This window comes from Meles meles, chromosome 19 (assembly GCF_922984935.1).
Source record: "Meles meles chromosome 19, mMelMel3.1 paternal haplotype, whole genome shotgun sequence".
NCBI classification, from domain to species: domain Eukaryota; kingdom Metazoa; phylum Chordata; class Mammalia; order Carnivora; family Mustelidae; genus Meles; species Meles meles.
This window is the reverse complement of record NC_060084.1, coordinates 53,185,985-53,253,911: the sequence shown is the minus strand read 5'-3', so window position 1 is coordinate 53,253,911 and position 67,927 is coordinate 53,185,985. Positions and strand designations below refer to the sequence as shown.

At 50.2% G+C, this 67,927-nt stretch overlaps 5 protein-coding genes and 1 pseudogene across 9 annotated transcripts; 4 read left to right on the top strand and 2 right to left on the bottom strand.

Annotated features, from left to right (window-relative positions):
• Window positions 1-4,043: 4,043 nt before the first annotated feature.
• Window positions 4,044-18,221, top strand: LOC123931293 (sialic acid-binding Ig-like lectin 5). Of its 2 annotated transcripts, none has more exons than XM_045988241.1 (9): window positions 4,044-4,115; window positions 4,196-4,576; window positions 4,800-5,075; window positions 5,324-5,371; window positions 6,003-6,260; window positions 6,343-6,627; window positions 6,847-6,946; window positions 7,918-7,999; window positions 16,884-18,221. In XM_045988241.1, the coding sequence occupies exons 1-9, from the start codon at window positions 4,079-4,081 to the stop codon at window positions 17,193-17,195; spliced, it is 1,779 nt and encodes a 592-aa protein (XP_045844197.1). In that variant the 5' UTR covers window positions 4,044-4,078; the 3' UTR covers window positions 17,196-18,221. The 2 variants fall into 2 exon arrangements, with proteins under 2 accessions (XP_045844197.1, XP_045844196.1); XM_045988240.1 differs by having other exon boundaries at window positions 5,943-6,260.
• Window positions 18,222-25,252: 7,031 nt separating this feature from the next.
• LOC123931319 (cytoplasmic tRNA 2-thiolation protein 1) lies at window positions 25,253-31,650 on the bottom strand. Of its 2 annotated transcripts, none has more exons than XM_045988303.1 (3): window positions 31,519-31,650; window positions 29,694-30,243; window positions 25,253-28,249 (listed from the first exon to the last, which is right to left on the bottom strand). In XM_045988303.1, exons 2-3 carry the CDS (start codon window positions 30,199-30,201, stop codon window positions 27,687-27,689), a joined length of 1,071 nt encoding a protein of 356 aa, XP_045844259.1. In that variant the 5' UTR covers window positions 30,202-30,243; window positions 31,519-31,650; the 3' UTR covers window positions 25,253-27,686. The 2 variants fall into 2 exon arrangements, with proteins under 2 accessions (XP_045844259.1, XP_045844258.1); XM_045988302.1 differs by having other exon boundaries at window positions 31,424-31,558.
• Window positions 31,651-32,073: 423 nt separating this feature from the next.
• Window positions 32,074-43,192, top strand: LOC123930557 (beta-1,4-galactosyltransferase 3-like). The gene is made up of 4 exons (XM_045986774.1): window positions 32,074-32,250; window positions 40,789-41,069; window positions 42,264-42,502; window positions 43,187-43,192. The coding sequence occupies exons 1-4, from the start codon at window positions 32,240-32,242 to the stop codon at window positions 43,190-43,192; spliced, it is 537 nt and encodes a 178-aa protein (XP_045842730.1). The 5' UTR covers window positions 32,074-32,239.
• LOC123931978 lies at window positions 38,177-38,260 on the top strand (annotated as a pseudogene).
• Window positions 43,193-43,840: 648 nt separating the features above from the next.
• Window positions 43,841-45,461, top strand: LOC123931364 (beta-1,4-galactosyltransferase 3-like). Its single transcript, XM_045988373.1, has 3 exons — window positions 43,841-44,106; window positions 44,658-45,035; window positions 45,402-45,461. The coding sequence occupies exons 1-2, from the start codon at window positions 43,976-43,978 to the stop codon at window positions 44,797-44,799; spliced, it is 273 nt and encodes a 90-aa protein (XP_045844329.1). The 5' UTR covers window positions 43,841-43,975; the 3' UTR covers window positions 44,800-45,035; window positions 45,402-45,461.
• Window positions 45,462-45,799: 338 nt separating this feature from the next.
• ZNF175 (zinc finger protein 175) lies at window positions 45,800-62,049 on the bottom strand. Of its 3 annotated transcripts, none has more exons than XM_045988212.1 (4): window positions 61,764-62,049; window positions 58,528-58,719; window positions 52,725-52,851; window positions 45,801-49,110 (listed from the first exon to the last, which is right to left on the bottom strand). In XM_045988212.1, the coding sequence occupies exons 1-4, from the start codon at window positions 61,998-62,000 to the stop codon at window positions 47,321-47,323; spliced, it is 2,346 nt and encodes a 781-aa protein (XP_045844168.1). In that variant the 5' UTR covers window positions 62,001-62,049; the 3' UTR covers window positions 45,801-47,320. The 3 variants fall into 3 exon arrangements, with proteins under 3 accessions (XP_045844169.1, XP_045844168.1, XP_045844170.1); XM_045988214.1 differs by lacking the exon at window positions 61,764-62,049 and adding an exon at window positions 58,813-58,848; XM_045988213.1 differs by lacking the exon at window positions 58,528-58,719 and having other exon boundaries at window positions 45,800-49,110.
• Window positions 62,050-67,927: the final 5,878 nt, after the last annotated feature.

Below are 67,927 nucleotides of genomic sequence, written 5' to 3'. Positions count from 1 at the left end.
TAAGGGCAAAGGCCATGCGGTTGGGCCTGGCCACGCAGAGGTGGCCAAGAGATTGTAATACACACAGAAAGCTGCACGGTCATGTTAGGTCACATATAAGTGACCAGTTGAATTACAATTTACCCTATAGTAGATATTTGAACCAGCGTATCACCTTGGTCAGAATTGGTGCCCAAAAGGTGCCCAAAGGGAGGGGGCCCATACTCCTTGGTAACCAGGGAGACAGTATGCATCCCCACACTGATCGAATGTCTCCACCTGGCCTGACCCACCCTTGTATTTGGGCTTTGTTACCTGGGGCTGGTTTTCGGGACTTGTTTTTAAGTAAGTTTCCCTGGGGGGCTGGGGGTGAATCAATTTAAGTTTTACAACAAAATGGCAGTTCAACCGGGGTGGGGACACTCGGGCTGAATAGGCCCTTACACAACAATAAGATGAAATCATTCCAAACAATTCCCGTTTGTCTTTCGAAAGCATGCTTTGTCTAAATCTCCCTTTCTGGGGCGCCTGGGTGGCTCAGTGGGTTAAAGCCTCTGCCATAGGCTCAGGTCATGGTCTCCGGGTCCTGGGATCGAGCCCCTGCGTTGGGCTCTCTGCTCTGCAGGGATCCTGTTTCTCCCCGTCTCTCTCTCTGCCTGACTCTCTGCCTACTTGTGATCTCTCTCTGTCAAATAAATAAAAAAAATCTTTAAAAAATAAATAAATAAATCTCCTTTTCTATACAGACTGGGGGAGAGGGACTCCAGAGAGTATAGTCATGTTAATGAAATTCACTGCTTTAAACTGTGAACTAGACGGTTCTGGGTAAGCTGTTATGGACACCAGCAGACAATAAAGAAAACTTCAAACCCAGAATAGCATGCACCCCGACACCTGGACGGCTCCAATCCATACTTGTAATCTGGATCACAGTGCAATTGCTCGCTTTCCAGTTAAACACATTGCCAAAATCTTTCAAAGCAGACTTCTGCTTAGAAATTCAAATGAAGGGTGCCTGGGTGGCTCAGTGGATTGAGCCGCTGCCTTCGGCTCAGGTCATGATCTCGGGGTCCTGGGATCGAGCCCCCGCGTCGGGCTCTCTGCTCCGCGGGGAGCCTGCTTCCTCCTCTCTCTCTGCCTGCCTCTCTGCCTACTTGTGAGCTCTCTCTCTGTCAAATAAATAAATAAAATCTTAAAAAAAAAAAAGAAATTCAAATGAAAACACTAAATCATAAAAAGCATTGGCCTGTTATGTACTGTCTGACAGGCTCCAATATTCTGGGTGCCAGAAGGTAATTCTCTCTCAGTTGTTAGTGAAAAGGTGAGTCTTGTATACACTAAAAAGGTGATGTTACCAGATTGTAGTGTCACCTGTCAAAACACAAATATCTTTAAAAAAATCTAGAATGCAGGGGCGCCTGGGTGGCTCAGTGGATTAAGCCGCTGCCTTCGGCTCAGGTCATGATTTCAGGGTCCTGGGATCGAGCCCTGCATCGGGCTCTCTGCTCCGCAGGGAGCCTGCTTCCTCCTCTCTCTCTGCCTGCCTCTCTGCCTACTTGTGATCTCTCTCTCTGTCAAATAAATAAATAAAATCTTAAAAAAAAAATCTAGAATGCAAGTGTCAATAAACACTCACGATGAAGGGCCATCAGAATTCAAAAGCGAGCAAAATCCACATAAACTAACTCGTACTAATCTGAGAAATCAATATAATGTATATGTAACTTGAAAAACACTGTCTAGTTGATGAGGGAGCAGGAGGCCGGCTGAGGACAAAGCAAAAGCTGGCACCGTGCACCCTTTCTCCACCCGCTCCCCTCGGTAATAAGTGTGACATTCCTCAGGCACCCCTGGCTGCCCTAAAAGAAAAACAAATAGTTAACGTGCAGAGATCACAATCCTGCAAGGCAGGAGTCTCCCTTGGTTTACAAATGTCCTTGAGACTTACAACAAATAGCCCCATTTCCAGAGGCAAATAACTCAGTTCCTCCAGCCCTAACATCACCCTCCCCTCCATAAACAAAACTGAAGGAGGCTGAGGTAGAAGGATAAGTAAATAAAGTTAAATTTCTTCTAAACCTAAATCTCACTCACAAGGACGCCTGATAGGAGGAACGTGACATTCCACCAGGAGACTTCCCAACTGTCTGCATGTTAATGCCTCATTAGACGGAAAATGGCCTTGGCTTGATAGTAACCAGGCCTCCAATATCCTGACAGTCTTCCTTACCCTGATAGGCCTCCTGAACACCCCCTTTGTCCTCACCTACCCAACTCCTGTGTATATAATCAGCCACTCCTCACATCCCTGGGGCAGCAGCTCTTTCTGCCCATGGGTCCTGTCCTGTGCTTTAATAAACCACCATTTTGCACCAAAGACGTCTCAAGAATTCTTTCTTGGTCATCGGCTCCGGACCTCACCCCACTGAACTTCACCTAGGTTCTAGAACTTCATCATAGCTAGTCGTTAATTTCTAGCTAAATGATGACAGGTCATTCCAGCATATACGTTTCTCTTCCTGTGATATTTGTTTGTTCTGGCAAGACTCCAAGAAGTCAGCGCAGCAAAAGGCAGCCCTGAGGCAATTGCTTCAAATTTGCATTCCAGCATATACGTTTCTCTTCCTGTGATATTTGTTTGTTCTGGCAAGACTCCAAGAAGTCAGCGCAGCAAAAGGCAGCCCTGAGGCAATTGCTTCAAATTTGCCAGATAATAAGTCCCAAGATTGCAATCATCACTAACAGGACAAGCGCCAGAATATAGATGTTCTTGTGAGAATTTTTTCTGATAGTAAAGAGTTTGCTGTAACTGACCAGCGGTTCTGCCGCGTGCACCTTTGAGCTTTCACACTGGCTTCTATGCTGTCGTTGGGTCACCTTGGTCATGGATCGTCATGGCCCAATCTTTTTTTTTTTTTTAACATTTTATTTATTTGGGGGGGGCGGAGCATAAGTGGGGGGTAGGGTCCGAGGGAGAAGCAGGCTCCCTGCTGAGCTAGAAGCCTGATGCAGAACTCTATCCCAGGACCCTGGGATCATGACCCAAGCCGAAGGCAGAATAATCTCCTTTTCCTTTTCAACCATTCTTCCCTGCACACCTTAGAAATCCTTCCCGCTCCAGAGAAGTCACTCAGGAGGCATCTTTCTGAAGTTCCCAGTTCAGTAATTCATTTGTTTCCTTGGCAAGCTGATTGCTGGAATATTGCAACTGTTGCAGGTTTTCCTCTGGTTGCTTGAGTCCCACTTACTTCCTCGTTGGCTCATCAGATTCTTTTTTTTTTTTTTAATTCCTTTTTTAAAGACTATTTATTTTTTTATTTGAGATACAGAGAGAGAGAATGAGAACGAGAAGGTCAGAGGGAGAAGCAGACTCCCCACGGGGCGGGGAGCCCGATGCGGGACTTGATCCTAGGACTTGATCCTAGGACTCCGGGATCATGACCTGAGCCAAAGGCAGTTGCTGAAGCAACTGAGCCACCCAGGCGCCCGGCTCATCGGAGTCATTATCTGAGTGGTGGTTCCGCAGATCGGCTGGATGCGGCAGCTGTGGATCTGGATGACTGTTGAAATCCTGGAGCTGGGGCTCAGCGGGCTCCAGGTGTGATCTGTGTCCAAGGGACTGTACGATATGATGAGGAACTAAGACCCAAGGGCCCTGCAGGGCATTCCCCGAAGCAGCCCCGGGACTGGACGCAGAGGCTGATGGCGAACTGGGAAGAGAAAGGGCTGGGGGAAGGGGCTGAGGCTGGCCGCACCCTCCCTGTTTCTCTTTTCTAGCTGCTCTGGCCCTTCGCTGACCTCACTCTCGATTTAAACATCATTTGGAAGGTGTTCAAGTCCGGATTCACATCTGGACGAGCATCCCAGCCTTCGGGGGTGGGGGGTCTTGGTGTTCTCACCTGCTGTGTCAGATGCAGAGGTGAGACATGGTAATTTCTCAGCCCCCTTCCCCCTCAGTGCCCGGTCCTGGCCAAGTTCCCTTTCTGCAGTGACCACAGCTCTGACACACAGCTTCCTGTTGGGGTTTCCTTGGCCTCACCCCCCGATTCGGGCCATTTCCTTCCCCGACAGAGGGACCTGAACGCCGGCTGGTGCAGACATGGTGCCCCTGCTGCTGCTGCCCCTGCTGTGGGGGGGTAAGTGGGCCAAAGGGGGGTGCTGGCGGGCACAGGTGGGGGTGCGCTGGAGCCACAGCTGAGCCTCCGTGTCCCCGCAGGGTCCCTGCAGGAGGAATGGGGGTACAAACTCCAAGTGCCGGACAGCGTGACCGTGCAGGAGGGTCTGTGTGTGCACGTGCCCTGCTCCTTCTCCTATCCCTGGAGCTTGTGGTCTACCCGTGAGAGGCCCTACATGTCCTGGTTCTGGAGTAGGGACAGCTCCTATGACTCTCAGCCTGTGGCTACAAATGATCCAACAAAAACGGTGAAGACAGAAACCTGGGGCCGGTTCGACCTCGTCGGGAAGCCCTCGGAAAACAACTGCTCCCTGAGAATCAGAGAGGCCAGGAGGAGCGACCAGGGACTCTACAAGTTCCAAATAGAGACAGACCATGGGAGATATATTTACAGAGATGCGCAGCTGAACCTGCAGGTGGCAGGTATGGCAGGGGCCCCAGGAGAGCTGTGGGGTGTGGAGACCCCCCTCTGAGAACAGGAGCAGGACACTGGAACATTCCCTGCTCCGGGTCTTGGGGCTGGGATGGTGGGAAGAGACATGGGGGCCCGGGGTCAGCTTGTGCCCTGAGGCCCTGGTCCCTGTCAGGGTCACACTCCGGGTCCCCAGCTCCCTGGGGCCCAGGCACCTGCCTCTGTCCTCCTCAGCCCTGACACAGGAACCCGACATCCACTTTCCGGAGCCCCTGAAGGCTGGCTATCCCACGAACCTGACCTGTAGTCTGCGGGGATCCTGCGAAGAACGAAGACCTCTCAGCTTCTTCTGGGTGGGGGGTGCTCTTGACTCGCTGGACCGCCGGACCCTCCGCTCCTCGGTACTGACCCTCACCCCGAGGGTGCAGGACCATGGCAGCAACCTCACCTGTCAGGTGCTCCTGCCTGTGGCAGGAACCGTGGCAAGAACCATCAGGCTCAATGTCTCCTGTGAGTGCTGGAGGGATGGCTGGGTCCCCCAGGGCAGTGGGGACTGTGTCCGTGTGTGTGTGTGTGTCCGTGTGTGTGTCCATGTGTGTGTGCGCGCGCGTGTGTGTGTATGCACATGCACTTTGGGAGTGTAGGTGGGGAGTGGACAAGGACAGCATTCCCCACTTTCCCTGTGGTCCCCTACCCCACCTTGGGTGCTGGGTCAATCTTCAGGTCTGAGGCAGGGCCTTATCTTTCCATCTTTCCAGATGCTCCCCAGAATCTCACCGTCAGCATCTTCTCCAGCAATGTCACAGGTAGGAAAGAACCTGTCTTCTTGGGGACTGGGACCTGGCCCTGGGGTGGGAGTAGGGGGTCAGCTCCCAGCAAAGGGGAGGGCATCATAGCTTGAATGGGATCAGAAGGGGAAAAGCAAAAATAAAAATCAGCAGCCCCCCACCTCCCACGGTGCACGCACCTGCATTCCCACGCACCCATGCTCACACATGCACGCGCACACTAACTGCTCGAAGCCTGTTTCACCTCACAAAGGCACGCCTCTGGCTTCCTGCCTACCCCGCCACCCCAGCCTCCATCCTATTTCCTGCTGCATTCACTGAGTGAAGCCACCAAGCTGTCCAGCGTGTCCCAGTGGGACACTGAGCCTCCGCTAAAGATACGAGGTGCAGACACATGAGGTCAAACTCTTTGGGGCGTAAAGCCAGCCTTTCAGCCCTGTCGGAACTGAGTCATTGGGTCAAGGAAGGAGAGGGAAATGCCAACCAGCTCCTGCGAAGGAGGGAGGAAGGAGACTGCCAGCCTCCCACAACTGGAGCGGGTGCTCTCGCTCTCTCGCTCTTTCTCTCTCTCTGCATCTCTCTCCCAAAGCCCTGAAGATTCTGGAAAACGGCTTGACCATTCTCACCCAGGAGGGCCAGCCTCCAAAAGCCCTGAAGATTCTGGAAAACGGCTTGACCATTCTCACCCAGGAGGGCCAGACTCCACAGCTGCACTGTGTTGCTGATGGCAACCCCCCAGCCCAGCTGAGCTGGGTCCTGGGGGGACAGACTCTGAGCCCCTCCCAGCCCGCAGACCCTGGGATCCTGGAGCTCCCTCAGATACAAATGGAGCATGAAGGAGACCTCATCTGCCAAGCCCAGAACCCGCTGGGCTCCCTGCAGGTCTCCCTGAATCTCTCTGTGGTCTGTGAGTGTGGGGACCCCTGGGGGCAGGCTGCCTGGGGCCTGGGGAGCAGCGGCACCGCTGACCCTTCCCCTTTCTCCCACAGACCCCCCTCGGCTGCTCAGCCTCTCCTGCTCCTGGGAGGGCGAGGGGCTGCGCTGTAGCTGCTCCTCCCGAGCCCAGCCGGCCCCCTCCCTGCGCTGGCGGCTGGGGGAGGAGCTGCTGGAGGGGAACCACAGCAACGCCTCCTGGACCGTCACCTCCAGCTCTGCGGGGCCCTGGGCCAACAGCTCCCTGAACCTCAGTGGGCCGCTGGGCTCCGGCCCCACACTCAGCTGCGAGGCCCGGAATGACCACGGGAAACAGAGCGCCGCGGTCCTGCTGCTCCCAGGTCCGGGAGCTGTCAGGGGCAGAGGTGTAGGAGGGGGGAGTCTGGATCCTAGAAAAGAAGGTCTGGGGGTGGGGCTGGGGTCTGCACAGGGGGCGATTGGTGGGAAAGGGTGCTGCTCCGTCTCCCGCCTAAGCTGGCCCTTCAGCAAGTTCTGCGAGGAGGTAGGAGAGCGTGAAACAGGGTCCCGGAAGTGAGTCTCACCATGCCTCTTCCCTGCAGGGAAACCAGCGCTCCTGGCAGGAGTCGTGCCCGCAGCTCTTGGAGGTGCCGGTGCTATGGCTCTGCTGTCCCTAAGTCTGTGCCTCCTCTTCTTTTGCGCGTAAGTCATTGTCCGGGGGAGGTACAGGGAGTGCGGAGAGAGGTCACTCAATCCCAGAAACGCAGAGCTGAGCAGAGTAGCTCCAGGGGGCATTTCTTCTGGGGGATGAGGGCTGCATGGAGATACCGCTCCCACACATTTACAGGGTACAGTTCAGTGGCTTTTAGTTTATCAGAGCTGTGCATCCATGACCACAATTCTAGGACTTTTTCAGCAGCCCCCAAATGAAAAAGAAACCAACAAAAGAAACCCTTTTCTCCTTGATTTTCATCCTGGCCCCATCCTCCCCCAGTGCTAGGCAACCGTCAGTCTCCTTTCTGTCTCTCTGCCTTTGCCTCTTATTGTGGACATTCTGTGTTAGGTGGAGGCATGCAACACGGGGTCCTTCGTGACTGACCTCGTTCACTTAGCATGTCTTCAAGGATCCTGCATGTTGTGGAATGTGTCAGTACTTGGTCCTTTAAAAAAAAAAAAAGATTTTTATTTATTTATTTGAGAGAGAGTGAGCACGAGTAGGGGGGTAGAGGCAGAGGCAGAGGGAGAAACAGATTCCTCACTGAGCAGGGAGCCCAAGTGGGGCTTGATCCCTGGACCCTGGGATCATGACCTGAGCTGAAAGCAGACGCTTAACCAGCTGAGCCCAATACCTCATCCTTTTTTATCTCCATATGCCGTTCCATTGCAAGGATGGAGCCCATTTTGTTTGTCACTCGTGTATTGATAGACATTTGGGCTGTCACGAAGAACGCTGCTATGACCACTCGGGCCCAAGGGTTTATGTGTTAGGGGCATCTTTAGTGATGAAGTTGGGTCTGGCTAAACCTCTGCTCACCCAGGGGGACAAATGCTTACGTGCAGGTCAGGAAGGTCTGAGGCTGGTTCCAGGGTCTGGACGCCCTCTCACCAGGGAGCGGGCAGCCAGCCCATGTGAGCCTGAGCCGTGGCTGCAGCGTGCTGCTTTCTCCCCTTAGAGTGAAAGCCCGCAGGAAGCAAGCATCCGGGAGCCGAGAGGGCCTGGATGACGAAGATCCTGTCATGGGTACAGTGGCCTGGGTGAGTGATGCTGGCGTCCTCTCGTGTAGTTGGGGGGCTTGTTGGGCTTGTCCCTTCCGAGGCCAGATGGGGGCTCCCAGCGTTTCCCCGCCCCTGCTCTGCCCTGGTCTCCTGGAAGGACACCTGGGAGTTGCCCTCCCTTCTGTTCTTCACCTTCCTCTCCCAGACCCAGTGGCCCTCTGGTCACCTCTTGTTCCATCCCCACTGATCCGCCTTTTCTAGACACAGCCTGATGGAACCTCTCCCAAACTCTATTGCTTTCCAGCCATTTTGGGAGTTTCAACGATGTTGTTTAGAGAATCGAGTCACGTTCCCTGGTCTGATATTTAAAATCCTTCTAGAGGTCTCCCAGATGGCCACTCCAGCCTTCGTCCTGCTGTGGTCCAGCCACACTGGCTTTCTAACGGTCTCCATACACACCTGCTCCCCTATGACTTGGAGACTTTCCATGTAGTTCCTCCAACCTCCTATCCCCGTTTCCACCAGACCACCTCGTGTGATCGCCCTTCCAGCTCCGGGACCACCACCGTCTGCTCGGGGAAGCTTTTGCCATCTCCCTCCCTGCCAGTGTCTGTGTCTCTCCCGTAGAGAGAGCTCCGTGTCCATCCCTGTCTGGAGGGGCACCTTAACACAACATCACTGCCTTTGCCTGTCTCTGCCCTGTTGTATTTGTGACTTTGAGGGCAGGGGGCTACAGTTGTCTCTCACTCCATCCATGTGCAACATGTCCCCTCTCAACTCTTACAAAATTGCACCCATGTTGCTCTAAATGGAGTTATCCAAAATGCTTGATTCGTGACCAACCCCTTATTGCAGGAACAAGCATTGTTCATTTGTGCTTACTCCTTTTATTCCTGATATGATAAGCAGCTGTGACCCTACTATCCAACCGAAGACCTCAAACACTGACCCTAATTTCCATCTGCTCAAGTTGTTCCGCTGAGTCTTTTCTTGCTAGTGTTATCCCAGGGACGTATGCCTGAAAGAGTCGCTGTTTAGTTTCATTGTTTCTGCACCAACAAAGGTGGTCACATTCTGTGCATTCTTGGACTTGCTTTTGTAGACCCACTGCCGTGAGTTACGTCATGGAGAATCATCTGTGTTGGGGGACGTTGCCGCTGTCTGTTTCATTTTACGATTATGTCTATTGCCTAAGGTCCCATTGCTGGACATTTGTGTTGTTCCAGACGTTCTGGTTCATATCTCATTGCATTCACATGCAAGAGATTTTCTTCATTGTTACATAAGAATTTAATTACTAGGTGGGAGGGTATGTGAATGTTCTGATTGATCAGGTTTTCCAGAGCAAACGCATCCATTTATACATCCATCTATGCCTATCAGATGCTGTTGGCCTATAATCTCTGTAGCGCTTGGTTGTCTAATTGTTTTTTTCCATCTTGCTATCTCACTCTGGTATTGATTTGCATTTCTTTGGTTGTCAATGAGGATGAAAGTGTCTGCCTTCTCTGGTATATGAACACCTCCTCTCTAAAATGCCTGGTCCCATCTGTAGCCCATTTTCCTATTGGGTGTTCGACTTTGTTATTGAATTTATTGGAGAGTTTTATACCTTTTCATACTACCTTTTCCTCCATTATATGCATTGTAGATATCTTCTCCAGTGAGTAACTTGTTTTCACTTTTTAAAGGTGACCTTGATGAAGGTTAGTTCTTAATTGTAATATAACCATATTCAACAATCTCTTCTTTTCTGTTGAGTGACTTTGGGTCTCATTTAAGAAAATCTTTATTACCCTAGGATTAGAAAGATATTCAAGTATAGTTTCGTTAAAAAAAAAAAAAAGATTTTATTGGGGCACCTGGGTGGCTCTGTTGTTAATGTCTGCTTGGTCTCAGGTCATGATCCTGGAGTCCTGGGATGGAGCCCCATGTTGGGTTCCCTGTTCAGAGGGAAGCCTGCTTCTCCCTCTTCCACTCCCCATGCTTGTGCTCTCTCTCCCTGAAAAATAAAGAAATAAAATCTTTTTTATTTAAGATATTATTCATTTATTTGACAGAGAGAGAGACAACAAGGGAGGGAACACAAGCAAGGGGAATGGGAGAGGGAAAAGCAGGCTTCCCGCCAAGCAGCGAGCCTGATACAGGGCTCTATCCCAGGACCCTGAGATCATGACCTGAGCAAAAGGCAGACACTTAAATGACTGAGCTATCCAGGTGCCCCCTTTATTTCATTTTTTTAAAGTAGACTCATGCCTAATATGGAGCTCGAACTCACAACCCTGAGACCAAAAGTCACATGCTCTACCGACTGAGCCATCCAGGCGCCGCTGTCATGCATCAGAATTCTGTACGTGTGTGGGCCTCTCTCTGTGGCCTGTACTCTATTCCAGTGGTCAATTTAACTGTCTCTGAGACAGAACTGTCTTTAGAGGCAAGGCAGCAGAATCTAATGATTCAAGACCAACTTCTGATATCTGATAGAACAAGATTCCCTCCTTAATTTTCTTTAATAAGGTCTTGGCTATTCTTGGCCTTTCGCTGTTCTATTTTTTTTTTTTTTTAAGATTTAATTATGGGGACGCCTGGGTGGCTCAGTTGGTTAAGCCGCTGCCTTTGGCTCAGGTCATGATCCTGGGGTCCTGGGATTGAGTCCCGCATCGGGCTCCTTGCTTGGCAGGGAGCCTGCTTCCTCCTCTCTCTCTGTCTGCCTCTCTGCCTGCTTGTGTGTACTCTCTCTCTGACAAATAAATAAAATCTTTTTAAAAAGAAGATTTAATTATGTATTTATGAGAGATTCTGTATGTATGAGAGAGACACAGCGAGAGAGGGAACACAAGCAGGGAGAGTGGGAGAGGGAGAACCAGGCTTCCCACTGAGCAGGGAGCCTGATGTGGGATTCGATCCCAGGACCCAGGATCATGACCTAAACTGAAGGCAGATGTTTAATGACTGAGCCACCCAGGCATCCCATTGCCAATCTATTTAAACATTAGAACTAGTTTATCACATTCCAAAAAGTCCTCCTATTGTTGTTTTTATTGGAATTACATTGAATCTGTAGATCAACTTGGGAAGAATTTACTTATTTATAAATTCAGGTCTTCTTGTCCACAAAAACAGATATTAGTTTCTGTTTTTTCCAAGAAAGATGTAGAATTCCTTCAGACAGTTCTTGCAAACCTTTTATTTTACTTCCTTCATAACTAGCTTTGTTAGTATTACAAATGTTATCTTTTTAAAAATGCATTTTCTAATCATTAATCAATGATACACAGAATGAAAACATTTGTTAAAAATTTGGGGCTCCTGGGTGGCTCAGTGGGTTAAGCCTCTGCCTTCAGCTCAGGTCATGATCTCAGGGTCCTGGGATCAAGCCCTGCATTGGGCTCTCTGCTCAGCAGGGAGCCTGCTTCCCCACCCCCTCTCTCTGCCTGTCTCTCTGCCTGCGTGTGACCTCTTGTCTGTCAAATAAATAAATTAAATCTTTAAATCTTTAAAAAGAATTTACGAAGCGTTGGGATGCCTGGGTGGCTCAGTCGGTTGCGCGGCCAGCTCTTGATTTGGGCTCAAGTCATGATCTCAGGGTCATGAGATCGAGCCCTGCACCAGGCTCTGTGCTCAGCGTGGAGTCTTCCCCTAACTCTCTCTCCCTTTCCTCCTCCCCCCATCCCAGCTCTCACACACATGCACACAGGCTTTCTCTCTCTCTCTCTAATAAATAAATAAATCTTTAAAAAAAATTATGAAGCGTTAGGACACCTGGCTGGCTCAGTGGGAGGAGTATGCAACTTTTGATCTCCGGGTCATGGATTCGAGCCCCATGTTGGGTGTAGAGATTACTAAAAAATAATAATAATAATAATAATAACCTTCAAAAAAATTATAGGAAGCATTTTAGAATTTAAAAAAAATTACAAATTGGTGTGTCATTTAGATTCTTAGTGGTTTGGTAGCTGAAGCATTTTTAGATCTACTCATAACCCTGCTGCACCACAGTTTTACAGAGAGATACCGTCTGAAAAATTTGTGGTATTCTTGTTTTTTAACCCTTACGGCTAGCTGAATCGAAGTAGCTGAACGTGATACAAATGTAATGTCATTTCCTTCAAGAATCAACTTGTCCTTTTGGCCTTCAGGTACTGCATCCTCTGCAGACATATATTTCCTCTAAGAGATTTCATATCTCATTAAGTGACTCATTCTCCTGAATCAGTGGTAGGAAAGTGAGCACACTCAGACTCTGTTTTCTGGTCACTGAGGTCTGTGTCACAAGGAGTGTGGGTAGTGGGTGGCGGAAGAGTCAGCAGTAGCCAGTTCCTTAATGTGTCCACGCAGCTTCTCCTTCTACTTTCTACCGTGGTGGGGCCGAACACCCCTGCAGAGTTCTTCTGGGATCCACTGTAAATGTTCGTCTCTTCCAGTGACACCCAGCTCTTTGGGGGTGCTGGTCTGGATGCTGAGAATTGTCTTCGTTCTCTCTGTAGATACAGCAACGTGTGAAAAGCAATTACAAATGTATTGATCTTATATTCTTCCAGCTTGCTAAACTCTCGTGTTAGTTTTCTTTTTTTTTTAAGATTCTATTTTTAAGTAATCTCTACAACCATTGTGGGGCTCAGACTTACAAACCCTGAAATATAGAGGTGCATGGTCCACTGACTGAGCCAGCCAGGCACCCCTAAGTTCCCTTGTTAGTTCTAATAATTTGTATATAGACATTGAAGTATTTTTTAACAGGTTTTTAAAAAAATTAACATGTAATATATTACTGGTTTCATAGGTACAGCTCAGTGATTCATCGGTCTTATATAACACCCAATGCTCATTACATCTCATGTCCTCCTTAATGCCCGTCCCCCAGTTACTGCATCCCCCCACCCCCACTCCTCCAACAACCCTCCGTTTGTTTCCTACGATTCAGTCTCTTATGGTTTGTCTCCCTCTCTGATTTCTTCTTGCTTTTTTTCCTCTCTTCCCCTATGATCCTCTGTTTTGTTTCTTAAATTCCTCATATCAGAGAGATCATATGATAATTCTTTCTCTGACTTATCTTGCTTAACATAATACCCTCTAATTCCATCTACATCACTGCAAATGGCAAGATTTCATTTCCTTTGATGGCTGCATAGCATTCCATTGTGTATATATACCACATCTTCTTTATCCATTCATCTGTTTTTGTTTTTTTTTTAAGATTTTATTTATTTGACAGAGAGAGATCATAAGTAGGCAGAGAGGCAGGCAGAGAGAGAGGAGGAAGCAGGCTCCCTGCTGAGTGGAGAGCCCGATGTGGGACTCGATCCCAGAACCCTGAGATCATGACCTGAGCCAAGGCAGTGGCTTAACCCACTGAGCCACCCAGGCGCCCCTATCCATTCATCTGTTGATGGACATCTAGGTTCTTTCCATAGTTTGGCTATTATGGACATTACTGCTATAAACATTTGGGTACACGTGCCCCTTTGGATCACTATATTTGTATCTTTAGGGTAAATACCCAGTAGTGCAATTGCTGGGTCATAGGGTAGCTCTATTTTTGACCTTATTTATTTATTATTATATCATTTTTTAAGATTTTATTTGTTTACTTGACAGACAGAGATCACAAATAGGCAGCAAGTGGGGGTGGGGAGGGGGGAAGCAGCCTCCCTGCTGAGCAGAGAGCCCGATGTGGGGCTTGATCCCAGGACTCTGGGATCATGACCCGAGCTGAAGGCAGAGCTTAACCCACTGAGCCACACAGGCGCCCCTATTTTCAACCTTTATTTAAAAAACATTTTATTTATTTATTTGACAGAGAGAGAGAGATCATAAGTAGGCAGAGAGGCAGGCAGAGAGAGAGGGGGGAAGCAGGCTCCCCGCTGAGCAGAGAGCCCGAATAGGGGCTCTATCCCAGGACCCTGAGACCATGACCTGAGCCAAAGGCAGAGGCTTAACCCTCTGAGCCACCAGGTGCCCCTATTTTCAACTTTTTGAGAATCTCCATGCTGTTTTCCAGAGTGGCTGCACCAGCATGCCTGCACCAACAGTGTAGGAGGGTTCCCCTTTCTCCGAATCCTTGCCAACATCAGTCGTTTCCTGACTTGTTAATTTTAGCCATTCTGACTGGTGTGAGATGATGGTATCTTGTTGTGGTTTTGCGTTGTATTTCTGCGATGCAAATGATATTGAGCACTTTTTCATGTGTCTGTTGGCGATTTTAACAGGCTTTTTTTTTTTTTTTTTCAATTTAAAAATTATCCCGGGGCACCTTCTGGCTCAGTCGGAAGAGCCTGTGAGTCTTGATCTCAGGGTTGTGAGCCCACATATTTTAGAAATACTCTATCCTCTAGCTTCCATTTTTTTCAATATTTCATTTTCTCCTTCTTAAGGAGATATTCCTTAAGATAATATTCCATTTTCTCCTTCTGAAAAAATTAATATCTCTCTTATATCCAACAAAAAAACTTTAGTGTTCTTTTATATACCTCTTGTTCTCCTTTCCCTCCACTTTCCAAGATCTTGGTGCTTTTTCTAGAGCTTCATTTTCCATTCTGGGTTATTATGAACATACTTAGCATTTTAAAATTTGGTCTTTTGGGGCGCCTGGGTGGCTCAGTGGGTTAAAGCCTCTGCCTTTGGCTCAGGTCATGATCCCAGGGTCCTGGGATCAAGCCCTGCATCGGGCTCTCTGCTCAGCGGGAAGCCTGTTTTCTCCTCTCTCTCTCTCTCTGCCTGCTTGTGATCTCTGTCTGTCAAATAAATAAATAAAATCTTAAAAAAAATAAATTAATAAAATAAAATAAAATAAAATTTGGTCTTTTAAGATACAGCCACACATTTTACTGGGGTATTTTGTCACTTTTGTACCCCAGATTTATTGCATCATTTTCAGGTTTTGTTACTTTTATTTGAATTCTTCCTCCCAATCTGCTTTCAATATGGGTTTTCTTGTGTTAAGTCTTCTGAGGACTTGTGCGTTTGAAATTTTTTTTTCATACTCCTACATTTGAATTTCATTTGGCAGGATATAATTTCTAGGTTCAAACTGATGTTCCTTCCGTGATTTATTTTATTACTTTATCTTATTTATCCTTTAAGGAATCTTTATACCCACATGGGACTCAAACTTGCAGCCCCAAGATTAAGAGTCATAAGCTCTACGCACTGAGCCAGCCATGCACCCTCTTCCTCCAACGCTTTCAACACTGTACTCTCTTGTTTCTTGTACCCAGTGTCGTGGTTAAGAAAGGTTATGTCTAGGGACACCTGGGTGGCTCAGGTGATTAAGTTTCTGACTCTCGATTTCAGCTCAGATCATGATCTCGGGACCGTGACATCTGACCCCATGTCAGGCTCTGCGCTCACTGGGGAATCTGCTTGAGATTCTCTCTCCCTCCCCTTCTGCCCCTCCCCCTGCTTGCACACACGCGCTCTCTCTGCCTTGCTCAAAAAAAAAAAAAAAAAAGGAAAGAAAAGAAAAAGAAATTTTATGTCTTTATGAATCTTGCACATTTCTAAGCGATCCACTCATTGTCACTGGAAACTTTTACATTTTTCTCTTCGGGTTTGATATTCTTTTTTTTTTTTTTTTTTTTTTTTAAGATTTTTGTTTGTTTATTTGACACACACACAGAGAAAGAGCACAGAGTGCCCACACAAGCTAGGGGAGTGACAGGCAGAGAGAGAGGGGGAGAAGCAGGCTCCCTGCTGAGTAAAGAGCCCGATGCGGGGGCTTGATCCCAGGACCCTGAGATCATGACCTGAACTGAAGTCAGTCACTTAACCCACTGAGCCACCCAGGCGTCCCCAGTTTTGGTATTCTTAAAATTTACTGTGCTGTATTAGGGTATATGGTTTCCCTGCTCTTTTTATTTTTTAATTTTTAAATTTTTAAGATTTTATTTATTTGACAGAGGTCACAAGTAGGCAGAGAAGCAGAAAGAGAGAGAGGAGGAAGCAGGCTCCCCAGTGAGCAGAGAGCCCTATGTGGGGTTCTATCCCAGGACTCTGGGATCGTGACCTGAGCCGAAGGCAGGGCTTTAACCCACTGAGCCACCCAGGTGCCCTTCCCTGCTCTTTTTTTTTTTTTTTTTAAGATTTTATTTATTTCTTTGACAGACAGAGATCACAAGGAGGCAGAGAGGTAGGCAGAGAGAGAGGAGGAAGGAGGCTCCCTGCTGAGCAGAGAGCCGGATGTGGAGCTTGATCCCAGGACCCTCTGCTTTAACCCACTGAGCCACCCAGGTGCCCCATTCCCTGCTCTTTTTAAAATCTTCCAGGCCTTTTTCAGCTGAGTTGGTTTATCTTTCTTCAATTCTGGGAATTTTATCTTTATTTTGTCTGAGTATTTCCTCCTTTTTTAATTTCTAATAACACAACAGAACTCATTTTGTTCCTGGCTCTGCTGGTGACTAGAGGGCAAGTTACTTTACCTTCTCCCACCTCAGTCTCCCTAATCTGTAAAATGGGGGAAATCAGTATCCTTCACACTGTGGGGATTAAACGTGATTAGTAAGCCTTCAATATGGTCTAATCAGTTGTAGCATTACAGAATTTTATTTTATCTAATTTTTTTTTTTTTGCCTTACAGAATTTTATTTTATTTTTTTAAGATTTTATTTATTTATTTATTTGAGAGAGAGCATGAGTCGGGGGAGGAACAGAGGAAGAAGCAGGATCTCTGCTGAGCAGGGAACCCAATGCAGGACTCAGTCCTGGGACTGGGACCCTGGGATCATGAGCTGAGCTGAAGGCAGATGCTTAACCGACTGAGCCAGGCAGGTGCCCCAGCATTACAGGATTTTAAATGGATGAGTGAAGCATTGGATTTGTAGGAAGTGTGTGTGAATAGGAGGATGAATGAATGAATGAATAAATGTCCCATTATCCCATACTTGCCTTATTCCTTCTCTGACTCCCTTGTTTCTCCTTTACTCAGGGTTCCAGGCAAAAGTCCTGTCCAGACAGCCCCCCAGCCCAAGCAATCTCTACTGGGGATGCCCCTCCCTCAGGGGAGCAACAGGAGCTCCATTATGCCTCCTTCAGCTTTCACGGGATGAAGCTGAGGGAGCCTAAGGATGAGGAGAGCGCCGGCACCAGCGACTACGGGATGAAGCTGAGGGAGCCTAAGGATGAGGAGAGCGCCGGCACCAGCGACTACTCAGAGATCAAGACAAAGGAGGACGGCTTAGAGCTTGGGGCTGGCCCGAGGAATCGCAGCTCCTGGGGTAGAGGAGAAGTCAGGCACTAATCAGCAAAGCGTGTGGACCCCTGTGGCAATATGAACAGGAAGGACTGGCCGAGCCTCCCCAGGTAGAGCTGACTTGGGCTCTAACGTAGGCTGCCAAGGAAGTCATTTCATCTTTCTGTGCCTCAGTTTCCCGTTCTGTAAATCAGAGATCGCGCATTCTGCCTCAGAGGTGGTTGTGGACATCAAAGAAATTAACACACAGAAATCAACCAACAAAAGTCCCGTCTCAACTGCCTTACCTGTGCTCAGTACCTACTGCTCTCTCTTCTTTGGACAGAAAGATAATTGGCAAGTTACCCTGAGGCTCAGGATGACCAGGCCTGGAGCACAGGGTAGCAACCTGCTGGTGTCATTCTCCTTCCCAGAGCTCTTCAGGGGCCCCCCAGGGAAAGACCAGTCGCTCAGCCTCGTGTTTGCTTCATTACATATGTGCCTCTTATCATCTCTGTGGAGTCTTCTCATCCCACTAGTACTTGTCAATTCTTCCAGCACATTCCTTCACCTCCTGACCTCCAGTCCCTTCCCTGTCTCACGGATGGGCCCCACAGCGATGTGTCCAGCAGCCAGAGAGCTGACCACGGGTCTCCTGCACAACTGCCTTCAAGGCTCTCTAGCCTTAGACAATACATCACGAGCGTTGGCTGCCCCCGGCTGTTAAAGTCCATCACGCCTCCCTGCTAACTACTGTTGGAATAGAAACCATGGACCCGAAGTGGAGACACTTGCCCCCACAACTGAGCAAACCAAGCGTAACAGCAGTCTCAACCTCTCCCAGAAATGTGGCCTTTCAACAGAGGATCTGAAATTTCCTGATCAGCCCTGCTGAGGTCACCAGCAGGGTGAGAGCTTCCCCCAAAAGATGGCCCTATCTGAAAAAAAAACTTATCTTTTGATAACAACTCCCTTGCCCCACCCTCCTGCCTATAAAAACTTTCCCATATGTACGTGCAGCCCTTCGGAGTGCCTGTTTCTTTACGGGGCGGGATGCTGCCCGATTCAGGAGTCATGGAATAAAGCCAATTACATCCTCAGATTTACTCGGTGGAATTTTTGTTCCTTGGCACCGCTCATCTGCACTTCTCTCTGCTTTCTTCCTTACAACCTCTGTGTTGTTCCAGCCCATGGCTGTGCAGTTTGAGACCCCCTCCCCTGGAGGCCTTGCCTCTTCGCTTCACCTGGCGTCCAGGGGCTGGTCCTTCGCCCTGAGTCCTTGCACGCACAGCGGCTCAGAGCCTGGACGGAAGAAGGAGCTCATTCTCGAATATCCTGTAAAGTTGGACTAACTTCTTCTTTTTTTTTTTTTTTTTCTCAAGAAAGCACTAGAACGAAAGCAGCTGAAACTTCCCCAGAAGCACTGTCATGCCGGTGCCCAATGAGATTTTCTGAGCTTTCCTGATCTTAAGTGCCTGACATTAAGCTTTTAATTAAGGTACAAAATGGAAATTTTTCTAGAAGGAGGTAGGGCAAGAAAGTTATAGCAAGAGAAAAGGATTGGTCCAGGCTAGGCTGCTTTCCCTTGTGTGGGGAGGTGAAGGTAAGGGGTCTCCTCCTAAGATCATCTCATCTTCTTTTGGGGGATGGAGGGGCCCTTGTGGCAGACTCTTTGGCGCTGATCAGAAAATTCCTGACTGACCAGCTAGGACTGTGTCTCTGGGGAATGACAGAGGATGTCAACCGCCTCCACTTTGACCTCAGTCTGTACTTTTTGTTTTGAAGTAGGCTCCGTGCCCAGCATGAAGCCCAGCCTGGGGCTTGAACTCACCACCCTGAGATCAAGACCTGAGCGGAGGTCAAGAATTGGACCCTTCACGAGACGGAGCCACCCAGGCGCCACCTCAGTCTGTACCTCAGTCTGTACTTTCTAATTGATTAAGTTCTTCATTCCAGCTTATCTCTGAACTCAGGCAAGAGACCTTGGAGGAGGGGGGAGCAGCCCATGATGGGAAGTGAAACTACCCCCTCGACCAATAAGCACTGCCTTGAGCCAGCGAGACCCAGTAGGTTGACCCCAAGACAACCATCCACCAGGCCTATGTGCCTAACAGCATGTCCCCACTGCTCTTCCTCACATACTTTCTTTTCTTTTTTTTATTTTTAATTTTTATTGTATTTTTAAAAGATTTTATTTATCTCTCTGACAGAGAGACAGTGAGAGCGGGAACATAAGCAGGGGGAACTGGAGAGGGAGAAGCAGGGTCCCCGCCGAGCAGGGAGTCTGACGTGGGGCTTGATCCCAGGACGCTGGGATCATGATCTCAGCTGAATGCAGACGCTCAACAACTGACCCACCCAGGCTCCCCTTTCTTTTCTTTTTTTTTTTTTTTAAGAGAGAGAGCACGTGTGTGCGCGAGGGGTGGGAGTGGTGAGGGAGGGGCAGAGAGAGAGAGAATCTCGAGCTGACTCTGTGCTGAGTGTGGAGCCCGATGTGGGGCTCAATCGGACAACCCTGAGATCATGACCTGAGCTGAAATCAAGTCGGACAGTTAACCGACGGAGCCACCCCGACGCCACCCACATTTTCCTCATTTAAACCTGAAGACAGTCTTGGAGACGTTAGTCCACGGTGGTCCCAGTGTTGGCCTCCCTGGAGTAAATTCCTGCCTTGTTTCACCACCGCTTGTGTCTCTGCCTTTGGAGTGGCTGAACCGATCTGTTTGGGACTCCTGGAGCCAGCTGCTCCTGCACTCCTGAGCCCTGGTGATAGGAGACTGAAACTGCAGTTAGGTTTTGTGTTAAGTCCCAGTTTGGGGATTTGGCCTAAATGACACTATTTTTTTTAAATTCCAGTATAGTTAATGTATAATGTCATATTAGTTTCAGCTGTACAGTACAGTGATTCAACAGTTCTGTACATTACTCAGTGCTCATCGTGGTATGCGTACTCTTAATCCCCTTCTCCTATTTCACCCATCCCCCCAACTAATGCCATTCCCTTCAGTTCTCCATAGTTAAGAGTCTCTTTTTTCTTTGCTCATTTGTTTTGTTTCTCAAATTTCACATATGAGTGAAATCATATGGCATTTGTCTTTCCCTGACTTATTTCACGTAGCATTGTACTTTCCAGTTCTATATACGTTGTTGCAAAAGGCAAGATTTCATTCCTGTATATGGCTAATATTCCACTGTACTGGAAGATTATTGGAAGATTATTAGAAGATTATGGCTAATATCCCGTATCTTCTTTATCCATTTACCTACCAGTGGACACTTTGGCTGCTTCCATAATTTGGCTATTGTAAATAATGCTGCAGTAAACGTAGGTAAATTCCGAAACATATACCTTTTGGAATTAGTGTTTTTGTATTCTTGGAGTAAATACTCAGTGCAATTACTGGATACTACGGTAGTTCTATTTTTAACTTTTTGAGGAAACTCCATACTGTTCTGCACAGTGGCTGCACCAGCTTGCATCCCTACCAACAGTGCAGGAGGGTTCCTTTTTCTCCACAGCCTCTCCAACACTTGTTGTTTCTTGGTTTTGTTTTTTTTTTTAAAGATTTTTTATTATTTTATTTATTTGACAGAGAGAGAGATCGCAAGTAGGCAGAGAGGCAGGCAGAGAGAGAGAGGAGGAAGCAGACTCCCTGCGGAGCAGAGAGCCCGACGCGGGGCTCGATCCCAGGACCCTGAGACCATGACCCGAGCCGAAGGCAGCGGCTTAACCCACTGAGCCACCCAGGCGCTCCTTGGTTTTGGTTTTGTTTTGTTTTAGTTTATTTTGTTTTAGGAGCACCTCGATGGCTCAATGAACCATGGTTCATTGATGGTTAACAGATGGTTAAGCGTCTGTCTTTGGTTCAGGTTGTCCTGTCCTATCTTGTCCCTGGGGTCCTGGGATAGAGTCCCGAATCAGGCTTCCTCTTCAGGGGAGGAGCCTGCTTCTCCCTTTCCTCCTTGCTCATTCTCTCTCTCTCTCTCTCTCTCTCAAGTAAATAAATAAAACCTCTGGGGGGGGGCAGTTTATTTTGTTTTAGTTATCTCTACAGCCAACATGGGGCTCAAACTCACATGCTCTTCTGGCTGAGCCAGCCAGGCGCCCTCTCATGTTTTTGATTTTAGCCATTCTGACAGGTAGAAGATGATATGAGGGGTTTTTTTCTTAAGATTTTATTTTTATAATCTCTACACCCAAACTGGAGCTCAAACTCACAAACCTGAGATAGAGAGTGGCATGTTCCACAAACTGAGCCAGCTAGGTGTCCCAGAGTTTTTTTTTTTTTTTTTTTTATTAAATGAATTCCTGCACATTCTTCCCCTCATGCCCAGCTTCTTCCCCCAGTCCCCTGCTTCTCCATAGCTGGCCTAAAAACTACCCTCTCTGTAGGTCACACTGAGATCTTAATTCTCAGTGGTGGCCTGATAAGCTTGGTAGCTTCCCTAAGATATGAAGTTCTCTGGGGAACTTCCTCTTCTAGAGACATTCCGGTGGCAAATGCAAAGTGAAATCCACTGTTAATACTCGTGAGCATGTTGCATGTTCATTAGCAGCAGAGTCTCCTGGACCGGTTGGAAGATGGCATAGGGGCTGGTCCTTGGAGACATGATCTTGATTCCTTTAGACTCCCCCTCCTATGGAGGTCTTTCCTGCCGTCTGCAGCCACCATCAGTCCTCGACTACTGTCAGATAGTCCTTATCTGAGATGATAAGTCCTATCCCTTATGAATAAGACACCTCTCCACTGTGCATCATCTCCTTTTCTGGGACCAGAGTGCCATGGATTAAGGTATCCCTCCCTATGGCCTCAAGCATATGTGGGTCACGAGTCCAGCCTCCAAATGTTCACCAATGATGTGAGACCCTGTGACGGTTGCTTACCACTTTGAGTCTCATTTCCCACTCTGCCAGATGAGAATTGTTAGCCAGTCCTCTCGAGGGGTGGTCGTGAAGGTTCAGTGGGGCAATGTGCAGAAAGGCACAGCCCTGAGCCTGGCCCAGGAGGAGCTCCAGTAAACACCCACCTCTTTCCTATCCTTTACTCGAGGGGAGAGCTGGGCACAGACTTGCTACTGTAAGTGTGGTCCAGGGCGCCTGGGTGGCTCAGTCGTTAAGCATCTGCCTTCAGCTCAGGGCATGATTCTGGGGTCCTGGGATCAAGTCCCCTGTCAGACTCCCTGCTCAGCAGGGAGCCTGCTTCTCCCTCTCCCTCTGCTGCTCCCCTCTGCTGTTGTGGGCATGTTCTCTCTCTCTCTCTCTCTCTCAAATAAATAAATAAACTCTTTAAAAAAAATAGTTTGGGTCAAAGGCCAGCAGCATGAGCATGACCTGGAACCTCAGAGAAGACCTTTCTCCTCCTTGTGTCTTCGCCAGGCTGGCACCACGAGGTCCAAAGAATGTTAGGGCAACAAGAGGGCTGAGGGGAAAAGCACAGAGAGGAGCCCCGCCCACTCACACCACTTCTTCCGGATCCTCCTTGCCTGGAGGGACCCAGCCTTTCGGAAACCGCTCCGACTTAGGTGCCCTGCCGGCCTAGAGCTCGGGAACTTGTGCCTGTGGACTGGGGTCCTTGGCAGAGTTGGGGGGTCCTGAACTCACCCAGCTTTGCTCCAGAACCACGGACAGCGCCAACCCTTGGGTGGGGAGGTCTCCGGTCTGGCATTGTAGATGGAGCGCCCCCTGGAGGCATATCCCTGAGCTGCCTCAGATGCAGACAGGAGGGCTGGGGAATGGGACTGGTGTGATATTCTGTCCCAGGGGCAGAGGTAGTGGCCAAGCGTCCCCTTTTCCTCTGAGAACCTCCTCATCCTGGGGGCTTAGTTTACGTCTGAGACAAAATGCACTTCTCACAGAACACGGGATGCCTTGCCCCCCAGGGCTGACTCTGCCTTCATGCCCTCCAGAAAACCTTCTCTGGGTCCCATTCCGTCCCTTCCTCCCCTCACTTTCCATATGTTGATATTTGCTTATGCTTTTTAAAAAAGATTTTATTTATTTGTCATAGAGAGCACAAGCAGGGGGAGCAGCAGGCAGAGGGAGAAGCAGGCTTCCTGCTGAGCAGGGATCCAGATGTGGGACTCGATCCCAGGACCCAGGGATCATGACCTGAGCTGAAGGCAGATGCTTAACCAACTGAGCTACCCAGGTGTCCCTGCTCCTGCTTTTAATCCCTTCCTTGTACCGCCAAGGAACTTGATGACAGCATGATTTATGATCCTGCTCTTTGCCTGGTGCCATGGTGAGCTCTGATTCGGCTCCATTGAAGGAATGAAGCATCAGAAGTCAGGTTGAGATGTTATGTTGGGAGCCGGTGGGTCACAGAGATAAATTCTAAGTTTTCCTTCATTTTATATGAAAGGTAAATATTCAGGTCTCAGTCAGGCCTCGAGATCGGGGGAAACAGTGGTGGGTAAGGGGGGAAGATCCAGTAAGTACCATAGGGGAGGCCTCATGGAGCTAAAGGAAATGCTGAGGTTAGGACTCATTCTGAAGTTGAGTGACTTGTCGGGCCCCAGGGAAACTTAAGAATGAGCCACACACAGGTCCTGAGTTCAAATGGACAGCAGAAACCTGCAAACATCACAGGCAAGTCTGGGGCCAGACCCACAGCCTCAGCTCTCAGTTCTAGTGGTGGGCGGGCCCTAGGGACCCCTGCAGATAAGCCTGGGTTCAGCCTTGCTTTCTGGAGGCTTCGTGTCTGACCAGGTCTGGGCTAAGAGCCAGAATGGAGAAAAGATTCAGTTTCGGGTAAGTCCTGGCCCCACGACGCTCCTGCTCTGAGAGAGTGGTCCAAGAATCCTGAGCGGACAGGGACACCCTGCATCCATATTCTGAGGGGGGTACAGAATGAACTTGGGATGAGGCAACGTGAGTGGGAAGTGAGAGGGGAGGGGCCCCCATGACAGGTTACACCTGTTCTGCAGTGGAAATAGCTCAGCTTTTTCCTCCCTGGTCGTCACTGGGGAGAAGGGTTCCAGAGGGTGCAGGAGGGGAAAGAGAGAGCATCATCCCTCCGTAGCTCACCTGAAGTACAGGTGCATGTGGGGGGAGGGGGCATGACAGAGTTTACAGAGAATGTGCAGCTGCCAACATGGGAGCCCAAAGTGGGAGCTTCCAGAAAGTTCTCTGAGCAGCTGTTGCCTCTGTGGGCACCCGGCCAGGTGGGTGGTGGTGGGCTTGAGGCTGGTGTTGGTCATCAGGGAAGACAACCTGCATGGGGAGTGAGACAGTGAACCGCCCCACACGCTACATACAGTTTTATACTTGTTTACATTAGGAGTAAGTCTCGTATTGCTGATTTGATCCCGTCTGGTGTTTTTAAAAATGCAAACTGATTCAACAATGAAATTTTCCATTTTATTGTCTATTTTCTTGAGCATGGTGATGACGGTTCCAGTCCATACCTAAAACTCCTCCATCAAGATCCCCTGTGGCCATGTTTATGCTGTTTTTCTCTCAGTAGGCCATCATTTTATCCTTTCTCCTGGCAGATTTTTTTTTTTTTAAGATTATTTCATATCAGTATGTAAAGCAGTCTTTTTTTTTTTTAAGATTTATTTTTTTGACAGATAGAGATCACAAGTAGGCAGAGAGGCAGGCAGAGAGAGAGAGAGAGGAGGAAGCATGCTCCCAGCCAAGCAGAGAGCCCAATGCGGGGCTCGATCCCAGGACCCTGGGATCATGACCCGAGCCGAATGCAGAGGCTTTAACCCGCTGAGCCACCCAGGCGCCCCTCCTGGCAGATTTTTAAATTGAAGGTCAGGTATTTTGTATGAAAATTGTAGAGATTTCCTGAGGCTTGGGTGGGTATCTTTCCCCCCTGGATTCTATAAGTCTCTAGAATAGCTCTGCAAAAGGGAAGGTTCTGTGACAATGGGAAGAGTGTCTGCATGGTTTTGTTTGGCAGCCACTGGCCGTGTGTGGCTGTGGAGCACTTGACCTGGGTTTAGTGTAACCAAAGAACTGTGTTTTGAATTAAATAAAAAATTTTAAAAGATGTATTTGAGAGAGAGAGAGAGAGAGAGAGACCCTTTCCCAGTGCATATAAGTGGGGAGAGGATCAGAGGGAGAGAGAGAGAGAGAGAGAGAGAGAGAGAGAAGGGAAGAAGACTCTGCTGAGCACGGAGCCCTACAGGAGACTCCATCCCAGGACCCTGAGATCATGACCTGAGCTGAAACCAAGAGCCCCTAAATTCCATTTTAATCAAGATAAGGGTAAATAGGCTCAGCGGCTAGGGCTACCCTACTTCTGCTTTCTGGCAAGCAAAGTAGGGACCTTCTTCACCTGGTCTGGGATTGTGTTTGAAGCTAGGTTCTGGTGTTTTTGTGGGTGGGTCTACTTCTAGGTGACCCTTACTTCTTCTTCTTCTTCTTCTTTTTTTTAAAAAAGATTTTATTTATTTATTTAACAGAGAGATCACAAGCAGACAGAGAGGCAGGCAGAGAGAGAGGGAGAAGCAGGCTGCCCGCCAAGCAGAGTCCAGTGCGGGGCTCAATCCCAGGACCCTGAGATCATGACCCGAGTGAAGGCAGAGGCTTAGCCCACTGAGCCACACAGGCGCCCCTAGGTGACCCTTACTTCTAATTTGTGACTTGACTTGGGTGCTTACAGGTGCTTACCGGACCTCTATTTTGTACGAGACCCTGAGCATCCAACTTTATTAACCCAGTTCCATGACGCCCTCCAGGGGGAACATATGAACTAAGTGTCTGGCTGACCTCAATGCTCTTCCCTTCACCCCTGATTCTGGCCCCTCGAGTCCCCGCCCACTAGGCCGGGACTCCAATACTGTCTCCCCGTCCCATCACACTGTTGAAAGCTCCGCTCAGATCCCCAGCCTCTTAGCCTATGCTTTCTGCCCGTTCTTCAGCAGAAACGAGCCCTGCAACAAAAATGAGCCTCTTCTGTGGGATCCTGGCCGCCTTGGTACCTCTTTGATGTCTTCAAAGAGATTGCTTTGTTATAGATCCATTTTTTTCTTTTCAGTTGGTCTCAGTGGCATTGTGGTTCAGACCCGAGATACTCCGACATAGCTAGAAACCTTCCTTGCTTTATTTCAGTCTCTGTTGAAGTCACTTTCTCAAACCCTGACCTCCCGAACTGAAATAGCACTTGCCTCACACCCCTTCCCCTTACGCTGCTTTGTTATTCATAGCAGCCTTCACCAGGCTTCATGATTTGTCTAGTGTCCCTCTCCTGCAATACTGGAAGCTCCATGAGTGAGACAGGTTTTTTTTTTTTTTTAAGTTTATTTATTTTTGGTGATCTCTGCACCCAATGTGGGGCTCGAACTCACAACCCCAATATCAAGAATTGCATGCTCCACCGACCAAACCAGCCAGGAGCCCTGAGAGGGTTTTGTTTGTTGTTTTTTCAACAGTGTCTAGAAATGTCCCTGCACACATTAGGGATTCCATATATACTGAATAAATGATGCTGCTTATCTGGTGGGGCAGGAGATCTGCCCTCAAACCTCATTCCAGTTAGGGAGAACAAGAACCAGAGTGTGGGTGGCCACACATGAGCGCAGGCCCCGGGGGGGCTGGGACTTGGGAAGAGCCCTATGTCCCGGGCTGGGCAGGTGAGAAGAGAGAGTCAGGAAGGCTTCTAGAAGTCCCCTGGAGGATTTGAGAAGGAAAATGGCAAAGGGAGGGCACTCCTGACAAGCGACCAAGCCAGCAGAACTTGGAGGGGGAATGAGAACGCCAAGTCTCTCCCCAGGGGTCAGGCGGGAAGCTCTTCCCCGCCTCACACCCTCCTGGAAGCACAGGGTAGCAAATCTGAAACCCAGAGCCCCCTGGTGGCCAAAATGTAATACGACCCACGAAGCGGGCTGAGCACTTCTAATCCTCACAACAGTGCTTTGATGGGGGGCGGAGGGATGTAATTCCATTTCATTCGGAGGAAACCGAAGACCAGAGAGGTTAGGTCACTGACCCAGGCCCACCCAGCTGCTCCTCACCCATCACACAGAGACACCAAGAGAGATTCAGGTGGGGGTGGGGAGTAAGTCCACCGTCTTGACCTCCAGGTACAGATTTGGGTGGGAGCCCCCAGTTCCGTCCTTCTCCAGCTAGGTGACCTCAGGCAGTTAGGGGGCCTCAGGCCAACGAGATGGTGTGTGGTTTGGATGAAATGAGACCTTGTGGCGTGGTAGTATGCACAGCACTCAGAGATAAGCATCATGGTTACTGGAAATGACCAGAGCCCACCTGCCAAGTCGTGTCAAGTCAAGTCACCTGCCAAGTCAAGTCAAATCCCCCTACAGGCAAACATGACACACAGTAGGTGCTCAAGAAGGCTTGGACTATCCTGCTCATGCCCAGAACTGGGCAGAGTACTAAGTAAGCATCTCCCTAATTCCCTCTGGTTGGGAATGGGAAGTTGTTCAGTTCTCTTCTCTTTTAGATCCAAGAGTTCCCGTCCCAGCCCCTCCTCCCCCAGACTCAAGGGTCCCAGCCTCGGCTTCTGCGGAATCACCCATGGCCGATCCCCTCCGTCCCCCTCCCAATCTCACATCGAAGCCCGGGCAGAGGGGGTTTATTCGCAGCGCTCCTTACAGGCTGCCCCGCACTCCCCCGCGGCGGCGGGGCCTGGCGCAGACCCGGGGTCGCTGGGCGGCGGGGGGCGGCGGCCCTGGCGGTCCCTCCTCATCGCGCCCCCCGCGGTCTTTGCCGATGGCCAGGCGGGGCCGGCCGCGCTGCAGGCCGTCCAGGAGGGCGCAGGCCTGGCAGAGCGCGCGGCTGGCCAGCGCCCCGCAGCGGGAGCAGGCGCCGGGGGGCGGGGGCCGCGCGGCCGGGGCCAGGGCCAGGCGCTCGGCCGAGTGCACCAGGTCCAGCGCCGCCGACGGCCGCGCCGCCTCCAGGAGCTTGAGCAGGTCCCGCGCGTGGCCGCGGAAGGCCTCGGGCGCGTAGACGCACTCCTCGGAGAAGTAGTCGAGGCGGCGGAAGTGCGCGTACAGCACCACCTCCTTCTGCGAGGCCAGCTGCAGGGGGCGGCAGCGTGGCAGGGCGCCCCCCTCGCCCCGCGAGCCCAGGCCCCCGCCCCGGGCCAGCCGCCCCGCGTCGCCCCGCAGGAAGTTCATGAGCACGGTCTCCGCCATGTCGTCGGCGTTGTGGCCTGGGGGAGAGAAGGGGAACAGGTGAGGCGGGAGCGCCACCGTGGGGCAGCCGCGACCCAGAGAGACGGGGAGGGGCCTGAGGAGTGGCACGGAGTGTGCGACTGGGCCATGGAGACCCCATCCCAAGGACCCAGAGAGATGCAGAGGGGATTGGGGGAGCGAAGGGAGGGCCAGACAGAGCCAAGGAGGCCCCTGGGCACCACAGGACAGCCAGGTGGAGGCTGGAGGTGGTCACCATGAGAAACAAGAGGGGAACACACACGGGCTCCGGGGGAGCAACTCGGGGTGCCCTCATTTGCCACCCACTTATTACCAACCAGGCCCTGTGCTAGTTGCCTTTTCACGAAGGTAGTAAAAGTGCTTTGCGCTACAAATACCATTTCAGTCTCAGAAGTGTGCTTCCCACTGCACCGAAGTCAAAATGACATTAAACATCAGAGATTCTCAAGTGAGCTTTGAGCCTCTGGGAATGCAGATCACGGCATTTAGAAAGACCAGGAAGGAGGTAAGGGAAGATTTACATCTTGTCATCTTATATGTGAGTCTGTATAATCCAGATGGTAAAACACTGGTCTTCTCAGGGCTTCTCCAACAGGCCATACTAACCCTCCTCAGGGCCTCTGCACAAGCTGTTTCCTCTGCTCAGACCCCAACCCTCTGTCTGCCCTCCACTGCTTACTTGAATGGCCCTCAGGTCTTGCCTCACTCTGGAAATGCCTCCTAACCCCTAGTTTTCTCCTTCCACTGGGTGTTCCTGCTATAAACTGGCAGAGTCTGTGCGATTTTCCTTAGTAAATATGCGTGTGAGAGAGGAGCAGGCACAGAGACTGTCTTGTGTGACATCTGCGTCAGGTCTACTATTTTCCAGTCTCTGGTCTAAGTGCCTCACACATAAGTCATCTAATTTCCAACAACCCTGGGACCTGGATATTAATAACCCTATTTTACAGACGAGGTAACTGAGGCTAGGTATGCTCTGGGCTACGTAGCTTGTATCTGCTACACAGTAAATGGTCAAGAATCAGGTGTGGAAGTAATGACTGGGAGAGGGTAAGGGTTATCAGAGAGGCCGACAGAGAAAAGCAGTTCAAGGACCGGGAGTTTCAGAATATAGTTGGCTTCTGATGGGTGGTACCATCTGGCCTCCTTTTGTGAAGGGGGACACAAAGAGCGCCATTTTTTAACATGCAGGGAACCACAGCCCCCGGGAGTACCCCTCCGCCCCTCTAGCTGCCAGTGTGACGCAGGGACTCAAAAGCTTGCCGCACCCATCGGCCAGCGAGCGCTAGGACCATGTGCCTTCAGCCGGCTCGCATATCCCCTTCTCCTCGTGGACATCCTCCACCCGGGGCACCCCCAGCGTCTCCTCCACCAGATCTCGGCCCATGCGCAGCCCCCTTTAGGTGCCGGCCCTCGCCCCTCCTCTGCAGTGCCTGAGCTCACCCGTGACGATGTGCGTGGCTCCCACGAGGCGCGCCCCTTCCTCCAGCGCGCGGCGCCGCAGCACCCCGCAGAATGTGCAGCAGGCGCGGCTGCGGCCGGTGCCGGCCGTGCTGCGGGCCACAGCGTCCATCGTCCAGCCCCCGAAGAGGTCTGCGTAGGCCACGACGGTGAGCGGGAGGTCCCAGCGCGCGGCCTGACGCCGCACGGCCGCCAGCGCCGCGTCCCGGTAGCCGCCGATGCCCTCGTCCACGGCCACCAGGCGCAGCGAGACGCCCAGGCGCGGTGCCAGTTCGCGCAGCACGTGCGCCAGCACAGTGGAGTCCTTGCCGCCGGAGGCGCCCACGGCCACCACGGCGCCAGGCGGCAGCAGGCGGCCCGCCAGCACCGTGTGCAGCACCTCGGCCTCGAAGGCGGTGCAGAAGCAGGGTCCGCACAGCGCTTGCCCGGAGCGCGGGCGGCGGAGGGCCGCGCGTGCCGCGTGGCAGGAAGAGCACTGTGGGGCTGGCATCGCGGGGCGGGTTCCGGGCGGGCTGGAAGGAGCTGGCTTCTCCTGGACAGGGAGAGAGGGGAGGCGGGTTACGGGCAGCTGCCGGCTTGCCGGGTAGTTGCCTCTAGGGAGGCGGCCTGGATAGCACTGACTACACCCATTGCCTGGACTACTCTTACAGCTCTTGCGCAAGCTCGACACCTTCAAGTCTCAGCTTAAGCGTTCATTATTCATTCTCCATTCAACAAACACCATTCATTGCCTCCCATCTACTCAACAAGCATAAGGCACTGGGACAGCAGTGATCAAAACAGGGTCGGTTGCTGCCACTAAGTTCTCATGGAGGAGCCAAACCATGGACAAGTACATAACCAAGATACTTTACAGATATAAGGAGCAATATGAAGGAATTATCCTCTGAGCTGAGGCCAGAAGAATGAGGAGTCACGTATTACATCAGGGTGGGAAGAATGTTCCAGACAGATTTAATAGCAAATGCAAAGACCTGAAGGTCAGGTTCAGGTTCAGTTGTTTGGAAGTGAGTTATGACTGAGGAGGGAAGAGGAGCAGGGCTTGGAGGCTGGCAGGGTGAGGAGGTTGGATTTTATCCTGAACGAGATGGGAACCACTGGATGGTTATAAGCTGTGTAGTGACAGTATCTGATTTATATTTTAACAAGATCCCTCTGTGGAGAGAAGGGTCAGATTCTGGATCTCTTCTGGAAACAGAGCAGGAGAGACTCACACAAGACTTGGTTGAGCAAGGCAGTAGGTGAGAGAAGCAGAGAGCACGGACAACTTCAGGGTTCTGGCTTCAGCACTTGGAAGGATAGTGGGACCCGTTCGTGGAGAGGAGGTGGGGGAAATAGGAAAACTAGGCAAATACTGTGAGAGGCGTAGGTTTCGGCCAGAGAATCTGTCATTTTGTTTGGGCATGGTAAATTTTGAGGTCCTTTGCTCTGGAAGTCCTTCCTGAACCCTGGGCTGGGTCTGGCACCTCCTCTGGGCTCCCACGGCTGCCTGACGCCCCCCACGCCAGCCCTAATCACTCTAGGTAGTAACCAGGATAAAGGAGGAACCGCCCTTAGGTTGGGAGGTGGAAACGAGAAGGAGTCCGAACACAGGCAGAGTTCAAAGAGGATCGGCAGGGACACCAGCTGCTTAGGGCACTCTAGCCCCGAGGGTTGCCAGAGACATGCGTTGGGGGATCACGGAGGAGAGCCATATCTCCAGGGATGCCTACCGGAATGTGTGGGAGAGTAATATGGACACCCTCAGCTCCTACACCGGAGTACGACAAAGGGCCAGGATCCGCGCGCGGAGGAAGGGAGCACTCACGTGAGTAGAACCCGCGCAGGAAAGTCCAGGCTCCAAGATAACGCGGAAGCTGGTGAAGGGACTACGACTCCCAGAAGGCTTTGGATTTACCCGCCTACGACTCCCAGGTGCCGGTGGGGCGGTTTGGCCTGAAGCGCCTAGTGCTCCGAGACCCAGTGGGCTCACACCCTGAGAGCCTCGCGGTGACGTCACGCACTCCGCCCACGACTCCCAGAGTGCTCCAGGACCGGCCGGCGCGTCCGTCGTCTGCGCCTGCGCAAAAACAGGTGGGACGTGTGGTTTGTAGACGTTATCTCGCGTTATGCACTTTAGCGTGAAGACGCAATGGATGTCTTTTAGGTTTTCAGCCCTTATGGGAGTCTGATAGGATTTGAGGTGCGGGTGGAGAGTTGTCGGGGTGGGGGGAGAAAGGAATAGGGGTGAGCAAGGGAGAGAGACGGCACGTGCGCCGCGCAGATGCTGGGATCGGCCACGTCGCCCGGGACACAGCGTGGGCTTCTGGGCGCGCCCCCATGGGAGTGAGGGTGGGTGCGCGCCCGCGGCGGAAGCCTCGGCCGTGCAGCTGCCGGGTTGTGCGTGCGCAGAGCTGGCAGGAGCGGTTTGCACTTCTCCAGGCGCGTGCCCGGTCGGGGCGTGACCCCGCTGAGCAGTTGCGCACCGGTGTGACTCAGTGACAAGTGCGCGCACCTCCAGCCTTGCAGGGTTGAAGGCAGAGCTTGAGATGGAGGGGAGGTGAGACCCTTGAGATGGGAGGTTCCCAGGGTTAGGGTGCATTCTCTCAAGAGTCAGCCAGAGCCCTGCTCCCCTCAGTCGCTTTCCAGCCCCCAAATTGCCTCCTCTCCCGCGTGTTATATTCCAACATTCTCTTGTCTTTAACCCCTGTGAGCCCTTAATAGGGAGGATTGAGAGTGAATGGTGATGCGGGACCTTTGAGCTTCTGAAGCTGTCAAGAGGGTTGAACCCCGGGTCATCGGGCTCATACATTAGTGATTTCCTGAGGCTTCCAGTGTGCCAGGTTCTTCCCTGGGGGACATAGTGTCAGGCGTGGCTGGGGAGATAAGGATGATGAAGCTTGATGTGGAGGGACCAGATGTCAGGAGCTGCAGGGACCCAGACGCTGCAAGTGCTCCAAGCCAGGACAGGGGGGAAAGGTCAGTACTTACTGAGCAGTTGGCATGGACTCTGCATTTCCAGGCAGCATCTCAAATTCCTCCTCTGTAATGTGGGGATAATAGCAGAATCTGCCCTATAGACTATTTGTGAATTTAAATGAGGTAATACGGAAAGTGTTCACCAAGCAGTAAACTGTCATTGTTTTCACCCCCATTTAGTTTTCAGAACCAGGGATGGCTTTCCTTTGGTGACCAGGCCTAATTTTCCTTTTATTTATTTATTTATTTATTTAACAGATTTTATTTTTTTATTTGACAGAGACAGCAAGAGAGGGAGTCCAAGCAGGGGGATTAGGAGTGGGAGAAGCAGGCTTCCCACTGAACAGGGAGCCCCGATGCAGGGCTTGATCCCAGGACCCTGGGATTATGACCTGAGCCGAAGGCAGATGCTTAACTGACTGAGCCACCCAGGTTCCCCCTAATTTTTCTTTCAAAGCAAGGAGTGGGGTGAGAGTTTCAAAACCTCAGGTTGGGGCGCCTGGGTGGCTCAGTGGGTTGGGCCGCTGCCTTCGGCTCAGGTCATGATCTCAGGGTCCTGGGATCGAGTCCCGCATCGGGCTCTCTGCTCAGCAGCGAGCCTGCTTCCCTCTCTCTCTCTCTGCCCGCCTCTCTGTCTGCTTGTGATCTCTGTCAAGTAAATAAATAAAATCTTTAAAAAAAAAAAAACAAAACCTCAGGCAACCTACTGATAGTCTGTAAATCAGTTCCCAGTTTGGGGGTGGTTTTGTACCGCAGATAACATTTGACACTCTCTGGAGACATTTTTGGTTGTCACAACAAGGAGGCAGGGGAAGGGTGTGACTGGTATTTGGTAGGTAGAGGCCAAGGATGCTTCCAAACATGGTGTGTACAGACTGGTCTCTCACTGTAAAGAATTGCCCGGTTCAAAACAACAGTGCAAAGGTGAGAAACCTTGATCTAAGTGGTATTTTGCTGTGTTGCACGTTGTTTTTCTCACCCAAAGACTAGTATTTGGTTCACAGGTTCAGGTGTTTCTGTGTTGGTTTTAGTCTCCTACTTTGCAAGTTTCTTTCACTAAGTACTTGAGCAGATCCAAACACCACCCACGTACTTTCAGCTGAGAAATTGGTAAAAAAAGGTTTACCTCAAACTGGACGTCAGGGACAGAAAGAGGATGTGAAAACCTACCTGCCAGTTGACGCCCTAACACCGCTTGCTTAGTTGTGTGACCTTGAGTAAGTGATGAAAACTTACTGTGCTTGAGTGTCCTCATCTGTCCAGTGGAGACAATGATAGCATAGTTGGGTTAAAGAAGTCGGTGAATTAACCGGTGTAAAGTGTTAAGATCGGGGCCCCGTGCTTAGTAAGTGCTTGGGGCTGGGGTGCTCAGGTTCCTCAGGTCACTTCCCTGGGGTGGCAGGAATTGGTGGTGGTGAGAACTGGACCAGTCCCTCTAGCCCTCAGTGGCCGCATCCACCAGCAAGCTGGCATGGTTTGGGCAGAAGTTCCTCATGGGTGCTTTGCAAACACTTCCTGTCATGCTTGTTGCAACACATTAATAGTTTAGCGGAAAAGACTGTAAGCTGGTGGCAGAGGCTTCTGGAGAGGGCAGAGGACTGTGGCTGCTCAGCACTTGGAGGGGAAGGTTGAGTCCCTCAGCGTGGTGTTTGCAACCAGGCCCCTGGTGACTTTTCAGCTTCCTGAGGCTCTGGCAGGTCCCGCCCAATGCCAGTGTGTTTACACATGCCGTCCTCTCTTCCTGAAGACCCTCCCTCCCTCACCCCTCATCACCACACTGATTCCTCTTTCTCATCCAGGTAGCCATGTGGACGTACTTCCTCTAGGAAACCTGCAGGACCCATCCCCCCTTGCCCTGCATTAACAAGCCACCTCTGGCCTCCCGCAGCCCCTGGTCCCTCACTTTGTCAGAGGCCCTGTCACCTTGGGCTCTGTCACCTGAGCTGTCCCTAGCTCACCCCTCCTTTCTTGTCTCCTGCTGTCATCTGCCCCTGAGCACACAGCCCAGGCAGGAAGCTTGCCATGTCGTAGTGGTTACCAGAAGCAGCTTGGTTCAGATCCTGGGATTGCCATCCTGGTTGTGTAACTGTGGACGACTGACATTTTCTCACCTGTAAGATCGAAATAATAGTTCAGCCCTCATAGGATGACCGCAGTGGTTCTCAGCCTGGGATGATTGTGACCCCCCAGAGGACATTCAGCAGAGACATTTTTGGTTGTCACAAGCAGGGTAGGGGGATACTGGCATCCAGCAGTGGTACAAACCTCTAACACACAGGACAGCCCCGATAGCAAAGAACTAACATGTCCAAAATGTCAGTAGGTGCTGAGGCTGAGAGGAGAGGGCACCTGATGAGTGCTTACAGCAGCTCCTGGGCCAGAGTAAGAGCTCCGGAGATGTGAGGTGCCATGAGCGCTGCTACTTATGCACAGCGAGCTCTCTTGTGCCTCCATTCTCTCTGCCCAGAGTGCCTTTCCCTCCCTTGGTGTGGGGGTTAAATGCCTGCTTATCCTTTGGGACCTGCCCCAGAATGCTACCTCTCGGGGGAAACCTTCCCTGAGTTCGCCCTGTCCCCCAAGATTCTCCCAACCAGGTAATGGAAAGAACTTTGGAGTCACACACACAGGCCTGGACTCAGATTCATGCTCTCTTCTTTTTTTCTTTTATTTATCTATTTATTTTTAAAGATTTTATTTGACAGAGTGAGAGAGGGAACACAAGCAGGGGGGAGTGGGAGAGGGAGAAGCAGGCTCTCTGCTGAGCAGGGAGCTGGATTTGGGGCTCGATCCCAGGACCCTGAGATCATGACCTGAGCTGAAGGCAGATGCTTAACCCACTGAGCCCCACCCAGGCGCCCGAAGGAATGTTTTTAAATAAGATTTGCTGTGGGGGCACTAGCTGGCTCAGCCTCCAAAAGGCGTGCGACTTTTGATCTTGGGATTGTAGGTTTGAGCCCCACATTGAGTGCAGAGATAACTTAAAAAAATAAAAATCTCTTAAATAAGATTTGGTGTGGGGCAAAATAGGAACGAACAAGATTGTCTCAATCACCAGGTGAGTTAAGAAAAAACATTTGTTGTGCACATGAGACCCACATCTAATAAGTAAAGACTCAAAAGTGTGAACATGAGTGGGGAGAAAGACACACCAGGAACACAGCACAAAGAAATCCAAGTTCAGCGACAACCACCAGATTTTCAAGTCAACAAGCACGGTGAGTAGTAAAGAATGTCATCGCGAATGACAAAGGAATCACCAGGTTGGCAAAAACAAATGGATGTACCTCACAACACAGACTCCAAAGAAATAAAGCCAAAGTGAGCAGGATGAGAAGAAACCGGCACATTCTAGAAGCACTGTGACATTTTAACCTATCTTTCTCAGCAATTCATCAAGCAGACAAAAAACTATAAAGCTGTGGAAAATTCGAACAAGAGCCCTGACAAACTTGAACTAAGGGTCTGAAGTGAAACTTGTAGCTGTTGATGGGAAAGTACAGGTTTTTCCCAGGCACGTGGGGGAAACGTACAGGGGTCCTCAGCGTGGCTCTTCAGTATGGCGCCCACTGGCCAAGTGTGGCTAATGACCTGTGGCCAGTCTGAATAGAACTGTGCTATAAATACAAAATACCAGATTAGAAGACTTCATGTGAAGAAAGAATGTAAAATCTCTCTCCAGTAATCCTTACCTTGATTACATGTTGAAATCATAACATTTTTGCTATATTGGCTTAAGTATAATGTTAAAATTAATTATACCTGTTTATTTTTCAGTTTTTAAATGTGACTAATAGAAATGTAAAAGTACAGGGGCGCCTGGGTGGCTCAGTGGGTTAGGCCTCTGCCTTCAGCTTGGGTCATGATATCAGGGTCCTGGGATCGAGTCCCATGTCAGGCTCTCTGCTCAGCAGGGAGCCTGCTTCCCCCTCTCTCTCTGCCTGCCTCTCTGCCTGCTTGTGATCTCTCTGTCAAATAAATAAATAAAATCTTTTTTAAAAATTGTAAAAGTACATCTGTGACTTGCATTATACTGCAATTACACTTGCTTTGGACCGTGAGAACGTCTCAGCAAATTGCAAGGTCATCCTGCCCCATTCCCCGGGACAAAGGGACCTTCACCAAGAAGCTTAGTACATGTACTTCTGATCCAATGAGTGAATTTTCCCATTTGGTTTTATAATTTAGGAAATTATTAAAACAATTTTTCATACATCTTGGAACCAGCCAAGACAGAAGGGGTCTGAGTGTGTGCGTGTATGTGCATATTATAGTAATTCTAAAATACTTTTGTTTGGGAGGAAACCATTCTGAAGAATTTTGTATCCTCACCTCATCTTTTTTTTTTTTTTTAACAATTTTATTTGTTCATTTATTTGACAGAGCACAGCAGGAAGAGAGCAGCAGGCAGAGGGAGAGGGAGAAGAAAAAAAGGCGCCCACAGCAGGGAGCCCAGCGTGGGGCTTGCATGACCTGAGCCAAAGGGACAAGCTTAACCGACTGAGCCACCCAGGCATCAGAGGTGGAAAATGTTATACATTTTCCAAGGTGACTTGAGATGAGGATTGACTGTTAATGGAGTAAATATTTTATGACATGACTCAAATAGGCTTTAAGTACCTAAGAGAAAAATGCATATCAATTCTAATGAGGACCATTAATTTTTATCTAGATATTTTATTCAGTGTAACTTGAAAAAAATTTCCCCTGAAAACATTGCAGTTGAATTTAAAAAAAAATTAGCTCTACTAAACAGTCATGCTTTGGTTGTTCTGAATATAAAACATCCCAACGTGAACCAACCATCACCTTAAATGACTAGAATAGAAATACACTTCCATGCGGGGAGTTGTGTGTAGACACCCCACTTGGAAGACCTCTGCTAGATAAAAGAGGTTCTATGTACCAGGAACCTGCCAGGAGGAAGAGACCAGTTCCCACGGTGATTGAGGGAGTCCAGACTCCTTGAGAGACTATGGGTCTCCCAAGTCACTGTGGGCCCTTACTGGTTGTATGTGCACCACACAGCAGCCGGACAAAGCTTACTTCCCCCAAATGAAAATATAACTTATTAAGTGAGACTTGGAAACATGTCACTTGGGAAATGTGGGTGTGCTAATTTGAATCATGGCATATGCATGGGAATTGCTGCTACTGTAAGACGTCAGGGTTTTTTTTTTCCCTTGAAATCTTACGTAAGTTTAGGGAACAATATGCAGTTGATTTCATCCTACCTGGTTCACCTTTCAACAGTAGTGAAATGGACTCTATTCTTTGAGGAAGTATAGGAAGATTTTATGCTCCCACCCCTACAGTCACATGATCATGGTTCCAAAATTATTTTTTAGTCATGTTCATAATTAAATTTTCTCCTCCAGGAGCCCAAGTGACCATCACACTGTGTCTTAAGCCATAACCATTATGTTTCCGGAGCACCTGGGTGACTCTGTCGTTAAGTGTCTGCCTTTTTTTTTTTTTTTAATTTTTTTTTTAAAGATTTTATTTATTTAAGCTTTGCGCAGTAGCAGTATCGTAGCCAATGAGGTTTATCCGAGGCGCGATTATTGCTAATTGAAAGATTTTATTTATTTATTTGACAGACAGAGATCACAAGTAGGCAGAGAGGCAGGCAGAGAGAGAGAGAGGAGGAAGCAGGCTCCCTGCTGAGCAGAGAGCCCGATGTGGGGCTCAATCCCAGAACCCTGGGATCACGACCCGAGCCGAAGGCAGAGGCTTTAACCCACTGAGCCACCCAGGCGCCCCAAGTGTCTGCCTTTGGCTCAGGTCATGATCCCACTGTCCTGGGATCGAGGCCTGCATCGGGATCCCTGCTCGGTGGGAAGCCTGCTTCTCCCTCCCCCACTCCCTCCCTGGCTGTCTCTCTGTCAAAGAAGTAAATAAAATCTTTAAAAAACCACACAAAACCGTGTATTTGCAATAGGGATCGATTATAAAATGAGGGATCAGAAGATAAAAGCTTGTTGCAGTCCACAAAAACGTGCCTGTCACATTTCGTGTGGAGTCAGAGGGGTCCTTTTCACTCGGCTCTCCAGGAGACAGCCCACACTTTGAACAACAGCCTGTCCTGTCCTGCAGGAGGGGGAAATCTGGAGAAGTGGACCTGCATGTCCTAACACTGGGTTTTGTGTGTCCAACACACTCCCTTTGCTGGCGGCCCCACGGAAACCACCAGATGCAGCCAACTCCTGCATGAAGAATTACACTCCTGAGCACACATACGCCGTGGAAGACTCCTTGCTCCTCCAAGCTCACTAACCACCTGCCTAGGAAGGGGAAATGGAATCGCCACCGAGGCTGTGCTGGCACCTCTGACTTAACAGAGCAGCTGGACACTGGCCGGTGCAGCAGGACTCAGGAACGGTCCACACCCGCAGCATTCACAGCTGAGAAATAGGGATTAGTATGAACCCTGCCATTTTCAGTGAATACATTCGTACACTGCTGCTGGGCCAACTCTACCAGCATGTTGCAAAGACTGGTTTTGGTCCCCAGGGCTCCTGAGACATACTTGATCTTCAGTTGTCTTCTGTGTGAGAATGGGGTGCATTTCCACCATATCTGGGTGTTTCTTCTCATTTTGATTAAAGGCGGGGCATCTGAATTTGGAGTGCCACTCAAAAGTCGGCTTGGTATTCTGTGAAACAACACTCTTTTGTATGCTGTCTTTCCAGCTGGAAAGCTAAGAGGAATTCTACCAGCAGGTAGTTCTTCCTTATTCCTGCCCGACAACACGGAATTTGCTACTGACACTCAATTCTTGTCTCTGTGCTTCAGAACTGAAGGATATTCTGTCCCTGATCACATTCTGTTTTGTCCCACATTTGAGATTCAGTACTGAGCCTGCTTCTGTAACGAGATAATTTTTTGGTTTATCTAAAAATAGCTCGCCGAGTTAGTGACAAGGACACCAGCCTGTGTGTGACTCTTCAGTGCCCTTTGACTCCCCCTGCCCACCTCAGGGCCTTTGCACCGCTGTTCCCTCTGCCCAGCCACGTAGCAGACATAGCCTCCATCCATTTCCTTCTCCACCCCTTTCAATGTATAGGTTCTTATTGCTCACTGAAACCTTTTTCTTGCCAGTCTTCCCCACCAGAACGTGGGGTTCCCGGGAGTAGAGGTTTTTGCTGATTTTGCTTGTGGCAGCTTTGTTGGTTTGCACAGTAATCCTGGCACAGAAGTGACGCTTAGTGACTAGAGTTGAACAAACACTCAGCCTTTGTGCTGGGTAATGCTGGGGACCCAGGGTTGAGCTGGGCTGAGGCCTGCCCCACTCCCAGTCTGGTGAGGGAAGGAGATCTGGACACAGATTCCCATTCTGGGGGCCAGAGCAGTGACAGCTGAGATACAGGGGGCCAGGAGGACTGAGGCAGATAGGGGAGGATGTGGAGAAGAGGAGAGGAGAACTTGCGGTGGCTGAGGACAAGCTGGAGTGTATCAGGTTGCAAATCATTCTAGCACTCACTCTTCATCGTTCATTTCCTGGACCCTCCTGTGCCAGGGGCCGAGATGAGTCGGTCCTGAACCCTGTTCTCTGCAAGCTCCTAGTCTGATGGGGCAGTTGATAGGACAGTCACAATCCAGGATGACAGACTGTGGGGGAGGTAGATACTGTGTAAGCTTCTAGGGGCTACTTGGTGCCTGTTACAGGGAAGAAGAGCACCTAGAATGAACAGGAGTCATGTAGGTCCTTTCATACAGGACGCTGGATCAGACCTGGCACAGTCTGGAATAATCTGGAGCCGGTCGCATTGCACACTGCATGTCCCAGTGCAGCAACCCAGTGAGCTCGATCCCACCGTAGTGCCCATTACACACAAGGACATTGAGCCTTAGAGAGAGGCACCCAGGGGAGCAACCAGCTAGGGTCCACTGTGACCCTGGGGTTTGGAGGCAACCGCTGGAAGAGATGAGCCTGGAGATGCGCACGAGGCAGGGTCTTCATGCGGGTGGTGCAGCTTGAGCAGCCTCGCCGATCTCTCACCCTGGCCCCCCCTCCAGCGTGCAGTCAGGGAGGGTGGGTGCAGGCCCCTGCGACTGAGGTATATGGGGTAAAAGTGGGCTTTGCAAAATGGGAAGAATGACCTTCTGTTTCCTTTCCCAGAACGGAACAGCAGAGGGGGCTCCTATTATTATTTCTGGGGGCACAGCTGCTGCTTATGGGGGCGTTCCTCTACCAGAACCACCACCGCCACAGCCTTGCCTCCTTCTGGCGTGTCCTGAGACGGGACAGGCCAGCGGTGGGAGAAGAGTTGCCCTTTTTGGTCTCGGTCTCCTCTGCAGGGACCTCTTCCCAGGATGTATACGCCAACCTCAACCAGATCCACCCTGTGGACCGTAGGAAGGAGGACCTGCCCAGCTGCCCCCTCATCTCCCCCTACATCAGTAAGCTTGTCGGGGCATCCTCCACCCTCAACGCTGCCTTGGGCTTTGGGGAGCTAGCAGGACTCCCAGGGACGAGGGAGAGATCCTGGAAGCGGACGGCACAGGCCTGGTGGCCGGGGGTGATGGAGAGATGTGCTGATCATCTGTGGCTGCATAACGAACGACCCCAGAAATGAGTGTCTCTAAAAGTCGCCAACTCTCAATGTGTATCTGGGTCGGGAGTCTGGGGAAGGGTCCCGCTGGGCAGTCGTGGTCCAAGTGTTTCCCACAGTTGCGATGCGATATGGCTGGAGGGAAGACAGCAGCTGGAGTAGAATCAACGCGTTCTCCCCACGCAATCTCAGGGTCTCCGTGCAGCCCCTCCCCGGGCTCATGTGGGCTTCCTCACAGCATGGGGGCCCGAGTTGCTTACGCGGCAACCGCAAACTTCAGGAGCAAGTGTGCACGTGAATCAGGCAGAAGTCATGATCTAGTCTCAAAAGCCATGTAGTGTCATTTCTGACATACTCTACTCATTGAAACTGTCATAAAGCACCCCCCCCCCAACCAATTTTAAGGGGTGGAGATAGACTCACTCTCCCTGCGGGGAGCGTCGAAGTCACACTGTAAGAAGGGCATGTTGGGCCAGAGCCACCACGGGGTCTGGGTAGGGGGAAGGTGGAGCCCTCAGTGAAGGAACTGGAAGGAGCAGTCCGAGGTGTAGGGAGAGCGGATGTCCTGAGAACCACCCCAGGGGGGACACCCTTAAAACACAAAGTTACCTTCCCTCAGTTCTAGAAGCCAGAAGTCCAAAATCAGGGTGTTGGGGCAGGGTTGGTTCCTTCCAGATGTTCCGAGAGAGAAGCCATCCTACACCTCTCTCCTGGCTTCCGGTGTTTGGTGGCGATCCTTGGTTTTCCTTGGCTTGTAAGCAGGTCACTTTAATTTCTGCGTCCACGGCCGCCTTCTCGCTGGGTCTTCAGATGATCTTATAAGGACACCAGTCGTTACATTTAGGGCCCACCCTTACCCAGAACTTCCACGTTCTAACCATCTACATCTGCACGGACCCTATTTCCAAGGTCCCATTCGGAAGTGCTGGTGGACATGGTTTGGCGACGGCGGGGGTGGGGGGGGTGGACATGATTGAACACAGCTGGGTTGTGGCGTTTCTGGGGCAGGTCCCTGACCATCCCTGACATCTGCCCCTTTCAGATGGCCCCTTGAGGGTGACGATCCCAGAGAACCTGACGATGGAGCAGGTGGTGGAGAAGAACCCGCTGGTGGAGCTGGGGGGCCAGTACCGGCCTCCTGACTGCTGGCCACGACACCACACGGCAGTCGTGGTGCCCTACTATGGGCAAGGCCAGCGGCACCTGCAGCACCTGCTCTTCCACCTGCACCCCTTCCTGCAGCGCCAGCAACTGCACTACGCCGTCTACGTGGTGAACCAGGCACGGCCAGCACGGGGAGGGCTGGAGACAAGAAGACAGAGGGGGGGGCGCCTGGGTGGCTCAGTGGGTTAAGCCGCTGCCTTCGGCTCAGGTCATGATCTCAGGGTCCTGGGATCGAGCCCCGCATCGGGCTCTCTGCTCCGTGGGGAGCCTGCTTCCTCCTCTCTCTGCCTGCCTCTCTGCCTCCTTGTGATCTCTGTCAAATAAATAAATAAAATCTTTAAAAAAAAAAAAAAGAAGACAGAGGGGTCTGAGCATGGCCGTGGAGAGTCAAGGTTGAAGTCGTCAGCCTCTGAGCTGACAGCGTTTGGGCCAGAGAGTGTATGGGGGGCTGGATTTATGAGTCAAGAAGGACTTGAATTGGAGGGAAATTAGAGCCGGGGCTATGGGCTGGGTCTAGACTGGCTGAGTCTGGGATCGGCTCATGTGCCTGTCGGAAGGACTCAGTCCCGGTGAGTCTGGGCCTCCTTGTGACCAGGGCTGGCTAAGTTGGGCAATGAAGCTGAGCAGTAATTTAAAGCACGGGGTTTGGAGTCCTCTGGAGGCTTGTTTGCATCTTCGTATTACCCATTAGTACCCGTGTGGTCAGAGTGAGGGACCATCATCCATCCATCCCCTTGTCACTCGGTATAACTATGTGTAAACTTGGGTAACTGTGCCACTCTTTTCTCATCTATGACCCAGGGATGATGATAGCCCCTCCACCGTTAGGTTGTGGGAAGCATTCACGGCGTTAATGACTCAAGGCCCGGCGCAGAGTAGGTACTCAGTGATAGTGCCACTGATGATGGTGATGATGGTTTTGATGGTGCTGCTGCCGCCGGGGCTGAGGACGGTGACGGTGTGGGGATGGGGGTGAGGACGATGTTGACAGCAGTGATGGAGGTGAGGGGATTGTGCTGATGGCACCAGAGAGGGCGAACAGGATGGTGATGGTGCTCATGCTGGTGATGAACCTGGTGATGCCAAGTGATGATGGTAATGATGAGAGTGATGGTGATGGAGAACACGATGATGGAGCAAGAGAGGGAGAGGCAAACCCTGTCACGGTTTCTGGGCATCAGACCCAGTCTTTGGTAAGAGCAGAAAGCCATAGGTGCTCCCTGCTCACCCTAATCCCTGCCTCCTTCGGCCGTTCTCTTAAAGGGGAGGTTCCTTGAGAACCTTGGAAATGGCCATGGACGGAGCCAAGGGGCTGACGATACTGACTCTGCATAGGATGGGGGCGGGAATTCAGGAAGTTTTCCAGGGGAGGTAACCTTTGAACTGTGCCCTTGTGGTATGGGTTTTCCAGCTCCAGTGGGGATAGGTCCAGGCAGGAGAATGGCACTTGAAAAGGGGAGAGGACAGGCCTGGCAATTGGGGGCATGTTCTGCCTGCTGACAAGGAAGCATTGAGCGTCTCTGTCCATCCCAGGTGCACAACGCCACCTTCAACCGGGGCAAGCTACGCAACGTGGGGTTCTGGGAGGCCATGCAGGAGGAGGAATGGGACTGTGTCTTCTTCCATGATGTGAACCTCCTCCCAGAGGATGACCGCAACCTCTACATCTGCGACATCTTCCCTGCCCATGTGTCTGTGGCCATCGACAAGTTCAACTACAAGTAGGTGGAAGGAGGGAGTGTCCTGTGGGGGATGGTTGGCCAGGCCCTGTGCTGGGATGGATGGATGATCGGTCCCTCACTCTGACCACACAGGTGGTCAGAGGGGGATGATGGGGCCCAAGGAAAAGCCTTGTAGACCGGCGAGAACCTTCCTTTGGGATGCAGTTGTTAACTGGGGGGCGGGGGGAGGGGTCAGTGATAGGGTCTTGATGGAGGCCAGAGAAGAACATACATGAAAGGACAGGTTGCCTGGGGGGCAGGAGAGTCTGGAGACTCCCTGGAGCCTGGGGAGAAAGGGCCATCAAGGGGCCACAAAGCGGGCCTGTCAGGTGATTTAGGGGAGGGAATATCCCAGGTCAAATGAGGGCCTATCTCAAGGGGCAGAGGAAGGGCTTCTCTAAGATTAGGGGAGGGGACACCTGAGGGGTCAGGGGAGTGGTTAGTGATCACAAGGGGTGAGTGGGGAAGGGAAACCCAGAAATACTACTTGGAGATCCTAGCCTGGGCCCCTGTGGCCTGAAACTTGTTTCCCACTCTCTCTGCCTCTCCAGGTTACCCTACCACGGCTACCTTGGGGGTGTGTTTGCCCTGCGCCCCATTCACTACCTGAGGATCAACGGCTTCCCCAATTCGTACCAGGGCTGGGATCGTGAGGATCATGACATCGCTGCCAGGTGGGGGGGCCCTGTTTGAGGAACCGAGCCTGGGGCTGCAGTTCCCCCCATGGTGTGGGGACACGGGCCACCATTGCCTGAAGGGCTGGGTGTGGCATGGGTTCCCTGTCAGAGGCAGGCATCTGGCCTCCCTGCCCGCTCCCCCCTAAGGCTGCAACTGAGCGGGATGCTTCTCTCCCGACCCCATCTGCTCTTCGGCCGCTACCACATGCTGGAGGAGGGGCAGGACCCCAGCCACCAGCGGAGCCCCCAGAGGTAAGCTGGTTTTGAAGCAGAATGTCCCATCTCAGGTGGTCCCTAAGTCCTGGGCTCACAGGGCCACTCCCCCTCCCCCCAGCCCCGACCTCCTGGCCTCAATCCGCCACAAAGGGCAGCAGGACGGCATCGACTCCCTGGGCTACAGGCTGCTCTCCAAGGAGCTGCAGCCCCTCCATACCAACCTCACTGTGGACATCGAGTTCCCCACTCCCCAGCCCTAGGAGCCCCCGTGGCAGGCTGCGGGGGAGCTGGAGGCTGGACCAGGATCCCCAAGAGCTGGGCAACTGGTTTTCTATTAAAGGACAGTTTACTTTACTCGCTTCTCCGCCCCGCCAACCTTCATTCCCACCCTTTCATTTTCAGGCGTTGATTCAGAGCCCCGAACTCTCAGGTTCTCTCCATGTGGCTCTAAGTGCTGACCACACACCCACCCGGCTCATGAAGACCTGCGGCGCAGGCACCGTTAGCATCATCCTTTAAAAACCCAGGGCAAAGGAGCTAAACGCTCGTGTGACCGATGTAGGATCCCATTTGGGTGGCTGGCTCCTGGGCCCAAGCCCTGGAAGAGCAGGCAGCCTGGCCGCTGTCCTGTAGCAACGAAAGTGGCAAGAACGAATAGTAAAACCTGTGAGGACGGTCCAGCGTGCTCACCGCATACACCACACAGCCACTAACAGACGCACAGTGGCAGGGAGAACTGAGGTGCCCGCGCGTGTGTGGGATCTGGTGCTTCCAGAGGACAGAGTTCCCATCTGGGTACAGGATTATCAGCGCAGGTGGGCATCAGGTCATCTTCTGGAAAGGGCCAGATGGCGTGTATTTTTGGTTTGCACACAGGCCACTGAGCACAGGGGCGGTCACAGACCACACAACACAGGAGCATGGCTGCGTCCAGTAGAACTTTTATTCCAAAGAGCAGCTGGCCAACCCTATTTGACTGACGGCTGGTTTGTTGACTCCTGGTGTAAATGATTAGGAGCCTGTGTAAAAATACAAAAACGTCCGTACTGAAAGGTTAACACTGGTCATTTATGGAGCTGCTCACCAGACGGTGGAAGTGGAAAGAAATGGGGGCGGGGTGGGTGAGCTGAGCCGGTCATGAAAGGGAAAAGGTGCACTATGAAGGCCAGTGTATGTTACAAAATCCCATTTATACATTTAACCAAGAAAGTACATTCACGTGTCGAGACAGGCACACCTCGGAGATACTGCAGGTTTGGGTACAGTTTCAGGCTCCTCAATAAAGCGAATATCGCAATAAAACACGTCAAATGAATCTTTGGGTTTCCCAGCACGTGTGGGAGTCACATCGGCACGACACGGTACTTTATGAAGTGTGCGACAGTGTTACCAAGGAAAGTGTACTTATTAAAAAACACTTAAAAAAAAAAAAAAGCCCACCATCATCTGCATCTTCAGTGAGTTATAATGACTGATCACAGATCACTACAACCAACAGGATAATAATGAAAAACTTGGAAATATCCCAAGAACCACCAACATGTGACCAACATGATGGGGGCAAACGCCATGGGGAAAGGTGGCAGTGACCTTCCCGGCGCAGGGCTGCCACAAACCATCAATTTGTAAACATGCGGTATCTCGAAGCACGACAAAATGAGGTAGCTGTGCCTGTGTGTATAAAGAAACTTAATTATTGACTGTGCAATCTCAGGATAATCGGGAATAAATAAAAGGAATAGATCCTTTAAAAATAAACCTTGCCACACCTCTGCTATGCAGTGAAGCCTACAGCAAACACTAGAGAACTGAGTGTTATGTAGGTGTACACACACACACACACACACACACACACACACACACACACAAACTGTCTGGTCATTCTGTTTCTAGTACTTTGAAAATACCGATATTCCATATTCAACAGGGTTACCATTAATTTCTCACAAATTTTCCTATAAGCCATCTGGTACAAGTCTTGTACTTCCCAGAGAACAGGATTCTCAGTGTTAGGGTTTCTTCCCAGATGAGTTTTATACTCCTTAACAAGGCTAGTACAAATACGGACATTTACCCTCCTTCATGTTAATTCATGTTATTTTCTAAGCCCTTTCTTTCACGTCAAATGATGTACAACTTTGCAACATGCAGTGCTTTCCTGGAGTTTTTCAGAAGCCTGGATTCTATAACCTACAACTGAATCTGATGCTTGGGAGAGTTTTCTCTTCGAGAAATTTAGTTTGTCTCATTCGTGTATACGCTGATATACGATGCATACGAGGAACTGATTTCTAGGTAAAGCCTTTCACGTAATAATTGCTTTAATAAGACCTGTCTCTAATATGAGTTGTTTGGTGTTTATTAAAATTGGATCTGTTGTTGAAGGCCTTCCCACACTGAGAACATACATAAGGCTTCTCTCCCGTGTGAATCCGCTGATGCACTTGGAGCTGTGGTTTCCGGCCGAAGGATTTCCCACAGTCATAGCATTCATAAGGCTTCTCCCCAACATGCGTTCTCTGATGTGCCACCAACTCTGATTTCTGGAGAAAGGCGTTCCCACATTTGTAACAGGTGAAGGTTTTCTCTCTGGTGTGCGTCATCTGGTGTTTGTGGAAATTTGACCTGCCATTGAAGGCCTTCCCACATTCCGTGCACAAGTAGGGTTTCTCTCCAGTGTGAATCCGCTGATGCTCCTTGAACTGTGACTTGGAAGTGAAGGCTTTCCCACAGTCGCTGCATTTGTAAGGCTTCTCCCCGGTGTGAGTTCTCTGATGCATGCTGAGTATGGACTTCTGGTTGAAGGCTTTCCCACAGTCGCCGCATACGTGTTGTCTTTCTCCGGTGTGAATTTTCTGGTGGATGTTGAGGTGTGACTTTTGGGTGAAGGCTTTTCCACAGGCACCACATTCATAAGGCTTCTCCCCGGTGTGAATTCGGTGATGTATATCGAGCTGTGACTTGGAAATAAAGGCCTTCCCACAGCTGTGGCACGGGTAAGGTTTCTCTCCGGTGTGACCTCTCTGATGCACGGTCAAGTGCGCCTTCTGGACGAAGGCCTGTCCGCACTCAATGCACACATAGGACTTCTCCCCTGAGTGGATTCTCTGGTGCAAGCTGAGCGTTGACTTCTGGGTGAAGGCCTTCCCGCATTCACCGCACGTGTACTGGCGCTCACCCGTATGAATCTTCTGATGGATGGCGAGGGTCGAATTCTGGGAGAAGCCTTTCCCACATTCACTGCATTCGTAGAGTTTCCCACTACTGTGAGTCCTCTGGTGTCTGAAGAGAGATAACATCTGGAAAAAGGCTTTCCCACATTCGTGGCACTTATGGGACTTCCTTCTCGTGTGAGTTTTCTGGTGTGTGATCAGTTCTGCTCTCTGAACGAAGACCTTTCCACACTCCTTGCAGATGTTAGCTGTGTGAGCCGTCGGACACACACCGGGCTTTGGTTGCGGGGTGAGGCCCTTGCTACATCTGCTGCACTCCTGCAGGTTTTCTACGCTATGGAACCTCTGCTGCTCGAGGGGCGGCTTCTGGGGGAAGCCCCTGCCACACTCAGTGCATTTATGGGGTCTCTCCTGATTACGAATTTGGTGCTGTGTGCGTGACTGTTTATGGCTGAGGACTTTGGGACGTTGATTCCCTTCGCAGAAGTTCTCTCCTGGGTGAGCGCGCTTGCAGCTGGCCCGGGAAGAGCTACCGGTGAAGAGCCGGCCGGAGCCAGCCAGCTCACCGCGGTGTTCTGTGCGGTCACTTTGATCCTGATGATTCACGTCTGCCTTAGGCTTCAAACTCTTGGCAAATGAGCAGCGTTTAGGAGGTCTGCTTTGTGAAGAAACAAGGTGAGGCTTCACAATGATTTTTCCTGGGTCCTTCGGCTCCCAGTCTCTTTCTGAATCCAGTGTCTTCCTATCAAGGAAGACCCCACGCCGTACAGGTTCATTTTGCTTCTGCTGACCCCTCGCTGCACGGCCGCTGTGTCCCCACAGGTCTTCTGGAAAGGAGCACCACAAACCACCTCTTGTGACTTCACTTTCCTTATCGTTGTGAAACGAAGCTTTTTGATATATTTTCTGTTGGGAGGTTTTAAGTCCCAATGCCCCTTCTAGAAGGAGAGGAAGAAGATGAAAGGGACACGAGTTAGGAGAGGATGGAGGAGAAAGTGTAGGAGCGGACTGAGGGCGAACATGAATTGCTGGGTCACGGTAATAACGACAGTGGGAGGACGGTGTCGCCACGGAGACAGCCACCCTGCCTTCGCTACGAGTCGCCTGCCTGCATACAGCACAGAGCACGTGCGCAACAGTGCTCTGCGTTGCGCGGAAACTTGAATCCTCGCAACCCTGCATGCGTAACCGCGCTTACTCTCCGTTTCACAGAACAGGAGGCGGCACAGAGTACTGCATAACTGACCAAAACCACCTCCCGGAGCTCTGGGGAAAATTAGATGAGAACAAAGACAAGCCAGCTCCACCTAACGCAGGCACGCGGTCTAGAAAGCTGGAGACACCAACACCTACAATGACAGAAAATGCAGACAAGGCTGTGACACGTGGGAGGCTTGAAAAGGAGGGACTCCGAGGGCAGCTCTTCATCAGCTTTCAGATCTAAACGGTCACTAACCCGCCAGCTTCCTCTCACTTGTTGGAAACGGCACCAAACCCATCTGTCCTGTAAATCCTCTAGAGAAGTAAGAAAGCTCCAACCCTGACATGGCCAAGCAGAGAAAGGATACCTAAGCCCAGACTCAACTCTCTAGGAAGCTGAAATTTGTTTGCTTGAACTGATAAACTTATAACCGAAGAAAAGTACATTGGAAGAGTGGACAAGGGGTGGCTCAGTGGGTTAAGCCTCTGCCTTCGGCTCAGGTCATGATCTCAGGGTCCTGGGATCGAGCCCCGCATTGGACTCTCTGCTCGGCGGGGAGCCTGCTTCTCCCTCTCCCTCTGCCTGCCTCTCTGCCTACTTGTGCATTGTCAAATAAATAAATAAAACCTTAAGTTGACAAGTAAGCTGTCCCCTGAAACGTGTGTCACCTTCTTCCACAGAAGTTAACTGTGGCCAGGCCAAGCTACAGAACAGCTCCCAGTGCCGCTGCGAGGTGGTGGGATGGTGAGTCTGTTTCTGCTGATGGAATACGAATGCTGCAATATCCACCAGCTCCGGCCGGGGCGCTGAGACCACCGCTTCTCAGCACCCTCCACCGCTTTTCTGCCTAGCAGGACCTGCCTCTGGATGCCGGGCACATTCAATGCTGCAGAGGGACAGCATCACATAGCAGAGTGCAACCGCGAGGGAAAAACACAAAACACCTGAATACAAGAAGCAAGGCTTCCTGCTGAGCTGCTTTTTAAAAAAAAACCTCTTTTACAGGAGAGAAATTATTCTAGAAATTATCAAACTGAAACTTGGTGTCTCTGTACGCTACCTAATACACCATTTTTTCCCTACCAAGAATGGGAGTCACTGACCATCAAATTTACTAGTATAGAACAGACGCTAAAAAGAAGAGGGGCGCCTGGCTGGCTTGGTTAGTAGAGTGCATGACTCTTACCTTGGGGCTGTGCGTTTAGAACCCCACGTTCAGTGTAGAGATTACTTTTAAAAATAAAATCTTAAAAATATGTGGTAAAAAACATGTAATTATGAAATTTATGATCTTAACCATCTTTTTAAAATTTTCTTATTTTAAGTAGGCTCGTGCCCAGATATTTACAGTTTTCTTACATAGTTTATATTGTCTACCTTTATGTATATCATACATACGTCTCTGTGGCAGACAGGGAAGAAAATAGGAACCCAATAGAATAGAGCATGAGCAATCAAACTCTTCAGCTACACTTAAAATTAGAAATATATGGCCATGACGCTGATGTCACTGAGAAGACTTTGTTAATCCTACATAGTAACAACTGTATTTTTCCATCAAGATCTCAGGGAGGGGCGCCTGGGGGACTCAGTGGGTTAAAGCCTCTGCCGTCAGCTCAGGTCATGATCCCAGAGTCCTGGGATCGAGCCCTGCATCAGGCTCTCTGCTTGGCAGGGAGCCTGCTTCCTCCTCTCTCTCTGCCTGCTTGTGATTTCTGTCTGTCAAATAAATAAATAAAATCTTTAAAAAAAACAAAAAATCTCGGGAAAAAAACCACAACAATATTGAAAAAAATCTGTCAATGGCATCTTGACTGACCTCGTCTAGAATCCACAAAACCCATTAGGAACAAAAACAAACAGAAATAAACAGGAGCTAGTTTATGGGAGACCACTGGGATTAAGAAAAAGCGTCAACTAAATTGCACATTCAAAAGAAAAAATTGTTAGCTTTCTAAGTAAGCGGACTGCGGTAGAAGCGCCAAGACATGCAGGAGACTCTGGTAAAATGTGTAAGGCGAGAAGCACGTTAGATTTGTGTAAGGATTCCAAGTTCTGATCTCCCAAAATTAGAGGAAGTGTGTCTTCCTACGGGAAGTGTCTGCCATGTAGCTGAGTAAGAGAATGGTTTATGCACAGGGACTGGAGAGGGTCGATCTAGGGACCACCAGAAAATAACTGAGGCTTGGGTGTTCCGCAGGGAAGGGGCCTTGACTTCCTATACGAAGGGATGATCAGAAGGAAGCATGGACACAGTGTGCCTGGGCGGCTCAGTTGTTAAGTTTCTATCTTTGGCTCAGGTCATGATCCCCAGGTCCTGCAATCAAGCACCGCATCGGGCTCCCTGCTTGGCGGGAAGCCTGCTTCTCCCTCTCCCACTCCCCCTGCTTTTGTTCCCTCTCTCGCTGTCAAATAAATAAATCAAATCTTAAAAAAAAAAAAAAAAAGGAAGGAAGCATGGGGGCCCTGAACCGCAGGTGCCACAATCAGGGGAAAAGAAGAAAGAAGATCCAGCACAGAAAAAAAAAAAAAAAAAAACAATGAATTCAGGGGACAAATAAAAAGGAAAAAAGGCCTTAAGAAAAAACTTCACGGACGCAACAAGATGACAGAAGATGGGAAACCCAATCAGATGACAGATGAGGAGATGCTCTCTTTAGTAGAAAAATGAAATTAAAGCAAGAAGTAGCCCTACCGCCCACCACACGGGCCAAGGGAAAGCTGATGAACAGCCGTGCTGGCAGGCGAGATGCACTCTCCCACGGGAGCAGAGGTTACACAGCTCGTCCAGAGCAGGATGGCTTCCGTGGTCACATTAACTACACTTCTGTCCAGGGGTCAGGGAATCCCGCTCCCCAGTGTTCACCTCAGAGAAATTCTGACACCTCTCCCTAAGGGGCGTTTACAAGATACTGTATCGCAGTTTTAGTCAGAAACTGGCAGTGGGGGGCAACGTACAGCCCACCACTGGGGGACGGATACCGCCCCCCAAAGATATCCATGTCGGCCAGGTAACAGTCACTCACTCTGACGCCTCTGATATGGGAGCTGAGCCTCTCAACTCCGAGGATCCTGGAAATGATCTCTGGGTTGGGACTGTGATATCCTGGTAATGAGAAAGAATCTCGGATCTGAATGGGGTCTGGGGCTTTACGGGCTATTGGCTCATCAGAAAAGTCAACATCTTTCACTGGGAGCAAAGTGATATTCAGGGGTGTCCTAAACGAATGAACAATCCGGGACAAGTGAAAGGCACATGGATTACATACTTCAGATGCCCTACCGCGCTGCACAACAAGGAAGGAAATCCCAACGAGGTCCATCCAAGATTCCCGGGTCAGGTGTGCTCACCCACGGAGAGGAGGTTGCTGTAGATCTCTAGCATCACGTCCCGGTACAGGCGTCTCTGGGCAGGGTCCAGCTGCTGCCACTCCTCCCTGCTGAAGTCCATGGCCACATCCTCAAATGACACCAATTCCTGTAACAACAACCCCGATGTCAATTACTCATTACCGGTGAAACAGAAGCTACCCGTAGACTTCTTTTTAATGACTTTTCACAAAGATCTATACAACTTTCCAATAACTCACCCGTTTCATGTTGTATTTGGGGGCTTTTAAAAAGTCTCTAGAAATACGCTGCCGTCTACTACGTACTTTCATACTGGGCTGGTCTTTGTTCTAGTTTTCTGGTACAGAGCTCCTTAAAACTCTTGAAATTTCCTAAGTGAGGAGAGTGATAAAGGGTGTCTTCTCTTTTGTTAATGAGGTCAGTGTTGGATATGGGGGGCTGGTTGCCAGGGGAACCCACCAAGTGATGAGAGGACTGAACTTTCAGCCCCACCGCTGAAGTCCAGGGAGGGGAGATGACCTGGAACCCATCATCAGTCACCAACGATTTCATCACTGAAATCTGGGTTACATGTTCCGAAGCCTCCATAAGCACCCGGAAGGGCAGGATTTGGAGAGCTCCCAGGTTGCTGAACCGGATCAGTTTCATATGCCACCCAGCCAAGGGCTCCCAACTATACGGGAACAGAATCTCTCCCCGTGTATCTCTCTTCATCTGGAGGTTGACTTTTTTCTTTAAGATTTAATTTATTGATTTGAGAAAGAGCACAAGCAGGGAAAGGGGGTGAAGCAGGCTCCCTGCCAAGTAGGGAGCCCAATGTAGGGCTCGAGGCTAGGACCCTGGGATTATGACCTGAGCGAAAAGGAAGCTACTTAGCCCCCCAGGTCCCCTTGGCTGTTGATTCTTATCCTTTAATCTCCTTTGTAGTGAACCAGTAACCTAGTGAGTACATAGGTTTCCTGAGTTCTGTGAGCTACTCTTGAAAAGTAATTAAACCCAAGGAGGAGGTTACGGGAACCTCTGAAGCCCGGGGGGTCGGAAGCGTTGGTGACAACACGGAGTTTCACCTGGCATCTGAGGTCGGGGGAGAGAGGATGTCTTGTCGGACTGTGCCCTTAACGTGAGGGATGTGGCCCCATCTATGGGCAGACAGCGCCAGAACTGAATTTGAGAACAAGACCCAAACAATTAGCAACAGCTAATGCACAAGATGGGTTCTCTCATGTCAAGGGAGAGAAACTAATTTCAACCAGGCCAGATGACGGTGAGGATGAAACTGGTCAGCACAGCCCGAGGGGAAGCGCCTGCGCAAAATTCAGAGAAACCCCCCGCGACACGTGCTCATGCTCCTCATTGGCCACCATATCCTGAAGTCACTGCCAGAAAGCCGGGAGCTGCACCCTGCTTGTCACACTGCACCTGAGGTTGAAGTCTGGGACCTCAGCCTGGCCACCCTCGCTAGCGGTACAGGACTTGCGGGTTTTGCCTATTTAACCCTAAACCTTCCCCCTTTTGTATCCAAAGGCTGTGGTTTACCAGTTTGCCAACTGGGCAATGAAGCTTTCCCTTGCCTGGGATCAAATCTTCACATTGCAGATTGCTGACGAATTGTAGGACTTCCAGCTGGTGTCACAGGTAAGTGCTCAGTGTGGGAAAAAATTCCCCATACGTTTGGTGACCAGCAGCGTCAGAAGCGCAGTTTTCTGTGTGTGTGTAAAGGAGATGCGAAGGAGAAGCAGTTTTCCTTTACGACAGGGAACACCGATCTGACCGAAAGGGGATCCTCCCTCCTGGAAGGGTGGGCGTGAAAAGCACACTAGTTCTGAGGGTCCGGGAGGATATGGAAGAGCGATCTTTCAAAATTCCAACATATGTGTGGAAGGAGGGATAACCCTTCCCCTTGCCAAGCAGGTCTCCAACAGCGATGTGGCCTCCAATTCAACTCAATTCTGACCCCATCCGCCTGGAGGTGGCGACTGATCTTACAGGCCAGGGCTCAGCCCTTTAGGACTGCCCCGCTGCTACAGGGGCCGTTCACAAGCCCAGGCTGCGTCACCTGTACCTCTGACTTGCTTAAATTAGAGGTTCCCATGACCCCCTTCTTGGGCTCAATATACTAGAGTAGCTCAAAGAATTAAGGAAACCCGTTTACTCACCGGGATCACCAGTTTATTAGAAAAAGATAGTAAAAGATACGTATCAAGAGCCAGATGAAAGGGTGCACGGGGCAAGGTACGTGGGCGTTCCCATGCCCCCTCCAGGTGAACCACTGCGGGGACACCTCCACGTGCTCACCAACCCGGCAGCTCCCCAAACCCACTGGATGTTTATAGAGGCTTCATCACATAGTAATGACTGAGAAAATCACAAGCCTTTGGTAACTGATTCACCCCAGCCCCTCTCTTCTCCACAGCGGTGAAGACGTGGTAACCGCTGGGTCGGTTCCCTCGGCAACCACCACCCTTAGGGGATTTCCAAAATTCAGCTCATTTACATAAACCCAGTTGTGGTGGAAATGGGCTTGTTATGAATAACAAGACACACACTTCACACCTTTCTGGCTCTAAAGCTTCCTCCCCCAACCCCCCTGCTGCCAGGAACTGAGAACAAGGCTAAATGCGGGGACAAAAGATGCCCCTCCTACTTATAGCTCAGGAAATTCCAAAGATCTGGGGAGCTGTGAGCCAGGAGCCCTGGATGCTGACAACCAAATATACAGGTTTCTCATAAACCTGAGTGTCACACAGCTGTGTAAGAGTGTCATTAAAGGATTGGGAGGTAAACAGCCAAATATTTTGTTAATAGGGTAAAAATTCACTGTCACTGAGGAGAAAGACAATCTTGACAGCTGTTAGCTGTTTTGGTTATTTTTTTTTTCTTTGAGCTGAAACACGTGCTCTTAGGGAGAACAGTGAACTAGGTTACACCTTCCTGCTCTAGCAAGCTCGGCGTCAGTGATGAAGTTCTAGAACAGAGGTGAGGTTCAGTGGGGTGAGGTCCGGAGCCGATGATCAAGAAAGCTCGGCGTCAGGACCATTTCAATTCTCTGCCACAGGGCGCTGCTTGCAAAGGCAGCTGTTCTTATTTACAACCTGACCGAAAAATCTGAATTAGCAAAAGGGTTATCAATTGAAATGGCAAAAGGAAAACCAGGGCAAGCAGACAAAATTATTTTATTTTCACTGTATCAAAGCTACTATGAAGTAACCCATATCCTTTTTAAAAAAAATTTTATTTATTTGACAGAGAAAGAGAGAGAGAGAGAGAGAGATCGAGATCACAAGTAGGCAGAGAGAGAGAGAGCGGGAAGCAGGTCCCCTGCTGAGCAGAGAGCCCGATGTGGGGCTCCATCCCAGGACTCTGAGAACATGTCCTAAGCCGAAGGCAGAGGCTTAACCCACTGAGCCACCCAGGTGCCCTGAAGTAACCCGTACCTAACAACCACTTGAAGTGCTTTCAATCACACTCTTACTACTTCAACCCACAGCAATGCAACACGAGAGGCATTTTCCTACAATGTAATTTTCTATCACTCTTTACGGGCTTAATTGTATCTCCCCACCCCCCAAAATTCTCATGTTGAAGTCCGAACACCCAGTACCTCAAAATATACCAGTATTTGGAGATGCTGTCTTTGAAGAGGTAACTAAGTTAAAATGAGGTCAGCAGGCTGGGCCCTTAAGCCAGTATGACCAGGGGTCCTTATAGGAAAAGGAAATTAAGACAAAGACACCCACAGAAGGAAGACTGCGTGAGGACACGGTCAGAAGTCCATGTACAAGCCAAGGGGAGACCGCAGAAGGAACCACCCTGTTGACATCTTGATCTTGGATTTCCAGCCTCTGGAATTATGAGAAAATAAATTTCTGTTTAAGGCATTTAAGCCACCCACTCTGTGGTACTCTGTTACAGAAGCCCTAGCGAACTAAGAGAGTCACACAATGAAGATCTCGACAATTTTGTTTCAGATTTGGGTGTTTTCATTTTAAGAATGACTTTTGAATATCTGGGGCAGTATCTTTTGATGTTAAATGATTTTTTTAAAAAGATTTTATTTATTTATTTGACACAGAGAGAGATCACAAGCAGGCAGAGAGGCAGGCAGAGAGAGAGGAGGAAGAAGGCTCCCCGCTGAGCAGAGAGCCCAATGCGGGGCTTGATCCCAGGACCCTGAGATCATGACCTGAGCCGAAGGCAGAGGCTTTAACCCACTGAGCCACCCAGGCGCCCCATGATATTAAATGATTTTTACTTGGCATTTACTGTAATAGTTTTAATGCTTTCTCTCAAATTTTCTGTTATCAAATGTTTTTGTCAGGTGGAGATGACTTTAAGCATTACTGAAATAGATAATCTCACAATGTATTGGTTCACAATGGTAATCAACCATGCATTTGTTATGCTTTTTTAAAACAGAACAACTCTCTGTAACTTTGATCATAAACCTATCACAGGTTAACAATGCACTGTTTATTATTACGGCTGTTCAGTATTGTTTTATTTTTTTTTTTAAAGATTTTATTTATTTATTTGACAGAGAGAGATCACAAGTAGGCAGAGAGGCAGGCAGAGAGAGTGAGAGGGAAGCAGGCTCCCTTCAGAGCAGAGAGCCGGACGTGGGACTCGATCCCAGGACCCTGAGATCATGACCTGAGCTGAAGGCAGCGGCTTAAACCACTGAGCCACTCAGGCGCCCCTTCAGTATTGTTTTAAAACATAGTGTCTTTACGCAGACTAGGAGCGCCTGGGTGGCTCAGTCTGTTAAGCATCTGACTTGGGCTCAGGTCATGATCTCTGGGTCCTGGTACTGAGCCCTGAGTCCGGCTTTCCCCTCAGTGAGAAATCTGCTTGTCCCTCTCCTTCCAACCCACCCTGCTCATGCTTGCACTCTCTTCCTCTCTCTCAAAGAAACAAATCTTTCATAAATAAATAAAACACAGACTGACCAGGAATTTTAAGAAATCTTCAATACACCGAAGAATCTTCCTCTTTCCCCAATATCAAATATTTTATCTGTGGGCAATTTGTAAACACTCTTCTCTGTCATTTGTATTCATCTTTTAAAATAGGAAAAACCATACACGTCCTTAAAACTCTGTTTTTGCGACAACTATCATATGATCTCCCTGATATGAGGAAGTAGAGATGCAACATGGAGGGTTAGGGGGGTAGGAGAAGAATAAATGAAACAAGATGGGATCAGGAGGGAGACAAACCATAAGTGACTCTTAATCTCACAAAACAAACTGAGGGTTGCTGAGGGGAGGAGGGTAGGGAGAGGGGGGTGGGGTTATGGACATTGGGGAGGGTATGTGTTATGGTGAGTGCTGTGAAGTGTGTAAACCTGGTGATTCACAGACCTGTACCCCTGGGGTAAAAATACATTATATGTTTATAAAAAAATAAAAAAAAATTAAAAAAAAACAAAAACCCTCCGTTTTTGCTCTAGTATCCTATGATTCTATAAACCATGAGGACAGAGGGGAAAGGAGCCAACCCCCAACAAGCAGGTAAGAAGTCAGACTGGGACCAGCTGAGAACATGCAAAGACCCAGTGGTGGATGAAGGTGCTTCCCACCTGCATCAGGGGCTCCCTTTTCTTCTTCCTTTGCCCCAGGACCAGCCCTCTTCAACATACCCTCCTCCACCAGTCTGCACAGAAGGCCTGTGATGAGGGGACATAAGCCCCCGTGGTCCGCTCTCAGGAGGAGGGGCACACGGTCTCAGCAAGAGTCCAGAACCCGCTGCTTCCGTGTCTGCCCTCAAATTCTGGAGAAGCGTCCCTGGCGCCGCTCCTGCTTACCTCACATGGCCCATTCTGCTCCTGTGGACCCAGGACCTGGGGCCTTTGGGGCACATTCTCATCAGCGGGCATATCTCCCCTGGGCTTCACTTCTTGGGTTCTCTTGCTGACAACTCCACTTTTCCCAGGACCTCGAAGCTGGGTGGGCATCTGGAGGCTTTGATCAGAGCTGCCGGGGAATGTCTGGCTAGGCTGTGAAGAGAGACCCGCAGGCTCAGTGATGTGGTCTGACCCACGAGCTCCGCAAAGCCACCAGGAAGTCCTGGAAAGGCAATGCTCACTCACATGGTCGCTCCTCTAACATTTGCTCCACACAAGTATTTTTTTTTTTTTTAAGATTTTATTTATTTATTTGACAGAGAGAGAGATCACAAGTAGGCAGAGAGGCAGGCAGAGAGAGAGGAGGAAGCAGGTTCCCTGCGGAGCAGAGAGCCCGATGTGGGGCTCGATCCCAGGACCCTGAGATCATGACCTGAGCCGAAGGCAGCGGCTTAATCCACTGAGCCACCCAGGCGCCCTCCACACAAGTATTTTTGAGGGTCCTTAGGGAAAGGCCACGGTGCTAGACCCTATGGAATAGAAGTTCAGAAGAACCCAACCGGTTATGAATCAGTGTAAAGTAAAAGAGTTCTGGGGCGCCTGGGTAGCTCAGTTAAGTGGCTGACTCTTGATTTCGGCTCCGGTCATGATCTCAGGGTCCTGGGATCGAACCCACATCAGGCTCCGCTTTCAGTGGGGAGTCTGGTTTGGGATTCCACCCCCCCCCCCCCCGGGCTCTCCCTGCACTCGTGTTCTCTAATAAACTAATCTTAGGGGCACCTGGGTGGCTCAGTGGGTTAAGCCTCTGTCTTCAGCTCAGGGCATGGTCTCACAGTCCTGGGATCGAGTCCCGCATCGGGCTCTCTGCTAAGCAGGGAGCCTGCTTTGTCCTCTCTCTGCCTACTTGTGCTGTCAAATAAATAAAATCTTGAAAAAAAAATAAACAAAACACAGAGTTCGGACTACATGGAGGTTTAACTGCAGCTCTGCCACCTTTTAGCCTTGGGAGTAGGAAAGTATTACTTTAAATGCAGTTTCTAAAACGAGGATGCAAGTTTTTATTGCAGGCATCGGGACACTGACATGATGAGTCTCTTTAAGCCTGCAGCACCTGCCTGGCACGAACACCCTGTTTAATTTCCACATAACCCTGCCCACGAAACATTATGATCGTTATTATGCCCATTTTGTGGATGAGAAAACTGAAGCTGTTACAGGCTTTGCCTTGCGGTCAGTCAGTCTGCAGAGGGAAGAAAAGAGAATCAGTCCTTCCTCTGCCTTGTTCCAAACTACACACAGCTGGCTCTATCCCATGCGATCCCTACGTGGTCAGCTTCCATACACACCATTCCCATTTCCTGCTGCCCTCAGAGAGGTGAGGATCCGAGATGGCCTGGCTGATCCGTCCCTGCAAGCTTCTGGACATTTCAGTGCCTATCCTAGACAGCCCAGACTTCTCTCTCTCTTTTTTTTCTTTCTTAAATATTTTAAGTAATCTCTAAACCCAAGGTGGGGCTCGAACTTACAGCCCCCACATGGAGTCATACACTCAACCACTGAGCAGCCAGGAGCCCCATAACAAAGCTGAAGCTTCAATTTCCTGTCCTCAACCCTCTTCACCTGGAAAGCCTGCACACAAGCACCAGTGACGAAGTTTTAGAATATAAGTGAGGTTCAGTGGGGCGGAGTCCGGAGCCGACGACCAAGAAAGAATTCTTGAGACATCTTTGGCGCAAAATGGTCGTTTATTAAAGCACGGGACAGGAGGGGTGGCAGGTTACACATGGGGTTGGGGGAGGTAAAGAAAAAGGGAGGTTTCAGTAGAACTTTCATATGCTAAAGAGGACCTACAAGATACTGGAGGCCTGGCCTTTGTCAGGTTAAGGTTGTTTTTCCCTTCCAGCAAGGTATTTAACATAAGATGGGAGATTCCCGGAAAGTCCCACCAGTCCCACCCAGGACTGAGGGGTGGGGGGTGGTTGCAGGGGTCAGCTTCTGTGTTGTCCTCAGCTTGCCTTCAGCTCCCTCCTCACCAGGACCCCAGATCCCTTACGTGTCTTGACTGTACATCATGAACTGCCTCCCAACCCCAAACCAAAGGTAGTCACTGACAGCACTGACCTCCAGATATCCCCAAGGAGTGGAACACAGGACTGCCACAAGGTCACGAAATGCCTCCCTGTCACCCACATAGCCAGGCAACGCTGGCTGCCAGTGTTTCCCAGGGAGTGTGATTTCCACAGGACCCCGAAAAATCCCCAACATGGGGTTGCAATTAACGCAGCCCAGTAGGAAACCATCAACCCTCTGTTCAACTGCCAACCACTACTGACCCTTACCATGTCCACAGGGGGCTAAGGAAGGACCTCGGAAACCCCCATAGCTGACCACACAGACCGCAGTCCTTCAGCTCCCATTCGCTACCCTTAGCACTGCACTCTGATTTCTGCAGGTCCCCAAACACCGCTCCCCGATGTTACAACGGGACCCTCAACGTCCTCCAATCCCTGAAGCTACTGCTCCCAGTCAATCACCGCCTCCAGAGTCACTCCCCGGATGTCCCCAGGGCCATCTACTAAGGCCTGCTCCACAATCATGTTCGCCGTCTTCAAGTGAGCAAGTTTCAAGGGCCAGCAATACAAAACGTGATATTAAAATACACTTGGGGGGCGCCTGGGTGGCCAGTCGGTTGAGCATCTGCCTCCCGCTTGGGTTCTGATCTCAAGGTCCTGGGATGGAGCCCCGCGCTGGGCTCCCTGTTCAGCCGGGAGTCTGCTTCCCCCTCTTCCCCCTGCTCCTGCTCTCTCTCTAAAATAAATTTTAAAAAACTTTTTTAAAAAAGATTTTATTTATTTATTTCACAGCGAGAGAGGGAACACAAGCAGGGGCAGTGGGAGAGAAAGAAGCCCGCTTCCCGACAAGCAGGGAGTCCGATGTGGGACTCGATCCCAGGACGCTGGGCTCATGACCTGAGCCAAAGGGCGCCCCTAAAAAAGTCTTCAAAAACAAAACACTTGTAGTTTAAACTTCCAGAATACTTACACACATACAGGAAATACGCAAAGCCTGAAAATAACCGAGCCAATCACCCAACTGGGATTAGGAAACGCCACTCATCCCACAGCCCCCCTTCACTGAGGCCCCGTCACTCACTCCGCAGACCCGCGTCATTCCTCCCCTCAGCCCCTCACACTCACCCTAAGCCGAGTTCCCCTCACGGACCCCAAAGGATCTCCACTGCTAACACTCGGAAACACTTCGGCATCCCACAGGAGTGACAGGTCAGAACCAGTTAACAATCTAACCGAAATGGCCGCGTGGAGCCACTTCCGGTCTGGGTTAGATTTCCAGTCGTGTTTCTTAGCGCGACCGGGAGTGAGTGGTGCGCATGCTCGGTAGAAACTGTGAAGCCATACCCTGCCCATAGTCATCATGGCGTCTTATTGGATCCAGGTATTCTGTTCCTTCTTCCCTACCAAACTCACCTTGCACGGAAAAGCTAATGGGATCGCAGCGTGTGGTGAGCCTGGTCGACAAACCCCTCTCTATCACCAGACTCCCCCGGAAGTAGCTCCAACCGCAGGCTCTGGGGACTGGGTAGGCTGTGGGCTTGCCTCTCCAGGGTCCTGCTCAGCCTGGCAGGGGTTGCTGTCAATCCTCAGACCAAACACAGGGATTGGCCCTTCAGGACTGATAGGAGCCACTCCCCAGTGCTCTGCAGGTGAGAGAAAAAGAGACAAAGCCAGACCCAGTGTTCAGAAGTAGTTTCTTTATAAGTTCTGCTGCCGTTTAGTGCAGTAGGTATAATGCGGGAAACAAAGGGAGAAGAAAAATTAATAAATTTCTTTACTATCTACAGCCCACTTATAAATCCTTGAAACAGGCAGAGTGGCATTCCTCTAGGGACTCAACTGCCTGATGTTAATACTTTGCTAAGTCAAAAAGGCAACCCTAGCTTGACTGACAACGCCCCCGCCGCCCCTACTGTAAGTCCACTTGAACATATAAAAATTCCTTTAGAAATTTCCTTTATCTCTAACCGCCCCCCCCCAAGATTCGTGTAGGCAATCATCCCCAAGCATATGGCCCACTGATACACATCTGAAGGGTCTCATGACTAAGGTTTGTTAGACGGTAATAAATTACCTTTTCCCAACAATAGCTAGCCCCCTCAAGGTCCTGGAAACCTTGCTTCCAAAATACCTGGGAGACGTAGGTTATCCCTAACCCCCTTCCAACCTGAAAGTACATAATGGGCCACTCCTCATGACCCTGGTGCAACTCTTTCTGCCCATGGGTCCTGCCCCCATGCTTTAATAAATTAAACCACCTTTTTTATTATTTAATAAATAAAACCACCTGCTTGGCAGAGCCAACTTTAGCCAGCGGGGTAAGGAAGGAGGAGTGGGAAAAGGATTGGCTCCTCCCCAGTTTTCTCACTCCTAGGCAGGCTTAGTCCTGACTCAGCTGCTTTCCTGGACTGAGACCCTTCTGCACAGCCCAATTATTCCCGAACTCCGTACCTAATCCTGCTTCAGCACCACGGACAGCGGCACCGCCTAATTTCGGGGTCTTGGTTGGATAGAGTGCTCCCTTTGTGGGCAGACGCGATGGGAGAATCGGGAAGTCCTGGGGATAGATACCAGCAGGGTAAGTGCCTCCCAGTTTAGCTCTGCCCTTCCCAGACTCTTTGCCACCCCAGGGAGTTAGGGCCTTATGCGAGTCATACCCTCAGTGTGGGAGTGCTCATATACACTTGGTTTCTTGCCTCTCAGGGTTGACTCCACCCGCAATCTCTTCAGAGATCCCTCCCTGTCTGGATAAACCTTTACTCTCTCCTCCACTTCTTACAAGCAGGGCCTCTCTATCAAAAAAGCTGATATCTTCCTCCCCACTTCCCCTTTCCCTCCTGGTTCCCTCTCCCTTTTCCTCTTCATCTGTCCCTCTCTCCTCCACCTTCTCTCCCTCTTTCTCTTGCTCAGCTCTGGCTGATTCCCAAATGGAACCTTGGAAGATGGAGAACAAGTCTCATGATCCTTTATTGACTCTAGTTATGTGACAGATCCTAAAAGATTTTTTAAAAATATACTTCAGTGTCTGTCAGATAAAGAAGGAACTGGAGCATCAGGAGGCTGAATAAGGCATTGTCTTTGGAAGCGAAGGAAGACATTCAAAAAGTGTTTAGGTGCTGAGGGACCTTCCCAATATTGGGAAGAGTTCTGTGACCTCAGAGATGGAGCTCTATCTGTGGGAGATCTAGAGTCTAAGTGAGGAGAGGGACATTCGGTCATCATTCCATGGAGGAGAGGAATTGTAGCACCTGGAAGACTGTGGAGAAGAAGGGGAGAGATGTTCTGTATGTGCAGGGCTCATAGGAAATGTGAGGTGAGGTAAAGACCTAGTCACGAGTTCCAGCTCACCCAAGCTGCATACCAAAGTGTGGGGCTGGAGTCAGAGCTCCAAGGCTCAGTCCCAGCCTTTGTCCTTAGGGTCTTTCCCTGCAGACAAATTCAAGAATTCACTCAGGGCTTCCTGAGGTCTCTAGGGTAGATCCAACATAGAGAGGATTTGTTCCCAGGAGGGTCTTGGTCTTCCATTCCTCCATCCTCATGAGTCTCCAAGAAAGCTATCTGGGGAAAACAGACCCTCAAACTCCACATCTCTCTTGAGGGAAGTGGATTGGTCTTCAGAAGTTAAGAGGCAGTGTTGCAGGGTGTGGGAGGAAGGAAGTTCCACACTACCATGGTCCAGGGAGAAAAGAGCTCAGCTTTCATTTCCCCTGCAGTGGCCTGGGGGAGAGAGGGGTTTTTCTGTTGAAAGGAAAATTTAGGGGCAGAAGTCATACATTTGTGTTTTTTTTGTTTTGTTTTGTTTTGTTTTTTTAAATATTTTATTTATTTGACAGAGATCACAAGTAGGCAGAGAGGCAGGCAGAGAGAGAGGGGGAAGCAGACTCCCTGCTGAGCAGAGAGCCCGACGCGGGGCTCGATCCCAGGACCCCGAGATCACGACCCGAGCCGAAGGCAGCGGCTTAACCCACTGAGCCACCCAGGTGGCTCATACATTTGATCCAGAAAGCATCCAGAGCTGTCTTGCCACCCCTCAGATGCCCCCATCTCCAAGATGGGAGAGGCTAACCAGACAGTGTTAAGGGAATTGACTCTATTCTCTGCAGCCCAGAGATGCTGCCACTGCTTTGGTGGCTGCAAATGTGAGGGCAACAGAGGTCTGGCGAAGGGGTCTGGGTGGGGCTGTAGTCAGACATTCTATTTGTTATCATGGTCCCTGAAGGTTGGTGCAGGTATCATCTACATCCTTACAGTCAGTGTCAGTGAAGGAGGGTCTGTGCATCTAATCCCATTCTGGACTGACTTTGACCTATCAACGCCCACTTTTAGATCTTGGAGTCGGGCGACAGACATCATAATCCTTCTTTGGCCACAGATCCTAACAAAACCAAAGAGAGAGAACCTCCTCTGGGACCCAAGAGCCCCCAGTTGCTCTCTGAGCATCAGATTTACCAAAATTCAGAGAAGTGGAAATATGTTAGGATAGAGAAATATAGGGACACCTGGCTGGCCCAGACAGTGGAGCATGCAGCTCTTGATCTCAACATTGTGGGTTCAAGCCCCAAAATGGATGTAGAGATTACTTAAAAATAACATTTAAGGGGTGCCTGGGTGGCTCAGTGGGTTAAAGCCTCTGCCTTCAGCTCAGGTCATGATCTCAGGGTCCTGGGATCGAGCCCCGCATCGGGCTCTCTGCTCAGTGGGGAGCCTGCTTCCTCCTCTCTCTCTCTCTCTGCCTACTTGCAATCTCTGTCAAATAAATAAAAAATCTTAAAAAAAAACAGAAGCCACTTCTTTCTTTGGTTCACATTCTTAAAAAAAGGGGGGGGGGCACCTGGGTGGCTCAGTGGGTTAAAGCCTCTGCCTTCGGCTCAGGTCATGATCTCAGGGTCCTGGGATCAAGCCCCACATTGGGCTCTCTGCTCCGCGGGGAGCCTGCTTCCTCCTCTCTCTCTGCCTGCCTCTCTGCCTAGTTGTGATTTCTCTCTGTCAAATAAATAAAATATAAAAAAATAACATTTTTTTAAAAAGTAGAGAAATATGGCTTCCAATATATGACACTGTCTCTGAATGTGACAAATAGCCAAGGGTCCCCGGGGAAGGACCCCAGAAATGGGAACACATTTCCTTATCTAGAGGGTGGGGGAGATGTACAGAGCACTGAGGCTAATAGAAGGAGAGGCCATTGTAGAGGTTGTGCCCAAGATCACACTCTAGGATCTGAGTCTTTTCCTCCAGGGGAAAAGCTGACTTCCCCAGTTCGTACCATATACACCAAATCTATGCCCTTATAGCTTGTAGGGCAAAGTCATTTCGGAATCTAAAGAGCACTTTTCCAGGAGCCTGTGTAAGATGCTTCTCACCTCCCTGGGCCCCAAGACCTCCCATCCATTAGTACTCATGCATATCTTTAGATCCCAAGATCATGACACCAGCACTACATATCAGGTGACCTGCCTAAGAGGTGGTAGTTCTGTGGACAGTACCATCTGAGAAGGCCCTTGGTTAAAACCTGCATGTGATTTTCCAGGCCAGTCACAGGCACAGATGAAGTCACAGGCCTCAAGGGGCAGAGCTGCCCTCCCTGCTCCAGACTTGCTGACAGCCAGGGCATCAAAAGATCTGAAGAGAGTTGCTCCTGTCAAGGACTCAGACCTTTCTGGCTGGTCATTCTCCTCACATATTTGCATCTACAGGCCAGGGGTCTTCATTCTGATCCCTCATTACCCGAGGCCTCAGGCAGAGGTCTTCAGGCTCCTCCACTGAGGCCTCCTTATGGGGGAAAGAGGAGAAAAACTTGGAGACACTTTCTCCACTCTGACTCAGAACTCAGTATTTTCCGCTCTTACCTCCCCATCCCCACCTCTCAAAATGATTTTCCCTGCACTGACCCTCATCCGCTCCTTGGCTTTCAATTCCCATTTTTCTTTATTGTATTCAGAGTTGAGCCCAGTCTCTCCCCTGCTACCAAACCCCATTGTGGTGGTTTCTGTATCTATTGCAATGGCCCTGAATACAGTCTTTGCCCTTCCTAAAGGAGTGTCGTCAATAATTTTTTCCTTGACAGTTAGAATCACATCTTTTTTTTTTAAGATTTTATTTATTTATTTATTTGACACAGAGAGAGAGAGAAAGAGAGAGAGAGTGGGAGAGCACAAGCAGGTGGAGTGGTAAGCAGAGGGGGAGGGAGAAGCAGGCTCCCTACTGAGCAGGGGGCCTGATCCCAGGATCCTGGGATCATGAGCTGAGCTGAAGGCAGATGCTTAACCAACTGAGCTGCCCAGGAGCCCCTAGAATCATATATATTTTTTCCTTTAGCACCCAATCACCTTTCTGTTGGGGAAAATGGAACAGGGAGGAGGCGATGGTTTCTCCCATTTAGACTCCAGCAGAATACACCATAGTATGTGATTAAAGGCTTCATTGCTACTCTCGTTTTGACTCATTGCTGCTTGAGCTATCTACTTAGACCCCTCGCTCAGCTAAGCTCCTGACGCCACCTGGGTCAACGTCTCCTACAGTTGTTGGTCAGGACACCTGGGTCCCTGAGGACCTGTGTGACTTGAGGCCTGACTAAAAGCCTGGAATGAGGAAGGAGAAGAAAGCATGACAGTCTCACTTCACCAGCCTTCTGTGGACCCAAAGGGTTAGCCGCCACCTCCAAGTTGAAATAGAAAATATTGTCATTGTCTGGTCTGAATAGTCTAGCAATCTTGGTAGTGGGCCCTGTCCAAGGAAATGGCACAATAGGAAAAACCCTCTGTTCTGGGGAAGTGATGGAAGTGGGGTTTCTGCTGCTCAGGGCAGAAGTCAGAGGTCAAACGGGAGAAGGCTGATGATGTCCTGTTGAATGCCCCCTTCGTGGTCTGGCTGCTGCCCCCTCCAGCTCCTTCCTGGAAGAACTCTCACCAGGGTCACCAAGGACCATCTTCTCCTGCTACTTTCCTGGCCAGGCCACCTCAGTCCCTCACTCCTATTCCCACAGTTAAGCTTGAGTGTGTGTATGTGTGTTCCCACGGTTCCACCCAGGGCCCCCGGCTCCCCGCACTGGGTATACCTGCCCCTGGGGCGAACTCTGCTACCTTTCCCACCGCCTTCTTCCCAGCCTAGCCCTGCACATTCACTACTCTTGGCCAAGGCACCTCCAGCCCCCATCACTAGAGTCAGGGCTCCGGGAGTCCCTCTAATAGTCCTTCCCCCACCCGAGGCACCTCTTTTTCAGTTTCACTTCCTGAAAGTGTCTTAAATCATTCTTTCTTCCATCACCAAGGCTGCTGTCTCCACGTGGGCTT

Excerpts from the sequence above, each read along its gene's own strand:
- LOC123931293 (XM_045988240.1), top strand. The coding sequence starts at position 4,079 with ATGGTGCCCCTGCTGCTGCTGCCCCTGCTGTGGGGGG. Across the intron at positions 6,261-6,342 it reads CCTGAATCTCTCTGTGGTCT|ACCCCCCTCGGCTGCTCAGC; the intron begins GTGAGTGTGGGG and ends TTTCTCCCACAG. Across the intron at positions 6,628-6,846 it reads CGCGGTCCTGCTGCTCCCAG|GGAAACCAGCGCTCCTGGCA; the intron begins GTCCGGGAGCTG and ends TCTTCCCTGCAG.
- LOC123930557 (XM_045986774.1), top strand. Across the intron at positions 41,070-42,263 it reads CCTCATCTCCCCCTACATCA|ATGGCCCCTTGAGGGTGACG; the intron begins GTAAGCTTGTCG and ends TGCCCCTTTCAG.
- ZNF175 (XM_045988212.1), bottom strand. The coding sequence starts at position 62,000 with ATGATGACTATGGGCAGGGTATGGCTTCACAGTTTCTACCGAGCATGC. Across the intron at positions 58,720-61,763 it reads TGAGGGGAACTCGGCTTAGG|CCTAGCCAGACATTCCCCGG; the intron begins GTGAGTGTGAGG and ends CTCTCTTCACAG. Across the intron at positions 52,852-58,527 it reads AGCAGAATGGGCCATGTGAG|GAATTGGTGTCATTTGAGGA; the intron begins GTAAGCAGGAGC and ends TTGTTGTTACAG.
- LOC123931364 (XM_045988373.1), top strand. The coding sequence starts at position 43,976 with ATGCAGGAGGAGGAATGGGACTGTGTCTTCTTCCATGATGTGAACCTC. Across the intron at positions 44,107-44,657 it reads ATCGACAAGTTCAACTACAA|GTTACCCTACCACGGCTACC; the intron begins GTAGGTGGAAGG and ends CTGCCTCTCCAG.
- LOC123931319 (XM_045988303.1), bottom strand. The coding sequence starts at position 30,201 with ATGCCAGCCCCACAGTGCTCTTCCTGCCACGCGGCACGCGCGGCCCTC. Across the intron at positions 28,250-29,693 it reads AGCCACGCACATCGTCACGG|GCCACAACGCCGACGACATG; the intron begins GTGAGCTCAGGC and ends TCTCTCCCCCAG.